This window comes from Macaca nemestrina, chromosome 5, assembly GCF_043159975.1.
Source record: "Macaca nemestrina isolate mMacNem1 chromosome 5, mMacNem.hap1, whole genome shotgun sequence".
Classification (NCBI taxonomy): Eukaryota; Metazoa; Chordata; class Mammalia; order Primates; family Cercopithecidae; genus Macaca; species Macaca nemestrina.
The window spans coordinates 169,606,812-169,667,352 of record NC_092129.1 but is presented as its reverse complement, the minus strand read 5'-3'; the positions used below and the strand labels follow the sequence as shown (position 1 = coordinate 169,667,352).

The 60,541-nt window shown below is 43.3% G+C and overlaps 1 long non-coding RNA gene across 1 annotated transcript; it reads left to right on the top strand.

Moving 5' to 3' along the window:
- The first annotated feature begins 7,862 nt into the window (after positions 1-7,862).
- LOC105482466 (uncharacterized) lies at positions 7,863-35,675 on the top strand. The gene is made up of 3 exons (XR_987628.3): positions 7,863-8,287; positions 24,225-24,335; positions 35,097-35,675. It is a non-coding gene; the product is annotated as an uncharacterized lncRNA (long non-coding RNA).
- Positions 35,676-60,541: the final 24,866 nt, after the last annotated feature.

Below are 60,541 nucleotides of genomic sequence, written 5' to 3'. Positions count from 1 at the left end.
TTTAGGACTGTCCAAAAGGATTTAATGCAAACACCAAGGAGGCACTGAGACAAAACAAAGGAGCATTGTCAAGGGGATGGAGTGGGACTGGGGAGAGATTTGCCCTTCTGGAAGACTCTATAAGTTGCTATCCGGTAATGAGAGATTGAATATACAAATGGACAATGACCAGACCATACTTAAAAATAGAACTCTGGCCGGGTGCAGTGGCTCACACCTGTAATCCCAACACTTTGGGAGGCCAAGGCGGGCGGATCACCTGAGATTGGGAGTTTGAGACCAGCCTGACCAGCATGGAGAAACCCTGTTTCTACTAAAAATACAAAATTAGCTGGGCATGGTAGTGCATGCCTGTAATTCCAGCTACTCGGGAGGCTGAGGCAGAAGAATTGCTTGAACCTGGGAAGCAGAAGTTGCAGGGAGCCGAGGTGGTGCCATTGTACCCCAGCCTGAGCAACAAGAGTAAAACTCTGTCTGAAAAAAAAAAAGGAACTCTGACCCACAATCTGCAGGAATCTGCCTACCTTATCTATATAACACCCCCTTAATCTACAATAACCAGCCTAGGAAGCCAGTCTGCCTGAAGTCAGACTTTCAGGAAGCCAGATTGCTGTCTCTAGTAACAATCAATGAAGCTGAATAGTAACTTCTGTAATAATCTGCAAAAAATGACCAGAACTTTATGAATAATGGACGGCTTCCCTAATTTTTATCCATGCTTCCAATGTAGGGCCAACCAGAGAAAGGCAAATATTCACCCCTAAGCAATCACATAGGATGCCCTGCCTCCTAGTGAGCCAGCCGCCTCCAGCTTCCCACGCCAGCCATCTCCAATCAGCATACACCTGAAGCCTTCCCTTCATTCCACCCTAAGGCTCCTCCACTCCTCTGCCCGCCTTTGCATTGCTGCCAAAAGTGACAGTGGCAGACTCCCTTGCTATAGAAAGCTCTGAATAAATAGCCTTTGCTTTTCTCATTTGGTTGGTCTTCGTCTATTTCTACAGTAGAGAAGCTTAGAATAGAGTCAGTTGGTCTAACGTGAGGGCCTCTATGGCAGGAAATAGATTGTCTAGGCTGGAGAATTGAATGAGGAATCAGAGTGTGTTACAAATGGCTATAGCTGAGGGAAGACAAAGTCACCCAGAGAGAGCTGTCAGCCCGGACCAAGTGAGAGGAACCAGAACAAGTATTATCCTGGCTGTGAACTTGAGCTATGAACTCCAGTGGGGTAAGTGGCTAGCAAGAGACTCCAGGAATGAGGCCCTGGACCTTGACCTGTTTATTCTTCCTTCTATAAGAAGACACGTAAGTCACATCCCTTCCCCTATATACCAAGAAACTATCTGGGAGAGGAGCTGCAGAGAAAAGTAGAAGTGTGAAAAATTGGAATGATTGTGCATTTTTACTTAAAGAGGCTGGGTATCCATTAAAGGGGCTATTTAAATGACTGCATCATCAGCTTTGCTGTTATTTCCCCACTAACCAGCTCACCCATAAAAGCATATCAGTTATAGGAAAAATATTAAAACCATATTTTCTCTGCATGTTTAAGTTGTAGTTAAGCAAATTTTATAATTCCATAAGAACCGAAACTAATGTATTTTCTTGTTCCTGTGCTAAACAATTCTGGGATAAAGAATAGGTTTTTAGTTGAACAATGCTGAGATCAGGCAAAAACAACCCAGCTACTTGCTCCAGTGAATACCCACTCCTGGAAAATAAGACTGTGGAGCTACTGAAACTGCTGACTTATCAGGACTAACGGGTCACTCATCAAAGCTCGCTTTTATATTCTTACCTTGTGGTGCCTACCAATCCAAAGCTATTGTGCCATAAGTTCTGCCCAATCCCAACCAGTTCCCTGCCTTTCAATACCCACCTAAGAATCACCCAGACTAGGCCCTAAAACCCTAAATAATCCTCCCCTGACTTCTCTCTTCTGAGATGCTACTGGATTCTGTATCGAGATCAAGCTGATGTTCTCTCTTATTGCAGTAAGTCTATAAAAACCTAGCTTTGCTTAACCAACATTTTTTTTTCTGGTGGTATTTTTGGACACTCCACAGCCAGTGCCATTATGCTTTAAATTGCGTGGTCTGGCTATGGAATGCTACGGGAAAACAGCCACAGGTAACAAGTTAAGCTCATAGCTACAGGAAACAAATGAATTATGTCTGAGCAAAAGTGACTACAACCCAGAAGACCAAAGGTTAGAAGTATACATCCAGGAGAAGCTATAAACACCTATCCTAGTAACAAAGACATAAGACATGTAGTTTCTGTACATGGAATAGACCAATCACACCACTTTTATTTTCAGTGATTTTCTGTACACACAAAGAACAACAATTAAATTGAAGAAGAAAACAGTATACAAAAGAACATATAAAATACCTACGTAAATGTATGCACAGATATTATGCATAGTTGAGACCATGCAAGTTCAGGGGTTCTTTTTCCATAACTTGTATTAAATTCACCCAGTATTTAGGGAATATGACATGGTTTGGTTGTGTCCCCACCCAAATCTCATCTTGAATTATAGCTCCCATAACCCCCACGTGTCATGGGGGTACTTGGCGGGATGTAATTGAATAATGGGAGTGGATTTTCCCATGCTGGTCTCATGACAGTGAATAAGTCTCATGAAATCTGATGGTTTTATAAAGGGCCATTCCCCTGCACACACTCTCTTGCCTGCCACCATGTAAGATGTGCCTTTGCTCCTCCTTCACCTTCCACTGTGATTGTGAGGCTTTCCCAACTGTGTAGAACTGTGAGTCCATTAAACCTCATTTTCTTTATAATTTATAATTGTAAATAATTTCTTTATAAATTACCCAGTCTTGGGTATTTCTTCATAGCAGGATGAAAATGGACTAATACAGAAGAAAAGGAAGGAGGAAGAGAAGGAGAAGAAGGCCCTGATTTTCCTAAGGCATGTCCAACGATTCCTGTTTAATATGTTCACTTTGCACACTCACTTAGCCCACTCCCTTCCCATGGCCCCAGGCTCATGCTTCATGTTGTCCACATAAGCATTTCTATTGTATCTTGACACCAAGCATCAATTCCTCAGTTATCTCAATCTGCAATTCTCATCCATGTCATCCTCAACATCTAATGCTTTATTCCCTCTCCTTGGCTGTCAGTGAGAACTTGGAGGGCACTTGCTTCTATAGTTAACTCTCAGATGAGGGTTGGCTGAATCTTGGAAGCATCTAGGACATTTGCTCAGTACCACCTCAGATAAGCTGTCATCTCCCTGCTGTCAGTTCTGATTGTACTGCCCTGGTTTCTTGGGCTGCCACTGCCTCGTGTCAGGCCCTCTGAAAGACCTCTTTCTGCAGCTGCTATCTCTTGCTTTCTCTGAACACAGTGTCTGCCCACCTGGGAGGCTCAGAGAAACCAAACCCTCCAGTGTGACTCAGCAGAAAAGAACTGGGTTGCTGTTGCTGGCCAACACCATCCTGTTTCTATTTTTCTCCTCATACAGCTGTTACTATCCCAGAAAGTCACTTTCTGTCCCTAAACATCTGTTCTCCAAACATCTTTTTGCCTGTCAGTCCTCCCACCCGGTAGATTTTCATATTTCATCATTGTAGTACCATCTTGTTACAACAAAACTGGTTGAAAGAAGTAAGATTATATAAGTTGGGGGACAAAAAGATTTCTCACAGGGAAACAAATATGTAACTTTAAGTGCTTAAAAGTAAAAAAACAAACAAACAAACAAAAAACAAAGAAAACTTTTCTTTAGAGATGGGGTCTTGCTCTGTTGCCCAGGCTGGTTTTGAACTCCTGGGCTCAAAAGATTCTCCTGAGTAGCTGGGACTACAGGAATGAGCCACCACATCTGGCTCTAAGAAAGTTTTTTTGTTTGTTTGTTTGTTTTTTAAAGAAAACATTGCACTTATTTTGTGTAACTTCATAGCACTGAAACACTGAAACAGTTGGTGGAAATTATAGAAATGGAACTCTTTGCTATAACAAGGACGCTCTTGTGATAGCTCTTGGTTACAGCAGCTAGACATATTAAATGAACAAGCCTACCTGTAAAGTTCCTAGATTTCAGTGCAGAATATTTCTGTGTGTTCTCTTTGTGAAAGTCTGTCAAGCTTATGACCTATGTACTTTTTTGTATGTATGTTATTTTTCAGTAAAAAGTGCAAAAAATGAGCAGACCCATCCCTTCATGCATGTGTGTTCTATTGGTGGGGCTTTTGAAGCAGAGACCAAAGGACATCTTTTATTTACGTATTTACTTTTTTTGAGACGGAGTCTCGCTCTGTCACCCAGGCTGGAGTGCAGTGGTGCGATCTTGGCTCACTGCAACCTCTGCCTCCTGGGTTCAAGCGATTCTCCTGCCTCAGCCTCCTGAGTAGCTGGGATTACAGGCACCCACCACCATGCCTAGCTAATTTTTGTATTTTTAGTAGAGATGGGGCTTCACCATGTTTGCCAGGCTGGTCTCGAACTCCTGACCTTGTGATCTACCAACCTTGGCCTCCCAAAGTGCTGGGACTACAGGTGTGAGCCACGGTGCCCGGCCCAAATGACATCTTATTTGGACAATCATAGGAGAGTGATACCTAGGACAGAAAGCTGAATAGTACCTCAGTTTCTTTAGACTTCATGATTCTGTTTCTTCCTGAGATGGAGAATTAGCACAGTGTACAGGCTCCTGCTGCCAAAATCAATCCTTGAGAAGCCATAGAAGCAAGAGGGAAAGATGAATTCCAGGAACTGACAACACTTGCAACAACCGAAAACCTTGAGAAATCTCTGGAGTGATAGCAGCTTGTCTTGTCTGGCGTGGGGCGGGGGACATAGTGGCTACAGCTGGGGGCTGAGGGCAGAGGCCCAAAGCCATCTTAGGAGAAGAGGCTGGAAGTCAGCTTTACAAATTCTGCTCTGGTGTCCCCACATCTGCTCCACCCGGGAGTTGCCTGAGGACAAGCCTTGACTGCCCCAGCACAGAAATGGCTACAGTGGCTTGGTGCCGGTGCTCTGTTGTCTGAGGGTGTGGGGGTGAGGCAGCACTCATATCTGGCAGAAGAAACCCTTATGGAAGGGGGAGTTGATGAAAATAGAGGGCGTCTGAGCAGCTGCACTCAGGATCCCGCTAACCTTCACTCTTAGCCCCCAGGCTGGTGGGTGGCCACCTTGGAGACAGCCACCTACACGTGCTGAATCACTCTAAGGGTTTCAAGTTAAACCTCCCCACAGACGTTTCTGGTGAGTGACGGACAGTGTCTTGGGTGGCTGGGCTCCCACCCTGCCCTGGCGCTTATGCCCTGCCACTCCCGTGGCCCTCTGGGATGCGCAGCACTGGAACCCCTCAGTGGTATTCTGGGGGACTGCAAGTTCACCTGGGCACGACCCTGCTCCTGCTGAGTACTCCTGCTGAAAAGGGCCACAAACTGTGAAGAAGTGTTGCAAGAGTTGGGATTCAAATGGATTCTGATTAATATGAGTGAAGAAATAAGGGAAGGTAATATCAATATAAAATACTGGGAAGAAATTGTAGGAATAAAGAACTGGAAGCACTAGGTCTGAAAATTATGTGGATTCAACTATGCTGCTCTCCCCAGTGCTCTGTGAACATTGCTCATTTATATACTCACTAGAATAAGACAGGCGCTATTATAAAGCCCATTTTGCAGATGAGGGAAGTAAGGCACAGAAAGGTTAAGTAACTTGTCTGCAATTATAGGCAGAGCTGGGATTTGAACACAAGTAATCTATCTCTGTGTCCAGCCCTTAACCATTCCACCGGGTCTCACACTTGATTAAAGATCTCAATGGCAGGCATGGTGGTACACACCTGTAATCCCAGCTACCTGGGAGTCTGAGACAGAATGATCCCTTGAACCCAAGAGTTTGAGTCTAGCCTGGGCAGCACAGCAAGACCCTGACTCAAAACAAAACAACAAAACAAAACCAATCAAAACATAGCAATGAATGGGGAAAATGGTAGAGGGAGTATAGCTGAAGGAACTTATGGGTTGCAATATTAGACTAAGGAGCTTTTCTAGAAAGCATGAGGAACGTACGAAGTAATAGAAAACAAAAAAGAAAAGGTAAGAAATATGGGGAACAAAGTAGAAGTGCCAATATTCAGATTATTGGACCTGGAAAAAGAGAAGGATTAGAAAATAGGAGGCTCTATAATTCTTTTTTTTTTTTTTTTTTGAGACGGAGTCTCACGCTGTTGCCCAGGCTGGAGTGCAGTGGCGCGATCTCCGCTCACTGCAAGCTCCGCCTCCCGGGTTCCCGCCATTCTCCTGCCTCAGCCTCCTGAGTAGCTGGGACTACAGGCGCCCGCCTCCGCGCCCGGCTAATTTTTTGTATTTTTAGTAGAGACGGGGTTTCACTGTGGTCTCGATCTCCTGACCTTGTGATCCGCCCGCCTCGGCCTCCCAAAGTGCTGGGATTACAGGCGTGAGCCACCGCGCCCGGCCAGGAGGCTCTATAATTCTAAACCAAATTGCTCAAGGAATGTTTTTACCTCACTCCTGAACTGACAGCGGGGGTGGGTTTCGGCACCTTCAATGTCTTGTCTTTCCCGTTCCTGCCAGTGGTGAGGAATTTGTCAACGAAATCAGGAAATCTGAATTCGCCATCCCTGCTGACTTTCACTGAGGGAGGCCATCCTGTCCAGGTGAATAGCCAGTTCCAGCATTTGGGGGTTTCTGCAGACAGAGTAACAGGGTGTAGAAATCAGAGGCACATAAAGGTTTGGGGAATGGGGCAGCAAACTGGTCTCTCCAGGATGTTGTTAGCTGCATGGAAACATGGACAGAGCCAACGGGAAAGGGTGTTCTTTTAGATCTTTTAGTCAGAAAACGATAGCCAGTGGGCCAGATCCAGCAGCTGCCTGTTTGTAAACCATCTTTTATTGGAACACAGACACGCCCGTTCATTTACTGATTGTGGTGGTTTTTGCCTTACAATGGCAGAGTCGAGTAGACAGAGACTGATGGCCCACAAAGAGTACAAATTATTTACTATCTGGCCCTTTACAGAAAACGTTTGCTGAGCTCAGACCTGGATTCATGCTTCTGGGTTAAAATCTGTCAGGACATCCTGCTTGTCCCCTCGTGCATCCCTCCCTCCCACCCACCGTGTCCACAGGAGACTTCCTCTACCCTAGCCTCTGTCTTGTTCCCCCCACACTGGGCTCAGTCACTGGAATTCATCACTCATGGGTGGGCTCCCAGTGGGATGGTCAGCTCCTCTGCTTGCACCTGGGTAATTAGAAGGGTCATTTCATATTCCTCTGTGTTTTCAGAGGGGCCGCCCATCTGTGCATTCGGGCAGGGAGGGCTCAGCTCCCTTAGTGGTGGTTGGAGTGAAGGAAGGATGAACCATAGACCAGAGGGTAGTTCCTTCAGCCCCAGGCAGCACTCACAGCTCACTTAATTTGCACAAAGCATACAGAGGGAACCTGACCTCTTGCTCAAGAAAGAAAAAAAAAAATACAGCTGGAGGTGGGACTGGGAGGAAGAGAAAGGGCTCTCTTCTGGATGGGCGGCTGTTTGTGTTGCGTTGGAGTCCTCTGCCTGTACCTCCATCTGCCCTGGTGAGATAACATTTCACGATGAGAGCTGAGGAGGTGGCTCCCTCCTGCAGAGGTGCATGACTTGGCTGAAGTGTTTTGCTTCGCTGGCACACGTCTTCTCTTTTCAAGTTAGATGAGCTCACACATCCCCCTTGCCTGTTTGCAAAGTCCATATGGGAGATGAAGGCGAGACGGTTTGACTAAGGGCAGAAGGAGGGAGTGAAGAGGAGGAAATGTGGGAGCGGGGATGCCTGGCCAGACTGAGCCTTCCTCAAATTAGGTCACTGTTTATATAAAAAGTTAAAATTAAACCAAGGACTATTTTCCAAGGTTTCTGACACTGGACATGACTCCATGCAGCATCCCTGGAATGCAGTGCAATAAACATCACAGAGCACATGATGTCACACTGAGGGAGAAGCCAGGGAACGTCACTAGCAATGAATCCCAGGCTCTACACAATTATACCGGAGACAGACAACATCCTTGTTCTCTCTGACGCTTTCCTCTAAGTTTTCCTGCTGGCTTTTTCTGTTCTTCTAATTCTCACATTTTTATCCACGAGGCAACCATGTCCCCTGAGAGCTACCACATGCGGGGCTCTATGTTTCCATTTGGCCAATAGCATAAAGCTCTTCAACAAAGCTTTGACCTTCCTTCTCCTTCTGACAGATTGTTATGACCTTACCTTCCCGCAGTGATTCCTCAACGTGAAACAGCAAGGTAGGTTTCATTATCACCGATCTGCAGATGGAAAAAGCAGGCTCAGAGAGGTTCAAGGACTTCCTTAAAATCACAGAGCAAGAGAGCGGCTGAGAGGCACTCAAAGCAAGGTGGTCTGTGAGCTTCCCACCCTTCTGAGTACCCTGGTCCTGGCACACCTCCATAGGTTTGCCATGTTTAAGGGATTTCCCTGAGGGAAGGGACTCTGGCTTATGTGGTGTCCAGCACAGTGCTTGCTACATCATAGACATTCAAAAGTCCGTGTTCAGTGAAGATCCTTATATGTGCCCATTAGGCACATGTTTGACTTTTTCCCTTGTAGCCTGGAAGGTCTCTGAAGGCCTGGGTTATGATTTTTCCTTAATATGGGGCCAAGTCAGTAACCTCAACCTCTGCTTCCAAGGCATTTAAATGGAAATGAAACACCGAATATAAGATGAACCCACCCGATCCACCAAGCAGTATTCTTTATATGGCTTCCCTAGTGTCAAAATATATCCCTTCATGCCTGGCCATTGTCGACTCCATTGTTGACATCCTATCTCCATCTGGTAGTCAGATCCCTCTTCCCTGTTTGAATTCTGTATCTACGTTTTTAAATAAGCCAGAAAACACTCACCCCGCCAGCTCCAAATTAGTTCTTCTTTTCATGCCTTTTCTGTTTCCTGGCTCCATGCCACAATCTCCCTCCATTAGTATTAAGAAATAGTGCTCAGAAAGTCATATGTCTTCACCTAGTTAGCACCTCTCTTTCGGGACAGCTTCTCTGAGGGTGGCTCCCACACATGCCAGGCTTTTCTCCTAGTGATTGCTAGGTTGTCAGTGTCAGGGGCAGGGAGGAGCATGTGTGAGGATGGGTGTCGGTAGGGGAAGGGAGGGGAAGGTGCAGAACATTGTTACACGAGGCACTCTGTCATGGTGATTGAAGGAAGCAGTTTCTTGGCCATGTGTCCAGGATGTGCGTTAAGGGAGCCAAGACGAATCATTCATATCTTATGAAGAGTTGTATTTGGAATCTTTAAATAAATAAGAAATGCTTCTCTCTCCTTATCTAACTCTCCATTTGTCTTTTTTAAATGCTAAGTTTCATAAAGACACCTGGAATTAAATCATCCCAAGTTAGGGTTCCATAAAAATCATTAGCCACCAAAATCTTTCCCTCTGGGGCCACCTTTTTCTGGGAAGTTCCCTCAGCTCTGCCCTTCCTCCCACTCTCCACTGTATTCCCCCCAGCTGTCCTTCACAACACTTAGCACCCTGTGCTGGGGGGAAATGAACTCCCTCATCTCTCTCCCCTTCCCTGTCTTCTCTATTCACACGGAGCCTGGCTCATAACAGAAGGCCAACAAAAGACTGTTGAGGGAATTAAAAAATGACTAAAATTTTCTTGACATTTAGTTTGAATTTTTATTCTCAGATTTCAGCATAGGACTATCCTACAAGTATCACAAAAGCAGAAATTCCCTGGGGGGAATCTCATATGTAATTATTGAATTATTTTCTAGATTTTAATATATTCTGCTTTTGCATTCTTTCTGTTTCAGTTGTCTATTACTTGATAACAATCTCCTCCCATTATTTAAGAGTTGGTGGTTGGCAGGGCTCAGCTGGCAGTTCTTCAGCACCAAAGTGCAATACCTCAGGTCACTCGTCAGGTGCATTTACCTGGAAGTTCACTGAGACTTATGTATCCTTGACAGCCTCTTATTCTCTTTGTGGTTGCTCATCATTCAGTGATCTAGCTTGAACTTCTTTATAGAATGGCAGATGACTTCCAAGAGGAAGCATTTGGAGAGGACAAGTCCCAATGTGCAAGCGCTTATCCAGCTTCTGTTCGGTCACATTTGCTGCTGTTTCATTGGCCAAAGCAAGTCCCATGGCCAAGTCCTGTATCAGTGTAGAAGGGACCGTGTGACGACATGTAATAGTCTACCACTGTTACACAACCCATCTGGGTCTGTTTGACCATGCATGGCAGAAACCCAATCACTGAAGTGCTGAATTTTTTAGAAAGAAAGGATTATTGCAGGGCAGCCAAACAAGAAGATAGGAGATGGGTTCAAATCTATCTCCTCATCTCAGCTCACAAGTAGTATATTTAAGGTCAGAGGCTTTAGGAGGAGGATTTGGGGGGTGGTTAAGGACTGGTGGAAAGGAAAGGGAAGTTAGGAAAATCTCTTGGGCATACAGTTATCCTTCACAGGTCACATGTGTAAATTCAGGGGTTGGGAACTGGTATAAAACATGTGCTGGAAATTTGGGCTATAATGTCAAAGGTCACCCAGCCAGCAAGCTAATCTCCTTTGCACAAGCTCCAGCCAGCCATATTGGTTCTGGCTGGTTTTAACTGGCCCTATGGTTTAGCAAGTGGACATCTTATAAACAAGCTCATACATTTTGTTAATCACCAAAATCCCTTTTAGCCCTGTCCTTTGGTCCATTTAACCCTGTGATGCACAGTTTTACCATACCTCCTATACCTTCCTAAGTATTTCCTTGTCACATATTTTAATAGTTCAGTGAGCCTTGTAGATGAACTCCCTTATCTTGAGTTGATTAATAACATATATTGAATGCTGACTAGATGCTAAGTGCCCTGAAGTGATAGAAAATAGGCTCCTTGCCTCAAAGACTATATATTTTATTTGGGGACCTATAATATACAGAATTGAAAATATCCTAAGCCATCTACCAGTGCTGTTTTATGCATATCATATAAATATGAGTCACTAAAGCCACCAAAGTAAGCACAGTGAAAATTTCAATCGTCAGAGTTGCTATGTGATCTAGGTTGCCATCTCTATCCCTGTCCAGAGACGCTTGTTGTCAGTTGATACCAATTCAAAGAAAGAGAACTCCAGCAATTCCTTAGGGAAAGAAATATAATCTCATGAATGAAACGTAGTTGTAGCCCTTGTGATGGCAGCGGGCTGTCTGGAGCAGCCACTGAAATCACACCGGCTGCAGCAGGGAGGTACTGCTGGGGCTACATGTTCTGTAGAGCTAGTGGGAGCCTTCCAAGTTGGGGTGGGAGCTCCCGAGGTGCCACTGCAGCCACCCAAGCCACAACTCAGGCATCCCTGTGCTCTCAAGGCCCAGGAGCAGGGGGAAGCCTGCCCTCCTGGGTGCAGCTGCAGCCACTCAAGTTGCAGCTGTAGACCTGGGCCTCGTGCTCCACACAGCAGACAGAAGCCCCACCTTCCTGAGTGTGACCACAGCTGTCCAAGTCAGGGCTGTGGACCCGAGTCTCCCTGTACCCTTGGGGGTCTAAGAAGACCACCCCGCCTGCCCTTGCAGGCTTGGAAGTGCCTGCTTCTGCTGCCTGGATTCTCTGTCAGCACCTGTTCCAATCTCAGAGCAATGTGGAGCCAAGCCTAGGTGTTGTTGCAGTCCGGCCAGGAGTGCACATGCTCAGGGCAGCGCTGATACACCAGACCCCTGCTGCCTTGGCCCCCTCTGGACTTTGGGCACCGGGAAGCACAAGAGAAAGGCCAAGGTGGAGCTGAAGACAGCCTGACACTGGCCTGCAGGTGCCCCTTGGCACGAGCAGCCTGGGCACCATGGAGGGCAGCAGGAGGCAGACAGGATCCTGGGCAGAAGAGAGTGGGTACCCAGTGAGGCCCCACCTTCAGGCCAGGGAGAGCCTAAAGACTGGGGGCTGGGCTGCCAGTCCAGCAGACCAGAGTGGGAACTTGTGGTGCCTTTTCTGGGCCCACCCATGGCCACCTCTGGACCAATTGGCATGTAATTCCTCCCCTCTGAGCCCCATAAAGCCCTGAGCTCAGCCAGAGCCAAGCAGACATCGGGATGCCCAGCTGCAGAAAGGAGCTACCCACTCCAGGGCCTCCTCTCTGCTAGAGCTGCAGATGTCAGGATGACGAGCTACAGAGAGCACAGAGAGACCACATTGTGATGACCTGCCTTCAGGGAGGAGCCACCCACTCTTCTCCTCCACTGAGAGCTGCAGACAAGAGGACCAGGGAGATGCTGCAGACAGGGAGGTGCTACCCTCTCTACTGATAGCTAAACATTTGTCAGGATGACTTGCCCAGCAGAGAGGAGCTATCCTCTCTGCTAGCAGCTGAACGCTCATTGGGACACCTTGGCTGTGGAAAGGAGCTACCCACTGTGGGTTTCCTCTGAGCTGTTCTATCACTCAATAAAGCTCCTCTCCATCTTCCTCACCCTCAAATTGTCTGCATACCTTATTCTTCCTGGTCTCAGGACAAGAACTTGGGACCCACCGAATGGTGAGGCTGAAAGAGCTGCAACACCAACAGGACTGAGACATGCACCTTGCTTGTCACATTGCGGGCAAAGAAGAAAAGAAGAGCTGTGGCCCTTTGGGGACCCAAGACCTAGGAGCTGCCTGAGCCAGGGCTGGGATGTCCTTTTTGGGGCCCCACAGTTCCTGGCATCTCCAAGCTTCTGGGTGCTACTGTGTTCCCAGCTGCCAACCGTGGAAGCTGCTTGTGATGCACCTGGTCCAGCTGCAGCTTCGCAGAGAGCCAGTACCCATGCTGGCACCTGGAGCTGCCTGCCCTGCTGCAGTAGCTGGCATGTCTGACTGCACAGTGGCCAGACCCCACACTTGCTCACACACCCCTCGCCACTCCACGCAGTCTCCATTGGCGGGCATGGGAACCAGGCCAGCATCATGAGCCAAGCGCAGTCTGCAAGGACGAGTGCGCAGAACAAACCCAGTGGGCCCGAGCAAAATTCAGGCACAGGTGTCACCAGCCACAGAGGTTTCCGGCCTCTGTGACACCCCAAATGATCCTGTGACACTAGCATGGTGAACTTTTTATCATGACTATCACAATTTATATAGTTATTTTGTTTCTTTTAGCTTCCTTCCTCTTAATCCCTCACCTAAATAATCATCCAAAGCTATTCGGAGGGAGAAGGGTGCAAGGTGTTCTCAATGATGGCAGTGGTTCTCATAGTGCAGCCTCTTAACCAGCAGCACCTTGGAAGTTGTTAGAAATGCAGGTTCTCAGGCCCTCCCCACTCCTACTGCATCAGAACCTCTCAGGGTGGGGTCCAGCAATCTGTGTTTTAACAGCCCTCGGTGATTCTGATGCACAACTAAGCCTGAGAGGCACTGATTTGGGGGGCACATGATTAGGCCATGGTTGTTACTGAGGTGACTTAGCCAGATCAGGTCATTCTAATTACCTAGGATGGCTGTTCACATACCTGCTGCCAGGTCAGTGCTGCAGCATCTTCCCTAACAAGCAATGAGGGATGAAATAGGATGCTTTTGGTAAAATCACCCAGTTTCTCAGAGAGAAGAAAACTATCTGGAGAATTTCTAATGCAGAGATTTGGCACATCATATGCACTAATTTAGACATACCAATTGAAAACAATTTTTTTTCTATAGACATTGAATACAAATTCTCTAGAATTTCAAGTACAAGTAACTGCTACAGGAACTCTTTGGCAGAGTGTCTGCTATTACTCTATTTTCTTTTCATTTTCCTATCACATCCTGGGCAAGAATGGCAGATGAGATATACAAAAATCAGGTTAGAAAGAAGGTAATCATACTTCTCTGAAAAAAAGTTTTCCCCCAGATCCAAGATGAAAATTAGAAAGAATTTCATCTTTCCAGAATTGTCAAGCCGTCTGGCAAAAGAGCTGACTGATACAACTTTTATGTTATTGACCAAATTCTCATACCAATTTCTCTTTTTCTCGTAAGTGTAAATATGTTCCAGTTAAATCTTTGGGGTTGGCGGTGGCAGTGTGGGTGGTTCTTCACTGAAGGACTCTTGACTTTTTCCATTTCAAACTAAGTGGAGGCAATTTAGAATTATGAATTAAAAGCCTCACACATTCCTATCTGATTCAACAGTAACCTATCTGTAAATTCATACCATTGAAATAACTAAGCATGTGTGCAAAAAATAGCCATAAAGTATTTATTTCATCATCATTTTTAATCGGAAAAAAACTGGAAGCAACCTAAATATTTAACAATAGAGGATTATTTTGGAAAGTATGCATGTTCATACATACAGCTGAATAATACAACTCCTTTAAAATGACAATTCATATGGATTGTAGAAGACTATTACCTGACATGGAAAGATGTTCAGGGTATGTCATTAACCAGGTGAAGCAGGTTCCATATAGTAGGTACAGGCACTTCACATTCAGGAGAATGGCTACTATTAAACAAGGAAAATAACAAGCACTGTTGAGACTGCAGAGAGCTTGGAACCCTTGTGCACTGCTGATGAGAATGTCAAATGAGGCAGCCACGTGGAAAAAGTATGGCACTTCCTCAAAAAGTTAAACATACAATCACCACTGGATCCAGCAATTCCACTTCTAGGTATATACCCAAGAGAATTGAAAGCAGGGTCTCAAAGTGATACTTGTACACCAATATTTATAGCAGCATTATTCGGAACAGCTGAAAGGTGAAAACGACTCAAGTGTCCATCAACAAATGACTTAATAAACAAAATGTGACATATTAGCCTTAAAAAAAGGAATGGAATTCAGCTACATGTTACAACATGGATTAACCTTGAAAACATTATGCCGAGTGAAATAAACTAGACACAAAAAGACACATACTGTATAATTCCACTTATATGAGGAACCATTCAATTCATAGAGACAAAAGTAGAATAGAAGTTACCAAGAGTTGGAGGGAGAGAAGAATGGGAACTTGTTTAATGGGCAGAGAGTTTTGTTTGGGATGATGAAACAGTTCTAGAAATAGACAGTGGTGATGGTTACATGACATTGTGAATGTACTTAATGCCACTGAATTGTACACTTAAAAGTTGTTAAAATGGGCGGGGCATGGTGGCTCATGCCTGTAATCCCAGCACTCTGGGAAGCCAACGCAGGTTGATTGCTTGAGTCCAGGAATTTGAGACCAGCCTGGGCAATGTGGTGAAACCCTCTTTCTGCCAAAAATACAAAAATTAGTCTGGTGTGAGGGCGTATGCCTATAGTCCCAGTTACTCGGAAGGCTGAGGTGGATGAATCGTTTGAGCCCACGAAGTCGCAACTGCAGTGAGCTGAGATCACGCCACAGCTCTCCAACCTGGGTGACAGCAAGATCCTGTCTCCAAAAAAAAAAACAAAAAAACAAAAAAACAAAAACCCAATGGTAAAATTTATGTTTACTATTATGTATATTGCCATTTATGTACACTTTATCACAGTAAAAATGGAAAACATTGTATGTATAATGTAATAATATTTTTACAAATATGCAATACCCACTTATTTCCTTAATTTTAAAATGTCATTATTTGTATGAAACACTATTAGCTTAATAAGTTTTTTCAGATGAAAGGAAATACTATCGTATTATATGTACTCACATATTTAAACTGATTCCCAAAATACCAAACTTTGGAAAATTTACATCTTAGGAATTAAGAAATGTGTACGTAGGCACGGAAAAAGGTCTGGAAAATGCTCACCACTAGTATAACAGTTTCGGTGGCAGAATTACGGGTAGTCTTTATTATTCTATTTTTCCTGTATGTATTTTTACATTTTTCTATATACAGCACTATTTTTGTAACAGTAAGTTTTTATTTAAGGGCATATTAAAAAATATGCCCTTTCTAGAATGGTTTTTCTGAATCTAAGAATTTACAATTTCACCTACAACATACACTCCCACCCAGAAAATAATGCCAGGGGATTAAAATCACCATGAAAAGACCTTTCTGCGTTCAACCAGGATGCGGGAATGAGCCATCACTAAGCTCTGTTTTGCTTCATCCAACTTCCCTGCGCCCAGCGTCCACATCAATATTTACACACTCCATCATTCCTCGGGTTATTTATTTTCCTTGGTCCATTTTGCACAGTGACTAAGTTTTGCAGCATGGAAGTTGACAGAATTTGTCATTGATATCAATCTTTATTAAGTTTACTGCTGAGAGCTCAGAAAATGGTGGTTCTGGAGCAAGGAACAGGGTGAGAGCAGGAAGAGCATCAGGCAGTAAGAAAAGCTCTGTGTGTGTGTGCGTGTGTGTGTGTGTGCGTGTGTGTGTGTGTGTGTGTTTAAAATGTTTGTCATTGTTGCTCCAACCTTAATTTGCTGATGATTGCATTTCTCTGTAATACTTTTATTTTTTACAATCAAACAAAATCTACAATTCTGCTACTCAGCAGCCACCATCAGGAAGAGGCAAGAGAGGAAGAAGAGATGCTCCTCCTGGCTGAGCCTGAGGTTCCGAATCTCATGGGCTTCCCTCTGCTGCACAGCCAGCCTCTCACAAAGAGCTGGGTTCTGTAGAGAAGAATCTTCAGGCAGCGAGTCTTCTGGAGCTTCTGAAACTGAAGAAACTAAGGCCATGTGTAGTATGACATTTATTGCTTGTGTATTATACGGTGTGTTTGAAAAGAGCAAAGTGAAACTGCCTCTATAAACTTTATAAAATTAATTAGAGAAGAAGGGAGGGGGAGAAACAAAAATAAACTAAACTTGCAGCAAGTTCCACATTAATCATTAAGCGAGATTACTCTCTACCTTGCTTCCTCAAAGCTTTTTGGTGCCTATGGTCCTAGAATCATGTAGACCTTAGACTGTAGTTCTCCTGAACAGCTCTTTAGATAACAACTTGAACATTATGAAATGTTACGTTTTCCCTTTGAGATAGTCCTTCAGGTCCTGCAAACTGATGTAACAAGTGACTCAATTGACCTGAAGGGCCCACAAGGAGCTGACTCACCATAGATGCAGCTTCCGCATCCCCGTGATTTCCTCCTTCTTGCCCCAACCAACCAACAACCTCAGTTTTCAAACCCTTCACCTTCCACAGTCCCCTTAAAAGCCCCAGCTCAAAACTCCTCAGGAAGACAGATTTGGGGTTCTCCTCCCATCTCCTCACACAATACCCTGCAATCATTAAACTTTTTCTCTGCTGAAAAGCCTGCTGACTCAGTGTAATGGGTCTGTTACTGGGCAGTGGGCATACAAACCGGTTAGTCCTATAATAAAGAGTTCTAGAAAGAGCCCTACTGCTCAGCTTCACTGCTTCTAGTTGTGTAATCTTTGACGGATTCCTCACCGCTGTATGCCTCTAGTCTCTAACCTGAAACATGGGGCAAATAATACTTCCTACCTCACAGAATTGTTATGTTATTAAATAAGTTAATATATATAAAGTACTTGGAATAATTCCTGGAGCATAGGATGCACACAACAAAGGTTAGTTCTTTTATTATAATATGGAGCCAGTTCCCATTAAAAGCTGTAACCCGGGCTGGGGGGCTACACTTTTACTCTCAACAGAAAGATCTGTGTTGAGAAGGGTAGCTCTTTGCCACTGCAGATTTATATAAGAAGGAAGAGATAATTCTAAGCTGCTCTTCATGCTGTCCTTTATTAGTGTAGGTTGGCAGCCTCAAGCATGAGGCCAGGCTACAAATGCTAGCGATCCAAATTAATGCAAAAACTTGCCTAGTGTGCAACTGAGGGAGATGGAGCAAGTCAGTTTAAACATAGCCACAAACAACAGTAAGCTTTAAATGTCTCAGCTACAGTCTCAGATTCACATCATCTTACAGGCAGAAGAACGTGGAGTAAGTAGTTGGGGGGTCACATCTACCTTTTTAGCCATTCTGCCAAGCATGAAAATTAGTTCTGTAAGCAAAATACCTGAATTAGCTTTTGAACTTTTCTTTATTGAATGAATTTCAACAAAGTGAACACACCCATGGACTTCCTACCCAGATAAAGATATAGAACATTACCAGCATGTCAGAACTTTCTAATAATTGCTGCACTGCAATGTCAGCTTTGTTGTAAATCAGGGGATTTAAATGTGTATGTTCAGATTTTTTAGTCTGTTCTGATGGTCTACTAGCCACCAAGATCACACTGTTTTAAATTAACGTAGCTTTATGATACTTCCTAATATCTGGTATTTTATTTCTTTTCTTTTTTTTTTTTTTTAGAGAGTCTCACTCTGTCGCCCAGGTTGGGTTGCAGTGCTATGATCTCAGCTCACTGCAACCTCAGCTCCTGGGTTCAAGCTATTCTCTTGCCTCAGCTTTCTGAATAGCTGGGATTACAGGTATCTGCCACCTCACCTGGCTAATTTTTGTATTTTTAGTAGAGATGGGGTTTCACCATGATGGCCAGGCTGGTCTCAAACTCCTGGCCTCTGATGATCCACCTGCCTCAGCCTCCCAAAATGCTGAGATTACAGCGTGAGTCACCGTGCCTGGCCAGTACTTTATTTCAACTTTGTTTTTCTTTAAGATTGTCTTGGACACTTTCTGTCCTTAGCATTTCCATATACATTTTGTAATCAGATTGTAAATTTCTACACATTAAAAAAAAACCTGCTGAAATTTTTATTGGGATTACATTGACTACACAGATCAATTTAGGGGAGAAAATGACACCTTTATCCAACACTGAATCTTCCAATCTATGAACATGGTATAACCCTCCATTTATTTAGGTCTTCTTTAATTTCTCTTGATAAAGCTTCATAGAGCGATAGGGGTCTTGAAAAACAATTTCTAGATTAAAGGGCATCATCTTAAAATTTTGTTTTCTAATTATTTGTTCTAATCTAAGAATACAATTGATTTTTTTCTTTTGCATCCTTACCTTGTAGCCAATGGCTTTGGTAAATCCACTTATTAAATATCATAGTTTATCAGTAGATTCTTTTTGAGATTCTACATACATAAGCATATTTTCTGTATATGGTAATAGTTTTTAGGGACTTTTTCCCAATTCTTGTAACTCTAATGTTTTTTCATTCTTTATTGCAGTACACCCTCCAGTAAAATGTCACATAGAAATAATGATAGCTGAAATCCTCATCTGTTCCCAAAATCAAATGAAAATATTTCAGTACACTACTGTTAAGTAGGATGCTTGCCATGGGTGTTTTGTGTATACTCTGTTAGTTTAAAGAAGTTCTTTTAATTCCAAATTTACTGAGAGTTTTCATCATGAATAACTGTTGAATTTTATCAAATAATTTTAATGCATCTGGGAAGATGATGATATGATTTTTTGCCTTCATCTGTTGTTAATGTGGAGAATTTCACTAATTGATTTTGGAATGTTAAGCCAACCTTGCACACTTTGAATAAAGACAATTTGGCCATTATGCACTATCTTCTTATACATTAAAGGTTCAGTTTACTACTATTTTTTTGTTAGAATCTTTGTGCCTATTTATGACAGGTATTATATTGTAATTTTTTTCTTGTAGTATCCTTGTCAAGGTTATGCTAGCCTCATGAAATGAGATAGAAAATGTTTTCTCCATATCTATATTTCAGAAGAATTGGTGTTATTTCTTTCTTAAAAGGATGACTTCATGTTGAAGTTATCTGGACCTGGATTTATCTTTGAAGTGAGGTTTTTCATTTTAAACACAATTTCTTTAGGAGAAATAAGATTGCTTATGTTTTTCTATTTCTCCCTGTGTCCATTTTGTAAGCTGTATTTTTCAAAGAATTTTTCTACTTCTAAATTTCTCTACAACTTATTTTAAATAGCCCTTGTAACTGTAGTGACTTCCCATTTTTCAATCTTCATGTTGAAAATTTGTGTCTTTTATTTTTTTGTTCTTGATCAGGCTTGTTAGAGTTTGTCAACTTTATCAACCTTTTTAAAAAAAATTTATCAATCTTTTAAAAAACAACTTTTTATTTTGTTGATTTTGTCTGTTTTTGTTTTTTATTTCATGGAGTTCTGCTCTTAACTTTATTATTACATTCCTTCAATTTTCTTTAAATTTTTTCTTCTAGTTTCTTGAAATAGATGCTTAATTAATCTCAACTTTTCTTCTTTTTCCATATATGCATTTAAAACAAAAAATTCCCATCTTGGCATTATTTTAGTCACATAACACGAGTTGTTTCGTTTGTTTGTTTGTTTGGTTTTTGAGGCAGAGTCTCGCTCTGTGACCCAGGCTGGAGTACGGTGGCGCGATCTCTTGGCTCACTGCAACCTCCACCTGCTGGGTTCAAGTGATTCTTCTGCCTCAGCCTCCCGAGTAGCTGGGATTACAGGTGCCAGACACCACGCCCCGCTATTTTTTGTATTTTTAGTAGAAACGGGGTTTCACCATGTTGTCCAGGCTGGTCTCAAACTCCTGAGCTCAGGTGATCCACCCACCTTGGCCTTGCAAAGTGCTGGGATTACAGGCGTGAGCCACTGCACCCAGCCTCCAAGTTCTTATATATAGTATTTTCATTTTGCTTTGGCTTGAAATATTTTCTAATTTCCAGTATGATTTCTTTTATCACCCTTCAGTTACATAGAAGTTTACTCTTAAGTTTTCAAACATTTGGTGTTTCTCTAGGTAGGATTTTGTTACTGGTTTCTAGCTTACTTCTATAGTGCTTAGAGAATACACTCTGGTTTCTATCCTTAACAAATCTGTTGGGACTCACTTTATGGCTCGGAATTAATTCAGTTTTAGTAAAATATTCCTTGGGCACTTAAAATGCCTTTATATTCAGCACTTTGGGGGTACAATTTTTAATACATGTCAATTAGATCAAGCTTGTTAAAAGTATTTAAATATTCTGTATATCCAATTGTTTTATTGATTACTGGGAGAAAACTAATAATATCTTCTAGTATATTTGCATATTTGTCTAATTTTCCTTTTGATTCTGTAAACTTTTTATTTATATATCTTAAAGTTATATGTCATATGAAGTTTATTATATATTAATATATTTTATTTGTATATTTTTATTATTTATTTATATGTGTTATATGAAGTTTTATTTTAAAGTTATATGTTATATGTACAACTTCAGCATCATTATATCTTCCTGTTGAATTGACCCTGTTTTATTAACAAAATTTGTCTGCTTCATTAACAAAAATTTCATGTTTATCTCTAGTAGAATTTCTTGCCTTAAAGTCTCCTTTTTCTACTAATAGTGGAGCTTTTTCAGCTTTCATTTGGTAAGTGGTCATATGGTGTAACTCTTACTTTCAATCTTTCGGTTTTCTTACATTTAGATTGTGTCTATGTAAGTAGCATCTAGTTGTGGTATTTTAAAATACAGTCTGACTGCCTTTGTTTTGATTGGAATATATGTTCTATTTACATTTAAAATAATTACTGATAAATGTAGGTTTGTATCTACCATGCAATTATGTTTTGTATTTCACACGTGTCCTTTGTGTCCCTATTCTCTGCTTTCCAACCTTCTTTAGTATTTACTGAGTGTATTTTATTATTCCTTTTCTGTCTATTAGCTTTTATTTATACCTTTTAGTACTGTTATCTTAGTGGTTGCCCTAGAGATTACCATATGTGAACTCAATTTGTTAGAGTCAATGTCAACTTTGTATATTTACCACTTCCTGGATTTAGAATACTCACTTCATTTACCTTCCTCCAGCCTTTTGTGCTATTGCTTTCATGTTATTTACTTCCATGTATATTTTAAACACAAGACATTTTTATTTCTGTTTTCATCAGATAAGGTAGATATAGATTTACCCACACAATTATCCTGCCCAGTGCTCTTCGGTCCTTATCTGCTTTACAGTGTTTTCTTCCAGAATTATTTTCCTTCAATCTGAAGATCTCTTTTCAGTATTTTATTTGCATGGTTCTGCCAACAATGGATTATCTGAGTGTTTGTTTATCTGAATACTTTTTTTATTATGCCTTTACCTTGAAGGATGTTGTCTTGGGGTATACAGTTCTAGGTGGGCAGTCATTTACTTACTTTATTTATCTATGTGTAACACTTTAATAATGATATATTTTTCTGGCTTCTATTTCTTTCTTTCTTTTTTTTTTTTTTGAGACAGGGTCTCACTCTGTCACCCAGGTTGGAGTACAGTGGTGCAATTTTGGTGACTCACTGCAACCTCCACCTCCCAGGCTCAAGTGATTCTCCTGTCTCAGCCTCCTGAGTAGCTGGGACTACAGGGGCCCACCACCACACCCAGCTAATTTTTGTATTTTTAGTAGAGATGGAGTTTTGCCATGTTGGCCGTGCTGGTCTCCAATTCCTGGCCTCAAGTGATCCACCCACCTCAGCCACCTAAAGTGCTGAGATTACAGGTGTGTCTGGCTTCTATTTCTATTATCTATGTTATTTTTGTTCTCATAAATGTAATGTGTCTTTCTCTGGCTGCTTTTAAGATTTTCTCTTTGTCTTTGATTTCTGCAGTTTTACCGTGCTATTCTAGTATTTTTGTTTGTTTGGTATTTATCCTGTTTTGAAAAACCATTTTGAAAAATTCTCAATCAGAATGCCTTTGATCATTTTTCTGATTATGCACATATTAAGCTACATGAAGTTTTTTCACAGCTCACTGATACTTTTATCATTTGTTTGAGTCTACTTTTTCTGTGCTTCATTTAGGATATTTTCTCTTACTATACATCTTCAAGTTCACTAATTTTTTCTTCTACTATGTCTAATCTGCCATCAATCCCATTTATTATTTAATCTCAGACAGTAAAGTTTTTCTCCAGAAGTTTCATTTGGGTCTTTTAAAATATTTTCCATATCTCTACTTCACTATCTGAACATATAGAATAAAGTTCTGACAACTAGTTTGTTCTTGTCTGCTAGTTCTAACTAACGTCTGTGCTGGTTCTGGATTGCCTTCAATTCACTGATTATTGAATGCTTGATATCTTTATTTGGATGCCAGACATTGTGGATTTTTACCTTGTTGAGCTCTAAATATTTTTGTTTAAATATTCTTGTATAACTATTCTTGAGCTTTGTTCTGGGATGAATTGGAAATGATTTGATTCTTTCAGATATAGCTTTTATGATTTGTTAGGCAGGTCCATAACCGCTTTATCTGAGGCTAATTATTCTCCGCTACTAAGGCACAACGTTGCTAAGTATTCTACCCAAATGCCTCACGAATTGAGTTTTCCAGTCTGGTTGTTGGGAATAGTCACTATTCTCAGCTTTGTGTATGTGTCAGGCACTATTCTCTCATTCTTTCAGGTTTTTTTTCTTGCCCCATTCTTGGGTAGCTTCCTCACATGCATGTGTTGGTCTGTACTCTGTTGTGCACTCATGCGGGACCTTTGCAGATGTCCAGGGTTTTCTCTCTGAATGCCATCCCATGACCTCCAGCCATGGTGATCTCCTACATCCTCAGCCCCATCTCCTCTGCTCTACCTGGGTTTCCCCTCCCTGCACTGCAGTCTGGAAGTTTTCTCAGGGCAGTAAGCTGGAGTACTCCTAGGACTCCCCTTCATGCTCTGTCTGAATTATTGCCTTTTGTTCCCTGCTGAGAAGTCTTGAAAATCATTATTTCATATATTTTGTATGTTTTTCTATTGTTGTTTCAGAAAGGAGGATAAATTCAGGCCCTTTTATCTCATCTTGGGCAGAAGTAGAAGTTGATGCATTGCATTTTAAAAATTTAGTTGACCGGGGAACTCTTTTTCATGGTGCATGTTTTGGGAAATTTTAGGTTAAAGTTAATCTGACAGGCACTAGACACTCAATATGTTTTGAACTAAGAAATGGAATTTACCTATTAAAATGCAAATCCCTTTGAGAGGGTAAACCCCTTAAATCATTAACATCCATTAGCACTGATTAGTTTATCTGAAGATTGGCTTTCCGTTTATTTCTTGTCTAGCAGAGAAGAAAAAAATGGAAAAAATAAAATTACAGAGTCAGAAAATTAGGTTGTTAGGAGCGGATAAAGATAAGGGCCAAAGCTTAATAGTACCAAAGAATCTTTTATTTTAATTGATTTTTTTTTTTTTTTTTTTTTTTTTTAGCATCTTCTTTTTACAGGTGAGGTAAGGTGAATCTTGCAGAGGGTAAGTGTCTCACCTGAGGTCATGCACCTTGGAATGGAAGAGCTGGGATTATAGCCTGATTCTAAACTAGGCAACACATTTAAATGTGTTATATAGGAAATGATCAATAAATACTAATTTTTCTTTCCTTCTCAATCTAGTGCTGGAGCAGAGGTACTGAATGAGGAAATGGAGTCTTGGGATACCTTTGGAGGGATCCACAGTTAATGGACTGGCTGCCATAATTGGTCTGAGACACTGGTGCAAGCATGGTAGGTATGAGGGACTAAAAGGAAGGAAACAGCCCACTAGAGGACAATAATCCGAGTATAGAGATCGTATGGGAGCAAGTGACACATATGGTAAACTTAAAAGTCACTGCGCCTGTAATCCCAGTACTTTGGGAGGCCAAGGTGGGTGGATCACGAGGTCAGGAGATCAAGACCATCCTGGCTAGCACAGTGAAACCTGGTCTCTACTAAAAATGCAAAAAATTACCCGGGCATGGTGGCATGCACTTGTAGTCCCAGCTACTCAGGAGGCTGAGGCAGGAGAATTGCTTGAACCTGGGAGGTGGAAGGTGCGGTGAGCTGAGATCATGCCACTGCACTCCAGCCTGGGTGACAGAGTGAGACTCTGTCTCAAAAACAAACAAAAAAAAGTCACTGCCAACAACTGAAAATACCTCCAGGTATCTCCTTCCTTCCTTCCTTCCTTCCTTCCTTCCTTCCTTCCTTCCTTCCTTCCTTCCTTCCTCCCTCCTTCCTTCTTTCCTCCTTCCTTCCTTCCTTCCTTTTCCTTCCTCCCTCCCTCCCTCCCTCCCTCCCTCCCTCCTTCCCTCCCTCCCTTCTTTCCCACTTCCATAGTGGGAGCTCAGAGCCACATGTAATTTCCTCTTTTTTTTTTTTTTTTTTTTAAATAATGAACTGCCATGTTTCCTACTTCCAAATTCTAGAGTGCAATTTGTACCTGCTACACTCTGATGAGAAGGACGTAAGCTTTATTTGTAGAACTGGAGTTAGTTTGGGCATTGCTATGATGACGATAGGCATTTTTAAGAGGCAGAGAATCAGGCAGGAAAATAGCACAAAGTAAATGCAGGAAGCAGTTACGAAATAAATAGAAAGCTTGGGCTCTTAACTTCAAGAAGCTTAATCTAAGCAGAGACATCAGGAAAACACACATCAAAGGACTTAGTAAAATGCCCCAAGTCAAATCACTGCTGTGTACAATATGTACACCTATAGGAATGATAGCTATTACTATCATCATTTGTTGAGTATCTACTTTGTGCAGGCATGTAGGCACTTTATATATATATATTTTTTATTTTTTTATTATTTTTATTTTTTAGAGACAGGATCTTGCTCTGCTGCACAGGCTAGAGTGCAGAGGTATGATCATAGCTCACTGCAGCCTTGACCCAGCAGACTCAAGTGATCCTCCTGCCTCGGCCTCCTGAAGAGCTAGGACTATAGGCACACACCACCATGCCTCACTAATTTATTTGTATTTTTTGTAGAGATGAGGTCTCCTTATGTTGCCCAGGCTGGTCTCAAACTCCCGGGCTCATGTGATCCTCCCACCTTGGCCTCCCAAAGCGCTGGAATTACAGGTGTAAGCCACCGCACCTGGCCCACTTAGGAACTTTCTATATGCTGTAGCATTTAATCTTCACTTTTAATGAGGAAATTAGGACCAGAGAGGTGAAGCAACTTGCCCACAATCACACAGCTAGCAAATGACAGAACTAGGTCTCAAGGTCAGGTCTGTCTGTTTCCATTACCTTTGCTCACATCACCACCCTTCTAAAGACAAGGAGAGTAGTGGATTCTTAGATTCCAAGAGATAAACTTAGCACAGCTGGGAGGACCCACCAAGAATTGGCAAAGTAAAAGGGCGTATTTTATAATTTAAGAAGCAAAATGCTGTCACGTGTCAGCAGAGTCAAGGGGGAAAAAAGTGCATAAAACTAAAACAATTCAATTAAGAATGATAAAGAAAAACCGAGTAAGTAGGTAAGGATGAGGGTGTGTTGACCCCTGTTTCAACTTCCCTGGTTTCTTCCCCACAAAATCATTTAGGGAATAGAGAGACAATAACAGGAGGGCAGAGGCACTTAATCAGAGATTTTACAAACCACTAAATCAAAAGAGACTGTGAAATTCCCGCCCGGGGAAGCTAACAGTGAGATTAAGTGGATTAGTCTACTGTACAGGAATCTGGGGAATGCAGGCAGCATGTGCTTTTGTTGTGGATTGCTCAGCAGCAACACGATGGTTTTACATCTCCCAGAAACATATGGGCATGTGCCCTTCTACAAACCAACAAGCAAGAGCAGCGCCTGGCGAGCTGCTTTCCCTGCACCGCACGTCTCGTTTCAGGAAGTGGCAGATACTGACATTTTATGGAGAGTTTGCGCAGGGAAAGTGTGGGAAATGAAAAGGCAACCAGCTAATCGCACCCATAATTTCTAAGCTCAGAGCTGGGTTCACCACAGTTGTGGGGAATAAAAAAGGACTGGAATTAGTTCTGGTATTAATCCTTGCAAAGAAAGGGAGAAGAGACCGGATGTGGTGGCTCACGCCCCGTAATTCCAGCACTTTGGGAGGCCTAGGCAGGCAGATCGCTTGAGGCCAGGAGTTCGAGACCAGCCTGGTCAACATGGTGAAACCCCTTCTCTACCAAAAAAAAAAAAAAAAAAAAAAAAATTACAAAAATTCACCGGGCATGGTGACTCACGCCTGTAGTCCCAGCTACTCAGGAGGGTGAGGCAGGAGAATCACTTGAGCCCAGGAGGCGGAAGTTACAGTGAGCCAAGATCACGCCTCTGCACTCTGCTTGGGTGACAAAGCAAGACTTATGTCAAAAGCAAAAAAAAAGTTGGCAAGGACGGGGAGGCCGTGGGGGGAGAAGAAGGAGGCCTCTGACAGTGTGTCTCCCAAACTTTGGAGGCAACCGCTACCTGAAGATGGCCGAGAAGACTCCTTAGCTCCTTTCCTTTTGTGTTAACAGCGGCAGTGGCAGCACATGGAATTAAACTCACAAAACACACAGATTGCTAGTTTCCAGAAATCCACATCCAAACTCCCAAAAGCCAGACATTGGTTAGATATATGTACAAACTCTGACCTGCCTGAGTTAGCGGTTGACATCAGCAGTCTATAATAAATAATTAATATAGCCCTAGGAGACATAAAGCCAGCGACATGGTATCTCTCCCTCAGCTCTAAATGGAATGCCAGATAACCTACTTTGAACAGTAATGTGTTCACAGTATGTGGGAATTAACTGCTCAATATAATAAGTACTATTGAATTTCCCATCTCCATGCACATGGAGGGCAACTGCCACCAAAAACACAGTAATAACGGTAACTGAGTGATGAAAAAAAAAGAACCCCATTTTTTATCACAACCTTAAAATGTTATAGGTTCAAATAATCTTAAAGGGTTTAAAAAACAGCAATTAAATCTTTCCATTTCTGTTTTCCAAGACTGCAGCTGAGAAAACGAGGGCCTAAGAGCCATACGGTGCTAGCCTTGCTAATAACGCTCTGTGAAAAATCTCATTAATTCAGTCTGGCTCTTCAGATCAGCCGCTAAATCCTTGTATTGTCACTCATCCTCTGGCCTTTTCAGGATTTCCATAGCCTAACTAGAAGTATCTCCATGGAAACCAAGCAGTCCTGCTTTGCACATCCCGGAACTTTTTGTTCCTGACAAAGCTTGACAAATCACATGCAGCATGGAGAGTTTAACATAGCGAACTAAATCCTGACCCGCACTTAGAAATGATAAACCCAAGCATACCAGCTTTATTATAAATGATTTCCTTACAAGATACTTAACCAAGCCAGTGAAATGCTGAACCAGACAAGTTTCAAGAACAAGATGCTGGGGGGAGAAGGGGGGAAAAAAAAAAGACAAATAAATAATAAATAGGTAAATAGGAACCCCAGGTGTGTTCAGCTGTAGGTTCTATGAGCTCGTTTTCTGTCTAATTGACTTAAATTGAAAGCAACTGAAGGCGAAAAAGAGCGAGAAGGATGCTATTTCTGAGAAGACCTTCCTTTTTCCCTCTGGAGAAAGTGAAATCCTAAATCCATTCCCTCATTTTTCCTAACTCCTGAAGAGAATGGGAATCTACAGGTCTCTATCCCTGGTGAGCCTGGAGGCTGAGTTTTCACAAGGGCAACAAGAAGCATCTCTTCTCCTCTTCCTGTCCACCTTCTGAAGAGGAGGAGATGGAGCCAGGTTGCAGGTCCTCACCACAGCGAATGCTGTTCCCAGAGGAAGGAAGGCCCCACCTGGGGCAAGGCTGCCAGGGCCAACATGACCCCACAGAGACCAGGAACAAACGTTCTTGCCTTTGGACTTCACTTCTTCACAGAGTCGGAGTTACAGGCCAACCTGAAGACGCTATCATGACTCTCACACACTTATTCCTCAGCCTCAGCCAGGCTCAAGAGCAAGGCAACTGAAGGAGGAAGGGCCCTTCATGGCCTCCTGTGTCTCATGGCTGCTTTACCTGCCACTGATGAGGCTTCCCCAGGGTGAGATGGAGACGAGGACACTGAACGACTTTGAGTTAGGGGGACTCAAGAGGGTGAGGGCACCATCATTACCCCTTCAGTCTCCTGTCTCCCTCTTGGCATCTCTGCAACACAGAAGGCTGGCAATGGTGAGAAATTATATTGTCAATTGTTCAAACATTATATTGTTCAAACTTTAGAATTTCCTGATGCCTCAACATTCTTGCAAACGGGCTGTGAGCACATTGCCCAGGTGACCAGGTGCACCAGTGTGCTAAGGCTGGTCCAGGCCACAGATTCCCCACTTTGTGCTCCCCTGACTGGGACCTAGTGACATCAACACCATCAGTCCAATCCCCTCACACCTTTTGCTTGTGGACTCCCTTCTGACGTCCAATAAAGGCACTAGTCCATGAGTCCTCTCTCTCTCCTCATCTCTCTCTCTCTCTCTCTCTCTCTCTCCCTGTCTCAACTCTGCACTACCTTGGTTGAGTCAGCTCCCTTAGCACTCCGATATGGCCCCACGTGGCAGGGTGCTCTTCATGACCTTTGCCAGCCTCTATCCTTCAACTTCATATGCTCTCCAACTATAATTCCCATGGCCGTGTGGGGTCATCTTTAAAGACCCCACACGGGGGATTGCTCCCCCATTTATAAGAAGCCAAGTGACAAGAGAAGGCCCAGAGCAGTATAGAGAGGCCTGAGAAATGCCACGAGTCCTCCTTATATTCTGCCTCCTTAGTCTGAGCCTTGACTCCAGTGGGAATCGCACTAGGGGTATCTTCAAAGGTCTGAGACAGAAGTCTTCCTTCTTGGCTTCTTGGTGTGGAGGCTGGTGATGTTTTGGAGACGCCATAATATTTGTAGCATTGGCGATGCCTTGCCTAGACAAACCGCAGAGGACTAGACTCACCTCTGCATGAGCAGCAATGTCTGAACTTTCATCACCCAAGAACTTGCCGACACAATGCTACTGGGTATTCGCAACAGCAGCCAGTTCTGGACACGTTGTACACAGTCTACAAATACTTGCTGATTAACTAAATTGGGGCCTGTAAGATCCCGCAGCTCCCTCAGATTCTTCAAAGCAAGAGTAAATGAAGCTTAGTCTCATTTCAACCTTCAGTGAACACTACTGTGCTCTTTGAAAGTTGAAAATCCATATAATAATAATGATAATAATAATAATAATGACAGTTAGCTGTTATCAAGTTCTTACCCTGTAATACCAGGCATTCTTCTGAGTGTTTATTATATACATATATTAGCTCCTTTAATCCTCCTAATGATCATCTGGAGAAGATACTATTATTATGCCTATATTATTACCTTCATTTTATCAATGAAAATACCGAGACACAAAGAGCTTAACTAACTTGCTTAAATTCACAGAGCTGGGCTTTGAACCAAGGCAAACTCTAGCATTTATGCATTTAACCACTACCTTTTGCTGTCTTTGCTGTGATACTATCAGTGCTAAGTGCCTCAAACCAGAATATTCAGTAAATAATAATAGTTACTGTTGGGGCTCAGAAAACAATACCCCGAAATGAAGACCTCAGAAGTGGCTTCAGAAGCATCCTCAGGACCAGGTACAGTGGCTCATGCCTATATCCCAGCACTTTGGGAGGCCAAGGCAGGAGGATCACCTGAGCTCAGGAATTCGAGACTAGACTGGCCAACATGCAGAAATCCCATCTCTACTAAAAATACAAAAATTAGCCGAGCATAGTGGCACATGCCTATAATCCCAGCTACTTGGGAGGCTGAGGCAGGAGAATTGCTTGAGCCTGGGAGACAGAGGTTGCAGTGAGCTGAGACTGCCCCACTGCACCCCAGCCTGGCCGACAGAGTGAGACTCAAGAAAACAAAAAAGAAGCATCCTCAGAAGCAAACGTTTTTTATTTGACCTTCTCCTGTCCTCCTGTCTCTCAGTCCTATTCTCCCCCAAGACTAGTCGTAGAAATTGGAATTCCCTCTTTCCCAAGTGGACTCATACAAACCAGAACCCCTTTTCCCCAAAGCTAGGCATGAAACCTAAAAGTATTACTCTAATTTCCCCTCCACCTTTCTGTGTAAAAACTGGACATTCAGAAATGATCTGATCTACCTTGTTTGACTGTCAGTCATAAGACCTCCACTCCCATTCCAGAGACAGTCCTGTCCCATTCCTAGAAGGAGGGAATGATGCACAGAGAAGCCAAGAAGAATCTAGAAAGGCAGGTCTTGCTGGGTGTCACCACTCAGTCTATTAGCATTAGATCATACCCTCTTTGTCCAGTTGCATTTCTACAGGGTTGTCCATCCTTTGTGAAACCTAAACATAAAAATGGGACAACTGGCCGGGCATGTGGCTCACGCCTGTAATCCCAGCACTTTGGGAGGCCAAGGTGGGCAGATCACAAGGTCAGGAGATCGAGACCATCCTGGCTAACACAAGGAAACACTGTCTCTACTAAAAATACAAAACATTAGCTGGGCGTGGTGGCACGTGCCTGTAGTCCCAGCTACTCGGGAGGCTGAGGCAGGAGAATCGCTTGAACCTGGGAGGCAGAGGTTGCAGTGAGCCGAGATCACGCCCCTGCACTCCAGACTGAGTGACAGAGCGAGACTCCGTCTCACAAAAACATGAAGGACAATTTTCCCCTTTATCTTTGAGTCTTCGTTTTGAAAGCTCCTGTGTTTACCTGTTAAATATGTTAGTATGCCTTTTCTCCAGTTAATCTTTTGCAAGTTGATTTTTCAGTGAAACTTTGGAGGGCCCCTTGGCTCCACCTTAGCAACTGTGAAATGCTTGCTCTGTGTGAGGTACTTCTCTGGCTTTATACACATCACCTCATTCACTGTTATTAGCACCACTTTTCAGATGAGGAAACTGAGGCACAGAGAAGTTAAGTAACTCACCCAAAGTCATATAACCAATAAATGACAGAACCAGATTCTAACCCAAGCATCATGGCTCCAGAAGCTCCCATCAGCCAGTTCCCTGGTTTCCTTGATCATTTGAGGAAAGATGTGGAGTAATATTCCATGGAACACCTGTTCTAGGCGGGGACATTCTCTTTCTGAACGACCCCATCCAGCCCATCAAAAGAGCTGGGTATTATTATCTTTTTTCTTATAAGACTTCCTTTCAAACTGCTTTTTTAGAGGTGCTCAAAACGACTTGAGGCCCAGAGCGAGCCGGTGGGAAGGGCTGCCCTTTCCCCTGGTCCTGGGAGGTCACACCTGAGTGGGCATAGCCTTTTGACCCCTCTCAGGGAGCCGAGAATAAAGTGCCTGTCACGCTCACATACAGGACTGTCAGTGAGTTCAGCTGAGTCCCGCTCTGCGTGCAGGCTCTGGAAGATCAGACAGTGCTTATTGGGTAGAGGGACAGTGCCAATGCTCGGAAACCTAAAATTAGACCTACCAGCTGTGTTTTGGGTTTGCAGGCACGTGCACATCTGATCCATTCTTGAGCACACTGGGTATTGAAATATATATGAAACCTGCTTTCTGAAGTACAGAGAAAGCATAAAATTCTTGCGCCTTTTATTTTATTTATTGTTTCTCTTCTGAGGCCCTAACTACTTCTTTACGGCCCAGGGAATGACATTTCTCCCCTGTCCGATTTCCCCTCTGGGCTGTTTCCTCTGAAGAAAACATCAACCCTCACCCTTAAGAAACCCGGGAGGTCACACTCTGGGGCCCGAACACTGGCATGTCATTTCTCCTGTCAGCCTGGGTCGCAGGCTCTTCTGGAATCTTCAGCCTGCTAGACTTAGCAAATGGGGCCCAAGGCTGAGCCCAAGGTAGTCCAAGAGCTGGTTCGTGGCTTAGGAGTGGATAGGCTGGTGCATGGCACGGAGCCTTGGAGGAGAGGACCTGGATTTACAACCCAGGGGAGGACAAGCTGGGCACCAAAGAGAGGGTAGGACAGGTGGCCTAAGACAGGAGGCAGAGAGCAAGCATAGAGCCCCGGACAAAAGGGTTAGCCGCAGAGAGCCGGCAAGGTGGAGCTAAGATTAGCAGGCAGTGCTCAGAAATATTCCTGGAGGTGTTTGCTCCAAGGGAGTGAGAACTTTCTATAGCAGCCCTGCCCGACAGGATTTTCTGTGACAGGGGAAGTGTGCTGCAGCTGCACTAACGGATGAGGTAGCCACCAGCCACATGGGACAATTAAGCATTTGAAATGTGACTTATGTAACTGAGGTACTGAATTTTTAATTTAATGTAATACTTTAGAGTTTAAATTTAAATGGCCACATATGGCTAGTGGCTACCATATTGGATGACGCAGTAGGAAGAGGAAGCAGCTCTGCCAGTGGGCACAACAAAATGCCACAGATTGGAATCAATGCCTGGGACAATGTCAGCTCTTCCACTCTAGCCACCTGCCTTTATGCAGAAGCACACCTCAGCCATTCAACCTATGGCTGGCTCTCCAGTCCCTTTCCTGCCGCCCTCCTGGAAGATGCACCCACTTCTCTTCTGTAGCCCTTTTCAGAATGAAGTAGCCCTTGCTGTCAGGAGTGCCTTCTTGGCCCAAATTTAGTTTTACCTGTTAGGTACGCCCATTTCCTTAGTGCAGTCTTTTACGTTCTGAGCAATTCTTCTTGTCCCCGTGTTGATGGCATACACATTCTTCTCTGTCTATGTCACTTCTCAGACTCCCAATTCCAACTCTGTTTCTGGACTATTTTTCCACTTATCTGGGCCACTGCAGTCTCCAAGTTCACTTCTCTGTGCCTACAATTATTGTTCGCCCAACAGCCTGAGTGATCTTTCAAACACATGAATGGGAACCTCTCTCTCCTAGGCATGAAATCATTCAGGAGCTTCCTTCCTCAGGCATTAGCCAGTCTCTGCCTACCTCTTCGTTGCATCCCACACTGCCCTTCCTGAGGCCTCCATCAGTCCATTCCTACTTTGTCACCCCAGCTCTTCACATTCTATCAACTCCCTGCGGGCAGGGTCCTTGTCTGTTGTATTCGTGGCTGGGGGCGTACTGCCTAGTGTATAGAAGGTGCTCAGGAATTATTTGTTGAGTGAATGAGTGAATAATGGATTAGTACTCCAAGGCCATAATAGGTGTATACCATTACTAATGTATTTTTAATAGCCAACTGTAGTATATCCCTTAAAGTACTCAATATGTTTGAAAGATGTTTTTACATTGATCCTGAAATAAAAATGAAGAATGTGTTTCTTAAGTGCTGAGCCATACACCAGAATAAAGACTATCTACTTCAAGCATGCGACTCCTCCCAGCCCCCACAGTATCTTGGGCTTGTCTCAAAATGTACCGTATTGGGCCAAGTGTGCTGGCTCATTCCTGTAATTTCAGCACTTTGGGAGGCCAAGGTGGGAGGATTGCTTCAGGCCAGGAGTTCAAGACCAGCCTGAACAACCTAGCAAGACTCCATCTCTACCAAAAAACAAAATAATAGTAACCCAGCAGGGTAGTGTGCACTGGCCAGGATGGAGATGGGGTCTGAAGTGAGATGACAGCTTGAGCCCAGGAGTAGCTACAGTGAGCTATGATTGCACCACTGCACTCCAGCCTGGACCACAGAGCAAGACTCTGTGTCTAAATAAATAAAAATAAAATGAAAAAATGTAAAAAGTGTACCATATATCCCTTCCCAGCAACTACACATTATCATGTACCATTTTGGAACTAAAGTCTTAGCAGAGAAAACAGAGTTTAGAGTTTGAACAGCAAGATCTCAAGTGAACTTATAAAAACTTTTATAATTTTTGCCCTTATATGATTTTTTTTCCCAAAACTAAAAACAATAAAGATGGCATAATAAATCAATGGGCTATCACTGGTGCTTATCAGTTCTTAAATGAGAATACACTACAGGCACAAGTTGCATTTACCATTCCTCACTCACTCCAAACCCTTTCAAATTTTTATGTCCCACAGTTTCAATGATACGAAGACTATGAGGTGGTTTCCTTGTTCTGGGTCTTTCTGAACACCTTGTGCCTTTCTGACCTTGTGTCTTGAGGTTGCAGTTGTCCACCAGCTGGTTCCCATCCCTCAGGGTTCACTGTGGTTGCAAAGATAAAATCATCTGTTTAATCAAGGTGGATAAACCTTTGAGAAGCCTTTAATTAATAAAAGTGCATGACAGCACAGGGGATTTTCCGAAGCCACTCACCTTCAGTTCTGCTCGCAACGGCCCTGTGCTTGATCACAGTGGAGGATGATGGAACATTCCACCAAGCTCTGCCAGCCCCTGGACCCACTGGGGATCCCTTTACCCAGTGGCCCTCAGGGTCTCACATAAGGCCCTGCCTCACTGCCCTCACCTTCTTTTGACTCCCCCAGAGCCAACATTATGGCTGAGTGTGTGCTCCTCAATTCACACTTGGAAATCCTAACCCCTCAGAATTTAACTCAGAATGTAACTTTGAAGATAGTTTCTTTAAAGGCATAATTACAGTAGAGTGAGGCGCTATGGGTGAGCCCTAATCCAATTGAACAGTATCCTTATTTTTTTTTAAGGAGATGACGACACAAATACTATCCAGAGGGATGACCAGGTGAAGAATGACCAGGTGAAGACACAAAAAGAAGACTCCCATCTACAAGCCAAGGAGAGAGGCCTCAGAAGAAACCAACCCTCACAACTCCTTGATCTCACATGTTCAGCCTCCAGACAGCGTGGAAATAAGTTTCTGTTGTTTAAGCCCCCCAGCCTGGGATACTTCGTTACGACAACCTGAGCAGATGGACACAATTTTTTTTATCAGGGACAAACAGACATTTGTGAATATTCAAATTAGAATTCTCAGACATGAGCAAAATATACTGGAAAAAAATATATCTATTAGGATTTCCCACAAGGCAGATCTGCGGCAGAGGCAGGGGGTGTGGCCAACTTTAAAGACCCTGTAGGCATCTCCAAACTGCGTTATGCATTGAGCAGCTCTTCAGGGTAAGCCTAGAATGAGATCAAAATAATCCTGCCAGATGACCTGATGGGCCAGTGGAATGTGGGAATCTTTTTGAGTGTTAGATTTGCTTGAGGAAAGGACGCCCGTGAGGAAGACAGCTGGTACAGGGGTATCTACAGATACAGGAAGAGAGAGAAAACACAAGAGGATCAGATGGGGTCTGCCACCCTCCTCATCTGAGCCCTTGAAGAGAGAGAAGCTGAGGGGGTGGTTTCCCTGTGGGGCTCTGCTTCCAAGCCAGGTGACAAAGTGGCAGGCCGAGTGAGGGAAGGGCATTTCTCTGTCTCTGCCGTGGTGGGACTGAAAAGAACACTATGTCACATTGTCAGCACATGGGTTTTAGGGCTGTGAGGATGCCAGAAAACATGACTGTGGGCAAGGGATCTAGAAGTGTTCATAGATCCATACAGTAGGCTCCTGGGGCTGCCCAGGTTTGGCTGGGGAGGCTGGAGGTCTTATGGTCCGTGCTGTTGGTGAGGTGGCCTCATCTGCTCACACGTGTGGGTGAACCTGAGGAACTTGGGACCATAAAGCTCAGCTCAAGTTGAACATCCAGATGAATATTACCTTTTATGGATTCGAATGTTCTTTCCTTCTCCTGATGAAATATCAAGCATCTTTCAAAGAAGGCTTACAATAACAGAAATATAAACTTATTCAAGACTTGGGTGAAGAAGACTGTGTTTTAATGACTCAAAAAAGTAGAGAAAAACTCAGGGAACTACATTTCACTTGGGGAGTGGATTGTTTCTTCTGTTTTGCTCAAATCAGTTCTAATGCACCCTAGTGGGCATGAATGAGCTGGAAGCGTTCTCCAAATTTGATTTAGGTGCATCGAGCAATTAACAGGCTTCAACATACAGACCTCAAAATATACACTGTAAGATGCTGTCAGGGAGACCTCTTGTCAACCTTCCCATCACGACTTTGCTTCCTTTCCTGTCTGAACCTGGGATCTAAGGTCCATGGCTCCAACCACTCTCTGCCTTCAGTGTTCTCCATGTCCTTCATGCTTTGCCTTTCCACAAATCCTGCTCAGCAAACCCCACTCTTAGAACAACTGGATGGTCCATCACTTCTGTGCTGGTATCTGCACTGATGAGTGCTGCCTGGGCCCATACCCCTCTTCCCCCGGAAAGATGTTCTAGGCATTTATTTTGTATGTTCAACACTGCCCTCTCCACTGGCTCCTTCTCCAAAGCCTACAAACATGCTCAACACTCTCCATTTTTGAGAAGACAGTCAACTTTCCCTTAGCTATAGTCTATATAGCTCCCTCCTTTAATACTTAAGCCCAGGGGAAAATCAGTCTATATTTCATCTCCCTGTCTTCAACCAGAGCAATCCACTGTCCTGACCCATCTCCCTGGAACCTGCCGTGCACTCCACAGAACCCAGCACTCCACGGAGCCCACCCTGCTGAAACAAAGGTTATTCATTCATATTATAAATTCAACTGAATTTTTCTTTGGGACACATTTTACTTTCTCTTTCTGAGGTATCTGACTCTGCTGACTACCCCTTCTATACCCATTTTTTAAAAATTTGAAATTTCCCCTTGCTTTATACACATATTTTAGTCTGACTTCCACGACACTGCCTTCTCCTAAAATGTCTTCTGTCTCTTGATTCTGGGCAAAGCTTGCCTCATCTTTTCTAATTCAAGTATCATTTCCCAGTGAATCCTTTCTTGGTCCTCCCAGATAAAAATAGCCACTCCCTCCTTCCTATTATTTAGCAGAGACTTTCTTACAGTCCCCATAGCACATCATTGACTGTGTCCACAAGCCTCTCAAAGGAGGCAACTGGAGATTGCTTGTGTTATGTAAATATTCTCAAGTGCACAAAAGCCAAAATGTGTCCAAGTGAAACAAAGTGCATCTCAAGGCTGGCTTCATCCTAGAGGTGGCTCATTTGCAAGCCTGATTTAGAAGAACATCCAAGCAACAGTTGGGAATAGACCCAGTGCCCTTTCAAGAGTGGAGCCTAGGAATCCCAAAGATTGCTTCAGAGTTGCTAACTATTTTTCTGGCTGGTTCTGTGAGCAGAAGACTTAAAGGGTAGCAGTTCCTGAAGTATGCCATGAGAAAAAGAGAGTACCAAGTATATAAACAAATGTAACTTTTTAAAAAGGTGATTGTAATCAAATATTTTAGAAGACACTGGGCGAAACAAATCAGCTAGGTCCATATACGGAGAAGGTAGCTGTATGCGTCTTAACTCCACCTGCTTCCTGCACCAGTCTGACTTCAGACAAAAGGTTTGGAACTGAATGAATTACAGTAAGGCTCAGGTACAGTTTGCAGGTGATTTTGATGCTCTAGATCTAGTTCTTTTGGAAAAACCTGTTAAAAAACATGTATTTGTGTCGCTCCAGTTCGAACTGGTTTGGTGTGTGTGTAGTTTGTTTACTAAGGGGGGAAATGAGTTTTACTTTATAGTTCAGTCAAAATTAATGGATAATGAGGATAATAATTTGAGCATATTAAATCCATTTATTTTCATCTGCAGTAGCCTCAATCCTCACTGCACTGCAGCTCCCAAACCAAGAACACAGTCTGGAAAACCTGCACAGGGTTCCTTCCACCATATAGAGAAGCCACTGCTGCCTGTGACTGCCAGGTTGGGAGGTTAACTGCCCTGGGGAAGAAGGCAGTCATGGCAGAAAAAGAGTTTCCAACAGAAGAAGTAGAAATCCTGGTCAATCTTCCTATGGAGTGTAGAAAGAAGAGAGGCAGAAGAATTGCAGCAAATGATCAGGGACGTGTGTCTTGACCCTCCAGCAGCCCAGAGCAGACAGGAAAGTCCCCAGCAGAGGGGTCTAGTTCCCGCTCCCTCTCTGGAACTCCACAAGGGCGCTTTCTCATGGAATTAGCCTGAGGCTGCAGTCAAAAGAAAAAAATGATGGTATGGTACTATTCATGTGAGTGTCTGAGGTGGCAATCCTGACATTCCCTTGGCATTCATGCATCATGGGAGAATCCAGAAATTTCCTGTACCCCATGGGAACAAGAAAGGTGGCCAAAGAAGTGAACTGGAACACTGCCAGGAAGGTTGCAGAAGCCTTGGCAAAGTGATCAGTAGCCCTTAAAGGCTGCAGGGTAGAACTTCCAGACCAGGTATTGACCACGAATGACAACTTGAACCCAGGGGTGGCTCTGCAGTGCCGGCAGGAGCTGAAGGGGAGGTCTATCGAGGAGAGCTGCCAACCCTACCTGAGCTAAGAGAACAAACCACAAAACTAACTGATAGGGATCTCATCAGCAGAAAGCAGCCCAGAGACCAGATCCAAGCAGTACACAACACTACCCAGATATCCAAAGAGAGCAGAATATTCCAGGGACACTACACAAACCCAAGATCCCTGTCCTTCACCACTGAGGTCACACAGGCTCCTGGTCCTGCACACCAGACATCATGGAAAGAAGAGGGAGCGAGGTAGAAACAACTCCGATATTGTATAAATTAGCCCAGCATTTATTGGCTTAAAACAACTCTAAATATATGTTATCTCCTACAGAAATGTGAGAGTGGTTTAGCCAATGCTTCTGGCTTGAGGGTCTCTCATGTGGCTGTAGTCAAGGTTTGGACCAGGGTGACAGTTATCTGGAGCTTTGACTGGCATTGGAGGATCCACTTTGAAGGTGGCTCACTCACTTGTCTTCCAAGTTGGTGCTGGTTGTTGACAGGGAATTGCAGTTTTTTGGGCCGCTTAAGTGTCTTCATGACATGACGACTGGCTTCCTCCAGAGAAGGTGATCCAAAAGACCAAAGTGGAAGCAGCACTGTCCCCAGAGGTCTGACAGCATGACTTCGGCCATATTCTAATGGTCACAAAGAACAGCCCTGGTGTCACAATGAAGGGGATCCCGCAAGGGTACGAATCCCAGGAAATGAGGCTCACTGGGGGCCATCTTGAAACATGGTTACCACAGTGAGGAATTCATTTTTGACCGACTGAAAAATCACCAGAAAAGCAATTGATTTAACCAGAAGATATTGGAAAGTTCCTGGCTATGAAAATTCTGTCATATGAAGAGACACTTATACTTTTAACTTGACATTTTTCATTTTCCCTGATCTACCCAGGCTTGAGAAGCAGAATCGATCATGGTTAGTTGGAAAAATGTAAAAACAACAACAAAAATTAAAATGTGATGTTTGCCCAGTGCTGAGTTGTGGCTGTTCAAGCAAACCTATTGCAGATGTTAATTTGGGTGAAGTTCCATTTTTGACAAATGAATACAGTTTTTTTGTAGTTCAGGGTTTGTGGTTTCTTTCAGTTCATATCTGGTAGTCTTAGTTATTGATTACTTTTCTTAAAAAATGGATAAAGTATCTGATCGTTCCCTAAAGGAATTTAGAGTATGGCTCAGAAGAGAAAAAAAGAAAAAGGAATGGTGTACGTTCACAAAGACGCATCCTCAGAGCAGCACGCTCTTTGGTCAGAGGTGAAGGGTGTCAGGTGGTGGTCAGACGAAGCAGGCTCTCTGATGTTGCCAGCTTCAAGTACCGAGAAGGAAATCTCAAATTCCTCTCACTTCCTAACCACCAGGCAACCGAGGCCCCATCACATCAGGATCCCACTCCTCACTAGAAAGAGCCTTCCATGAAAGGGGAAAAGAACAAACCACCTCCTGAGAAGGATCTCAGATAACAGTCCTACCCCGTGACTTCTGGAGAAAGAAAACTCTCCATAGGACTTGGGGGCTTGGGAATGTGTTTTCCTGAAACAGGATTCTAATAACATACCAGAGCTCAGATTTCCAGGATAATTGAAACCTTTGGTATTAATTGGAGAAGGGGAGGGAACGGGGGAGCTGGGGAATGCAGAAACTTTTCCTGCCGTTGCTGGAAAACTTCACTCTGTGGTTTTGGGGAACAAATAGCCCAGTGTTTCACTGCTTTGGGTCTCAAGGGTAGAGGGAGGTGGGCACTGAGTGGGGAGGGAAATAAACTCTGTTCAGTCCACCTTTCAGGTTGGCAAGGGACGGATGGCTCAGCTTGGTGCACTGGAGAAGGAATTCCTAAATCCTTATTATTTTGAAACTTGTGGCTTTGCACCAGAGGCACAAGTTTTGGTCACATGCCATGTTATAAATTTGTCCATCAGCAGATATCATGATTTTCAGGGGCAACTGGCACATCAAGTAGAAATCAATAAACAGTGTTCAGTGACAATGAAAGGAAATTATGCAGCTTTTTAAAGAGAAGTGTTATCGTTGCTACACCATAAGGAGAGAAGAGCAGTCCAATGGGCAGAAGTGAGAACTACAAATAGAATTTTTCATTTAGAATTCATTGGCCTTCTACTTGTATCTACTTAATAAACACCATGTCTCTGGCCAGGCTGGTCTCGAACCCCTGACCTCGTGATCCACCCACCTTGGCCTGCCAAAGTGCTGGGATTACAGGTGTGAGCCACCGTGCCCGGCCCTTCCTTCCTTTTAAATAACCTCCATAGGCCTGAGGGTTCTCATTGGAGGACACCGGGATCATTGATTCAGAAAAGCTTGCAGAGAAACACTCAGGGGGAGGCTGTAGGATCCAGGGTATCTTAGCCTAGAGCTGACTTCCCAGAGGAACTGTGGTGTGGCGTGGATCTTTAAAATCTTGCTCCCATTCTCTTGTTTTTAGCATCAGTCCTGCCTGCCTATTCAACCTAAAAATGAATTTCCTTAGCTGAGTCTTGACTTGCCAAGCAAACATCTGAGTATCCGTTATTTAAATGCAGCCCCTGAAACAAATGAAAAGCTTCTCATATTCCTGTGGGGCAAGGAAGTGCAGAAGCCTTCAAACTGATGTTCATCAAGTTGATAACTATAAGCTTTTTGCATTATTACTGAACAGGACAGCTGCCTCAGTTTCCTTGTCTGTAAAGTGGATACAATCTGACATCTTATAGGGCTGTAAAAATTTAATGAAAAGATACCTAAAGTTGCCAGCACAGTGCACTTTATGAAAATGTAACTTCCATCCTTAGCCCAATCTTTAATATGAGGGAAATGCTATTTGCCTCATCAAGTTATGAGGATTCAATGAAAAACCTATAAAAGTATCAAATATTGTATCTGGAATATGGAAGATTTAGCAGTGTTAGCTCAGAAATTATTATTTCTATTATTAGTAGTACTAGTTGCCTGTCCTGTAATTTCAGAGGGGAATAAATTTCTCCCTGCTCTTACTTCTACACTCCACCCGCCTCAACGCCCTCACTTGCACATCTCAGTGAATCTTTGGGCAACTTTGGGATCTAGACTTCTGCACTTCCTTGCCCCACAGGAATATGAGAAGCTTTTCATTTGTTTCAGGGGCTGCATTTAAATAACAGATACTCAGACGTTTGCTTGGCAAGTCAAGACTCAGTTAAGGAAATTCATTTTTGGGTTGAATAGGCAGACAGGACTGATGCTAAAAACAAGAGAACAGGAGCAAAAGGGGGTTCAAGTCACTATAAGGCTGGCAGAGACCAGGGTTTTTCTCCAAGGCAACCCCTGGGAGGTGGCGAGACTCCATAGGGCTCCAGCTGGGTGGCTATGCAGGAGAACCAGCTCCATGATGCACGGCCCAGGGTACCTCCATGAAGGTCCCTGTGGCCTCATGGCACTACCCAACTGATGTGAAGCACAACATTTTGTAATAGATGGCCAACAACAAACCTGGTGATCCTCACAGACAAAGAACCCAGCCTGTCTGTTGCCTGCCTTCCCTTTCAGTCCATTTCTACCCCACCTGGACCCTGAGACCGTAAGAACAAATCATCCAGCAGTCTGAAAACTTCTGTAATAAAACGAGTCTTCCATGTTAGAAGAGCCTTGCTGCTTCTGGTGGGCGTAAGGGTGTGGGAGTGGGTGGCATGATCTCTTGCTCTGCTCAGACTTCATCAGGTAAAACACCATCTCCCCAATTTACCCTCTTCTTAGTTCTCTTCCCAAGCTATCTCAGGGATAAATAAGAGACAGAACATGTCTCCTAGGGTCAAATTTCACATCAACCTCCTTCCCATCCACCTGAAGTCCAGCTCCCCCTTGGTTGAAGCTTCCGCTTCCATGGGGACTGTGCATGTTTCAGCAAGACAATGCTGGGAGACCCTTCAGAGTGTATCCCGAACTGTAGATCAACTGTTTCAGATTATAACTCCAGTTCTAGGCCGGTGTTTTTTTGTGTCAAATCCTAAGAAAGAGATAAATGAAGTAAGAGGAGGAAGAAAATGGCATGTGAGGTCTTGACTGATGTTGAACATCTGAGGGGGCTCCTGCGAGGGCTGTGCTTTTGTCCAGAATACTTGGGGTCCTTGTTTGTTTTTGCACTTATAGAATGCTTCTATTTATGTCTGTTATGTTTTCAAAAAATCAAAGGGGAGATCCATTGTTAAGAGCACAAAGATTGCCACAGAGCTGGACAGTCTATAAGGGAGCAAAATGAACTTTCTATCAATACACACAAAACAAAACAACACTTCAAGCAGAAATGGGTGCTGGTGGCCACAGGAAGGTGCATTAGTCTTTGAGCTCTCGGGGCTGGGGAGGTGTTTAGGGTTTCTTTGAAGCCTACATGGCTGTTATTAGATTTGTCTGGAGCTCGTTGAATAGTATTTATTAGAGGCCTTCTTGATGCTTCTTCTGTCTGATAGGTCATAACTTTTATGACACAGAAATAACCAAAATGAAGAAGCAGAGACAGCTCAGAGATTATTTGCCAGTTCTCCGAAGACTGCCAGCCATTTCCACGAGGAGCATGCTGGGTAATTTATGAAAACAGAAATCGTCTGTGGGAGTGAAATACAGCCCTGTGCGCTGCAGCAGTCATAATGAACAAAATAAATTCCATCGTTATGCAGATGTTGCACGAGGGCTGTCAGCGTGTCGAGGAAAATTTACTCCCTGTCTCCGATGCAGGAGACAAACAATTCCACGAAATGAAAAACAATGCGAAAGGAGAACGCAGAACCAGCTTTCTATCTTCTCAAAGAAGTTTTGCTCTACGTGTGGAGCAGGGAACTTGGACAACAAGAGAGTCCAACGAACCATTTCTTTCCTGCAGCATCAGACAGGGAAACTTAAAACATAAATTCTGGTATTTTGACCCGGAGACATTAATTGAACACCAGGAAAATAAGGAAAAGACGATCCATTTGAGGTGTTTTGAGTGACAGGTCTATGTGTCTGCAAGTGAAACTAAAATAAAACGTTGGTTGTTTTGAAGAAACCAAATTATTCCCTTCCCCTTGGCACATATGACTTTAAAGAAATTCAGAAATCATTCTCTCCAATGTCTACAGTTATATGTGGCCCAAACACCGCCAAAAGTCTCTGATTTCTGGCATGGCCTGGAAGAGTAATCTCCCCTCACCTCTGTGTCTGGTTTTGCTAAAATTTAGAAACTGCTGTGGTTCCTTAGCTGGTGCCAAGGAGTTATATATTCTGGTCTCCAAGCTACATGCAATTATTTGTCTTGGCTATAATCTGTCTGGTACTCAGCCTCCTCGGTAACTTTGCCATAAACCATATCTCTCTCTCTCTTTTATTTTATTTGTCGGAGGAGGGTATTTCCTCACCAGGAATTACGTTCCCATTAGATGGCTTCGTTATTCGTTATGACTGCCAACTTGCCTTGCTCCAGAAACCTTTTATGGATCAGGAGTGGTTGTGCCCTGGCCATCTAGCCCTGTGGATTCCCTCTTGAATTCCATTAACAAGGCCTCCCCCACCATCTGGAATGCACCTGACTTGTCACCCGAATAGTATGTGTTGGCTCTTTTTCTTGGCCTCTTGTTTTCTTTCCTCTTAATCATCTCCACTGAAAAGCAGAGGTAAATAGTAATTTCACTATGGAATATTCTGAAGGAGAAGGTGGCTTGCTTTTCCTTTTCTGAGTTTTCAGGAAATCATAAAGATCAGTAGGTAGATAGAGCTAGTCTATCATTCTACGATACTTACAGAAGTATGTAATTTACACTGCAGCTATCACTAACAAATTATCCAACTCAAATTGGTTGGAGGGTAGGTAGAATGTCTTTCCACATTTCCTAAAACAAAGAGAATCGTGCTAGGCAATGAATCTGCAGCGGGCCTAGACTGGTGACCATTTATTTAGAAGCCAAATAACTTCAGTCCTGCAGCTTTCCTTAGCTCGGGGTTCTCTCACAGTTTCTGCATAAATTTACCATAAAATCATAAAGCAAAACATAAAAAGAGAATGGTAACAGTAAAGTAGCTATGCCACAAACTCAACAACGATTATATATTCTATCTAGGGCACACTTAACTCTCTAATTGCTAATTGTAATTTAAATGAAAACATGTGTTTCTTGTTAAATTCATCAACTACATTTTTAAGTGCTGCCGAAGAGAACTGTGATTAAGGCTGAATATTCACCTCCCGGTTTGGACAACCACAGGGCTCAGGCGTTATCAGGATATCCTCTGAAGTTAGAGGCCCTTGATGGCCACGTGGCTTTCCAAAACCAACAGCTCTGCAGGACAGAGAGGAGAGCATCTGGGAGAAATTACTCAGCTGGGATTCTTTGCACACCGTGTGCTGCTGTCTCCCGTGTGTCCAATTGTGACGACCCTGAGAAGTTCATCTGGATCCAGCTCTATTTGGAATCCAGCCCTTTGCTTGCTAAAGATACTCTGTGGATTTATAAAATCCTGACAAACTGGAGCAGCCTCCCAGCAAAGGAGCTGATTCCCTTCTGGTCTCACGGAAGCTGTCCATCCCCCATGGGGCCAAGCAAGGCATTAAATAAGGTGATGACTGTAAAGAACGCCTGTGACGAGTAAGGATTTCATGCCACTGTCTGGCACAGAGTGATCGCTCGTAAACACCAGTCTCATCCTTTTACCTGATAAGCATGATTTGATATTAAGAATGGAAAGAACAATGTCTTTTCTCTTCCTATGCCCAATAATTAATTTTTAGATAAATAAATAATTCTATATATTATAATGCAAAAAATTTGAAAGAAACACTTAAAAGCTCCTTCATTCAGCTTTTTAAGGGAAAAGCCAATCTATTTTTTTTTTTTTTGAGACGGAGTCTTGCTCTGTCGCCCAGGCTGGAGTGCAGTGGCACGATCTCGGCTCATGCAAGCTCCGCCTCCCGGGTTCACGCCATTCTCCTGCCTCAGCCTCCTGAGTAGCTGGGACTACAGGCGCCCGCCGCCAAGCCCGGCTAATTTTTTGTTCTTTTAGTAGAGATGGGGTTTCACCGTGTTTGCCAGGATGGTCTCGATCTCCTGACCTCGTGATCCGCCTGCCTCGGCCTCCCAAAGTGTTGGGATTACAGGCGTGAGCCACTGCACCCTGCCAGAAAAAGCCAATCTTAAGTCATAAAAATCTAGGATAGAGGATATTTTTTTAAGAGTGGTACAGTAATTCCCCTTTATCTGCAGGAGATACGTGCCAAGACCCCCAAAGAATGCCTGAAACATCAGGTAGTACTGAACCCTATGTATACTATGTTTTTTTCTAAACTTACACATCTATTCATTTCAATATTAGTTTCACTTATTAAGCACAGTATGACGTTAACGATAATAACTAATAATAAAACAATTATAACAATATGCCAGCATCACTACTCTTGCACTTTGGGGCCATATTTTTAAAATTGTTTTGAAATGGGGGGATCTCATTCTGTCACCCAGGCTAGAGTGTAGTGGCACGATCTTGGCTCACTGCAACCTCCACCTCCTGAGTTAAAGCGATTCTTGGGCTTCAGCCTCCCAAGTAGCTGGGACTACAGGTGTGCACCACCACACCTAGCTAGTTTTTGTATTTTTTATAGAGATGGAGTCTCGTCACGTTGCCCAGGCTGGTTTCGAACTCCTGAGCTCAAAGCAATCCACCCACCTGGACCTCCCAAAGTGCTGGGATTACAAGCGTCAGCCACCTAGCCTAGGCTGGGGCCTTTTTAAAGTTAAAATAAAGGTGACTGATACACGCTGTGCAGTGCTGTGACAGTAGACCCGAGAACCAAGATCACAACTGACTCATGGACAGGTGGTGTCTACAGTGTGGAGACACTGGACAAAGGGGTAACTCACATCCCGAGCAGGATGGAGTGGGACAGCCCAAGATTTCACGACCCTACCCAGAACAGGCACTCAATTTAAAACTTATGAATTGTTTGTTTTTGGACTTTTCCATTTAATGTTTTCAGACCGTGGTTGACCACAGGTAACCGAAACCGTGGAAAGTAAAACTACAGGGGAAAAAAAAAAAGACCGCAGATAAGCAGGAAATATAGTACTGCTATTTTCAATTAGACATAGGAATTAGAATGAGTTAATCAAATTGCTTCTCCTTTTTTAAAATTGAGCTAACAAGAATGATTTGTGAATAGCTTATTAATCCATGTGAAAGAATATTAGCAAAGTGTTTGGGAGTCTGTAATAGTCTGGGCTCTGGAGAGGAATAGGAGGTATATCTGTCAATCAATCAAGAGATTTATTATGAGGAATTGACTCACTCAGTTATGAAGGTGGAGTAATAAAGCAAGAGAAGACCAGTGCCCCAACTTGAAGACAGGTGGAGAGGGCGAATGGTCCCTTACTGAGTCATTTGTTCTATTCAACAATTTGATGGATTGAATGAGGCCCACCTCCATTAGGAAGGGCAATCTGCTTTACTCAGTTTACCAATGCAAATATTAATCTCACCCAGAAACACTCTTACTGACATACCCAGAATAACGTTTAACCAAATATCTGGGCAGCCAATAACCCAGGCAACTTGACTTACAAAATTGACCATCATTGAGACTAAGGTGATTTCACGAGATATTTAAAGTGCTGTCTCTACAGCATGCCATGGAAAATGCATGACTGTGGAGCTGGGCAGATTTACACTGAGTTCCGTCTCCTCCACTTACTAGGTCTGGGTCTCTGGAAAGCTATGTGACCCTGCTGAGACTCAGTTACCTCAATGGTCCAATGTGGACGATAATAACTATCTGCTCAGTTCATTGGGTGTGTCACTCGAGTGGTTCAAAGTGCAACCAACATGCTCCAGTCCATCACTTCACTCAGGAGCATAGCCCCAGCTGTGATTCACGTGGGGCCTGGGGAATTAGGGTCTGTTTTTTCCACTGTGACAATGATGAGAGAGCATTGGTGGCTAAAGAGGAGTGACTGAGAGGGTTGGTCCCGTTGACCAGTCTCCATTCCAGCCACTTCTTGTTCACATATTCACGTGTTCTTGTTCACTTGGTGGGTTGCACCCTGATCCTAGAGTACTGGATCAGAACGGCCCAGGCATGTGCTAACTCACAGACCAGGGCAACCCTAACCTTCTTTCCCCTCAGTCCCCTCTTGAGGTCTGGAAGCTTCTCCTTTGGATCTGTTATGGGCTGAATTGTGTTCCCCCTCCTCAAGTTTATTGTTTGAAGTCCTAGTCCTAAGTACCTGATAATGTGACTGTATTTGGAAATAGATCATTTAAAGAGGTAATTAAGTTCAAACAAAGCCATTAGGATGGACCCTAATCCCATTGGACACACAGAGAGACACCAGGGGTGCATGCACAGAGGAAAGGCCATCTGAGGACATGGGGCTTCCATCTGCAAGTCCAGGAGGGAAGTCTCAGGAGAAACCAACCTGCTATAGGATCTTTAAAACATCATGCCTGTAGTCCCAGCACTTGGGAGGCCGAGGCAAGAAGATCACAAGGTCAGGAGATCGAGGCCATCTTGGCCAACATGGTGAAACCCCGTCTCTACTAAAATACAAAAAATTAGCTGGGCGTGGTGGTGGGTGCCTATAGTCCCAGCTACTCAGGAAGCTGAGGCAGAGGAATCGCTTGAACCCGGGAGGTGGAGGTTGCAGTGAGCTGAGATTGTGCCACTGCACTCCAGCCTGGCGACAGAGCAAGACTGTGTCTCAAACAAAAAAAAAAAAAAGAAAAAAAAGAAAAAAACAAAAAAAACCAAAACAAAAACAGAGGTCAGTTTATGTCCCCTTTCTCTGGTAGTAGTGGGCTGCCTGTAGGCAGCAACATTCACGTTTCAGTGATAACTTTCCTTCTGAACACTTGAGATGGTGACTTTCTAATACCTCACTAACCTGAGCAGAGGAAGAAAGTACAAGTTCACTCTAGCTCAGCAACCTGCTATACTGCAAAACACCTGCCACGCTGCGTGCCACAGAGTCGTCAATTGACACATGATTCCTTCTCTGGGTTTAACCTGTACTTTATTTTTTCTCCCCCCTGCAGCTAGGCAACCCCTTACTACTCCCCTGAAACCTGATGGAAATGATCTATTTTTTTTTTAATTTGTTTTGGGGGCCTCAAAAACAGAGAATTGAATTCATCATAATTCTTGGTTTTTGAAACACTCTGGTTATTGGCTCAGGTCCTCCTTTTAAGGAAGTAAATAATTACAGTATAAATAAATTCCCTTGAACTTCTCATCCAACATGAGAACCAAAACCCTGACAGTCGTTTATAGTTCTTTATATCCATCCTGCCTCCCCACTTCCTCACCTGGTAATGGCAGTAGTGAAGCTTGTGCTTATCATTGTTTACTGCATTAGTTAGGGTTCTCCAGAAAAACAGAACCAATAGGATATCTATCATCTCTCTCTCTCTCTCTCTCTCTCTATCTATCATCTATCTATCTATAAAGAAATTTATTATAAGATATCTTGTCATGCAAGCGCAGAGGCTGAAAAGACCCACCATCTGCCATCTGCAAGCTGGAGACCCAGGAAAACCAGTAATGTTTTCTGAAGACCTGAGAACCAGAGAGCCGAAGGTGGATATTCCAGTCCGAATCTGAAGGCCTGGCTGAGGGGCAGGAGAAGATCAATGTCTCAGTTCATACGCTCAGGCAGAGAGCGAATCCAACCTTCCTTCAGCTTCTTGTTCTGGTCAGGCCCTCAGTGGGCTGGACGCTGCCGACTCACGATGCAGAGGGCCACCTGCTTCACTCAGGCCCCTGATTCAAATGCAGGTCTTTCCCCGAAGCACCTTCACAGACACACCCAGAAAGAATCTTGAATCAGATATCCGGGCATTCTATGGTCCTGTAAAACTGACACATGAAATCAAACATCACATTTACTTTTTAAGAAGATAGTTTTTATCCCGTATTCCTGAAAAGCATATTGTTCAGTCCACTTTGTCTACATTTTCAATTTGTTGGCATAAATGTGTTGATAGTTTTCCCCACTTTCTTTTTAGACCTTACTTAATCTGTCACTGTGTCCGTTTTCATTCATGGTATTAGTACTTCTGTCTTCTCTTTTTGTCTTGATCAGCCTTGCCAGAGTCATCTAGTTTGCTGGTTTTTCTGAAGAAGTTTAGGTTTTACTCAATTAAGACTTTTCTTTAGGTTCTTCTCTATTGAATTATGTCTTCTATTTCATTGGTTTCTCTGATCATTTTTGAGATCTTATTCTATTTTATGTGTGTGGCGGGTTCTATTCTTTGGTTCTTTATCTTCTAACTCTTAAAGTTGGACACAGGATGCTCACTTTCAGCCTTTCTTCTTTTCTGGTAGGAGCATTCAGTGCTTTGGCTTCACTCCTCACTTATTCTCACGAATTTTTTTTTTTTTTTTGAGACAGAGTCTGGCTCTGTTGCCCAGGCTGCAGTACAGTGGTACGATCTTGGCTGACTGCACGCTCCACCTCCCAGGTTCACACCATTCTCCTGCCTCAGCCTCCCGAGAAGCTGGGACTACAGGTGCCCGCCACCACACCTGGGTAATGTTCTGTATTTTTAGTAGAGATTGGGTTTCATCATGTTAGCCAGGATGGTCTTTATCTCCTGACCTCGTGATCTGCCCGCCTCAGTCACCCAACGCACAAGTTTTAATATTGAGCATTTTCATTATCACATAGACCTATTTAACAAATTTTCATTAGAATTTCTTCTTTGACCCATAAGTTGTTTGCAACTTTTCTTTAGAATCTCATTTGATTTTGTAAAAAGTGTCTTTTCACGAATGTTATTTTATTTCCCCGTTTCCCTCTGTCTCCCTCCTTGTTTCTCCAAGACCCATCCTGAGGAGGGAGCCGGCAGTCTGTGTGAATTCACAGTAATAGAAGGAACTGGAACTCCCCCTGACCTTCCTTCCTCCTTCTCTAACAGTAGAGCCCAGAGTGCTATCAGCTTCCTGCCCCGCCTTCCCCTGCAGTTCCTACAAATAACTCTGGAGTTCTGGGTGTTTTCCTGCCTATCAAAAGCTGAACTATTTTCCTTGTGGTTGATTGCATGCCTCTGCCTCTCCTGATGGACTTTCCCTTCCAGTTACTCCTTCTGTCTTTCTGCTTCAGCCTCTCTCTCTGCGTCATTGCCTTACTTCAGGACACAAATATATTTAATTATTTCCCAACCTTAAAACTAAACTAATAATACATGAGAACAATCCCTGCCCCCACCCCAGATAATCCTGCCTCCTGTTCAAACTACTATCTCATCTCTCTTGTTCTTTGTACCATTAGATATCTTTAAAATAGGAAAAATGGAGGTATGATGAATCCACATGTGTCTCTCCCCTTTGCCACTTCTGGGTCATGTTTCATTCTATGGTAGCCCAGCTTCCATGGAACAGAAATTGCCTGTAGAAAGGCCAGTGGCTTCCAATTCACAAATTCAATGACTGGTCTCAGTCTTCATCCTGTAATCCCTCTGGAGCACATGACCCTCTTGACACCCTGCACATTGAGCTCCCTTCTCCCATGGCTTCCGAGTATTACTTTTCCTAATTTTCCCACCACTTTTCTACCTGCCACTTTTCACCTCCTTTGCTGACCTGTCCTCTTCTGCCCATTCTCCCAGGTGTGTGCTACTGAGGAATCTTACTGTGACCTCCTCACACTGGACACCTCCCTCTGTCTGACAGTCCTACCATGTTGTAGGGAATCAGAATATGCCACCCCTGACTATGCCACCCCAAATATGCCACTTTGACTTAAGTCTCAACTGCCTTCAGCTCCAAAGGACATTTTGAGCTGAAAGCAGTTGAGAAGAAGCAAACACAGGAAAAATCTCTCACCCTCCTCCTCTCTACTAGGAGGAGCAGGATGGTTCTCAGCCACTGGAGACAACTCTAGACTTTTACAGCCCAGATATGGCATCAGAAGCATCTATGTAACCAACCTTACTGAACAACCCTTATCCTTCATTAGTTTCTCCCCATATATTAATCTTCCCACAGTTTGCCACCCCTGAATGCCTAAAGCCCTTTTCTTTAGTCTTATCACCTCTCTATAAATGTACTGTTCTTTGTTAAATACTATATAAAACAAGTTCTGACCACCCTTTGAGTTTCTCATCCTTGAACTTCTTGCACATGTATGCACACTGCATGAGTTAATAAACTGTTTGCTTTTCTCTTGTTAACCTGTCTTTTGTCAGTCTGATTTGCAGGGCCCCAGCTGGAGAACCTAGGAGTGTAGAAGAATAAGATTTTGTTCCTCCCCTGCAATGTCCAGATGTGCTCATGTCCATTGTAAGAAGCCCCACAGCTTAACCGTCTGTGCTTCCTCACCGGTCCCCTGGGGTCCCCCATTGCAAGGCCCTGGGTTCAGTGAATGGCAGATTCCATAGCTGTTTCCCTGATGCCAGGTTGTGGGAACATGGATCGCTCAAAGGTCCCTCCTTCATAGAAACTGGACAGGGTAGGAAAGCAATATCTTTTCTTTCAATGAGGCAAGATTAATGCACTGGGTGTGGTAACCAAAGATGTGCTAACAGACAGCCCAAATTTCTGCCCAGGAACACTCACTCACTGGCATGCCCTGGTCAAAGGCACAGACGCTCCTTCTACAGGCATGGGCACAGTTCTCCTGAGGTTAGCCCCAGCCCCTGCCCTCCACAGGGCTGCCCTTCCACTCAGACGTGGGCTCAGGTGCCCAGCGGCCCCTCCTCCCTCTCCATGGCCAGCTTCTCTCCAGTATGGAAGGAGGCTCCTGCATCTACCCATTGCCATCACACTTCCTACCCTCAGTTCAAGCTTCTTTACGCTATATAAAATGTCCCTCAAAATTAGAAATCAAAAAGTTTCCAGATACTTGATCTGTTATTCCTTCTTTCTTCTATTCAATTGAACACATACTTATTGCAGATTCATATCTGTTCTGGGCACTGTGCAAAACACTAGGATATGGCAAATGACAATAATGTCCTCCAGAAAATTACAGACTGCTGGGGCGAAACAGGTAGGTGAACTGGTGATTTCAATGCAATGCGAAATGCTCTCAAACAGCTAGACTTGGTCCTGTGCTTCTGAAAAAGGCACTATTCCCTAAATGCGTCGAACCTTGGCAGACGTATCTCCATCTCCCTGGAATGCTCTCTCCTCCGCAACTCAGCCTTGTGGGTTACACATTCTTGAAGACGTAGCCTGGAAGTCCCCTGTCACGGCAGCTTGCTCAGTCTTCCCAAACAGAATCTGTCACTGCCTTTGCATAATCCTGTAGCACCCTGGACACGCTGCTTTTGGCCCACTGACTGCACTAGACTGATTGTTTATGCATGTTCCCCATGAGACTGTGAGTTCTGGAGAGACGGAAGAAGTCTTGATCAGCAGTATATGGACAGTGCTGAGTTCATTTCAAGGGATAGTCATTGAGATAAATACATGTAGAAATCAAAAAATAATTGAATAAAGCTGTATCGAGTGAGCGATAAGTTTTGTCCCCAGCCTCTTCCAAATATTATGTAACTGAGGAAGTTTGAGGAAGATGATTTTGCTTGAAGGTAAAAATCAAATAACTGCCTTTGGAAATTAAGGAAGGAAAATATACCCCTTAACATTCTAATGTCTTCTCTAAATAAAGTCAGAATTTGGCAACATGAGTTTTTGGCAGCAAGTACATAGTAGAACAAATAGAGAATTTCAACTTGATTATTTAAATCAATGGTTAATTTAAAAAAAAAAACAGAATTTGGGCAAACATTATGAACACAGACATATTTCTCTTGGAGTAGGTGGAATTTCAGATGGTGGATTTGTTGCTCAGGGCTGCTGTAAAACAAACTACCATGAATCGGGTGGCTTCAACAACAGCAATTTATTTATTGCCTCACAGTTCTGGAGGCTAGAAGTCCAAAATCAGAGTGTGTGCGGCATTGGTTCTCCTGAGGGCCATAAAGGGACTCATCTGCTCCAAGCCTCTCTCTTTGGCTTGTAGATGGTCATCTTCTCCCTGTGCTTCTTCCTTCCGTTAGTTGTGTCACGTCTCTGCTCAAATTTCTCCTTTTCATAATGACACCAGTTACATTGAACTAGGGTCTACCCTAATGACCTCATTTTTTCTTTATTACATCTGTAAAGACTATCTCTGAATAAGGTCATATTTTGAGCTACTAAGGGTTAGGACTGTAATATATGGGTTTTTTTTTTTTTTGAGTCAGGGTCTTGCTGTGTTGCCCAGGCTAGAGTGCAGTGGCACCATCATAGCTCACTGCAGCCTCGAACTCCTGGGCTCAAGTGATCCTCCACCTCAGCCTCCTGAATCACTGGGATTACAGGTATGAGTCGCTACACCCAGCTAGGACTCTAATAGATCTGTTTTGGATCCAAGGACTATGGTCTTTAGAAGAAAAGAAATGTATTTAGGAATCCCTGAGCAGGACCAAGGAAGGTTAAAGTGTACAAGAACAGGCAGCACCAAATTAATAAACCAAACCAATGGAAAATTTACCCAATTAAATTGGATTGAGCAAAGTAGGCTAATTGAGGTTGGTTAGCTTTTGGCAGAAAAAGCAACTCAGAAGCTCAGTCTTATCAGTCAACATATAATTTCAGGTGAGAGTTTTATAAATATATTTCTGTGGTTGAACATAGTGATTTGAACACAGGCTTATATTTCTTGCTTTTCCTGAAGCCTGCTACAATGATGGTAGAAGGACAAAAAATAAAAGGTATTAACACATAGTAACCTAAAGAATGCCAGGTGATGCAAGAATAGACAAGAGATGTGAAAAATATTTGGAAAATGGAAAACAGGCGGATGAATGATGAACTCTGAGGGGCAGGGGGATGTGAAACCCAAGTATGCTCCCCAATGAAGCTCACTGATTCACACGGTAAAACCCCGGGGAGACTCAGGAATTAGAATGTTTGTTCTCTTGGAAGTTCAATCTTTAAATACCAATTTACAACCCTCAATTTAAATTCAGTTCATAACTTGGCCCTAATTTCCAGACTAATTTATTTGACATCTCCAATTGGATGTCTTTAATGACACCTCAAAACTTCACAATTCCAAACAAAAATCTGGTTCTGTCCTTCTTAAAACCTGCAATCTTCCCACCTCACTCTTCCACAACTCCTTTTTCCCCACGGTTTAGGTCAAAACCTTAGAATCAGAAATATCTGTGTCATTCCTACTTTTCCTGCAAAGTACAACTAAAAACCCTAAAAATTGTATATGAAACAAATATAAGAAGACTTTGAAAGGTAGGGAGAAGAAAGCAGACTGTCTAGGGACCTCGAGACTCAAGGAACAATGTGATAGTGAGTTTCCTGGGTTTTTATTTTTGCCCTCTGTATTCTAGAGTTGCTGCTGAAGAAGCCCCTACCAAGAAACACCAAAGATGCAGACATAAAAAATATCTTGAGTCAAAGAATGAGGAAATGGGCAGCCTACCAAGACAGAAAATATTTAGACAGGAATTGTTCTGCTCCAGGCAAACATCGCAGGAAAAACTGTGACCCACCTCCACCCACACAAGAAAAGACCTCGTAGACAGCCTGGAATTTCACCCTCACAAAGCTGCGAGGTGCCCCTCTGTCTGCCTGCAGGGTAGTATCAGAAGAAGCCCAATAGAAAGTGAGCCCTTTTACCATCACCCACTGATGCCACCCCCAATACAATATCAGTAGAGACCACATGTGAAACTGGGGCTCCCACCCTTGCCTAGTAATAATGAAAATGGTTTATTACATTTTAATAAAGGTGAAGATTGGCAGAGTGGATTAAAAAACACAATCTAACTATATACCAACTACAGAAACTTGCCGCCCATATAATACGAATAGGTTGACAGTAAGTGGATGGAAAAAGATTAATGATGCAAATATTAATGAAAGAAAGTAGGAATGGCTATACTAATACAGATGTAGACTTAGAACAAATAAAATTGCTAGAAATAGAGACATTTTATAATGACAAAAGGCGCAACCTATAAGAAGACAGAGCAATTCTAAATGTGTATGCCAAATAAAAGAGTTGTAAAATATGTGAACACAAACTGATAGAACTGAAAAGAGAAATAGACAAATCTACAATTATAGTTGGAGACTTTGACACACCTCTATCAAAAATTGATATAAGACACAGAAGAACACACCACCACCATCAACCAATAGGATCTAATTGGCATTTATAGATGCTCCACCCAATAAGAACAGATACAAATTCAAGTAGTCGTGCAATATATAGCAAGATAGACCGCATCCTGGGCCATAAAACAAACCTCAACATATTTAAATAACTGAAATTATACAGAGTGTTTTTCAACTACAGTGGAATCAAAGTAGAAATCAGTATCAGAAAGAAGACAAAAATATCTCCAAATACTTAGAAACTAAAGTACACACTAAAGAATCCATGAGTCAAAGAGTAAATCTCAGGGAAAATTTAAAAAATAACTACATTGAACTGAATGATAAATACAATGTGTCAAAATTTCTAAGATACAACTAAAGCAGTGCTAAGAGGCAAATTTATAGTACTAAACACATGCGTTAGACAAGAGGAAAAATCTCAGATTGATAGTCTAAGCTCCAAACTCAAGAAACAAGAAAAGGAAGAACAAAATAAATCCAAAGTAAGCAGATAGAAGGCACTAGTACAGAGCAGAAATCAATTAAATGAAAAACAGAAAAAAACAGTAGAGAAAACCAATGTAACCAGGATCAAGTTCTTTGAAAAGCTCAATAAAATCAATATACCTCTAAGAAAACTGATAAAGAAAAAATAGAGAAGATACAAATTACCAGCATCAGAAATTAAACATGGGAGGCCAGGTGCGGTGGCTCACGCCTGTAATCCCAACACTTTGGGAGGCCCAGGCTGTTGGATCACTTGAGGTCAGGAGTTCGAGACCAGTCTGGCCAACATGGCAAAATCCCATCTCTGCTAAAAATACAAAAATTATCCAGGTGTGGTGATGCACACCTGTAATCCCAGCTACTCAGGTGGCTGAGGCAGGAGGATTACTTGAACCCAGGAGGTGGAAGTTGCAGTGAACCAAGATCGTACCACTGCACTCCAGCCTGGGTGACAGAGTGAGACTCTCTCTCAGAAAAAAAGGAAGGAAGGAAGGAAGGAAGGAAGGAAGGAAGGAAGGAAGGGAAATTAAACATGGAACATTACTAGGAACCCTGCAGATACTAAAAGGATCATAAGGGAATACTAAGAACAATTCTACACACATAAATTTAACAACTTAGATGAAATAGACCAATTCCTCAAAAAATACAAACTACCAGCTGGGCGCGGTGGCTCACGCCTGTAATCCCAGCACTTTGGGAGGCTGAGGCAGGCGGATCACGAGGCCAGGAGTTTGAGACCAACCTGGCCAACAGTGGTGGCCCTGTCTCTACTAAAAAATATAAAAATTAGCCGGGCATGGTGGTGTGCACCTGCAGTTCCAGCTACTTGGGAGGCTGAGGCAGGAGAATTGCTGGAACCTGGGAGGTGGAGGTTGGACTGAGCTGAGATTGCACCACTGCACTCCAGCCTGGGTGACAGAGCGAGACTCCATCTCAAAAAAATAAAATAAAATAAAATACAAACTACGGCAACTTACCCAGTATGAAAGAGATAGCTTGTACAGCCCAGCAACTGTTTAGAAAACACAGTTTGTAATTTTAAATCCTCCCCCAGCCCCCAAAAATCTCCAGGCCCAGAAGTTCTCTCTGGAGTTACTTATAAAGGATCAGGAATCAAGATCACGTGTGGACTTCTGAACAGCAATGCTGGAAGCTGTAAGACCGTGCAGCAATGCCTTTGAAAACCGAGAGGAAATTTTTCTTACTGAAAATTCTGTTCCAGCTAAATGATCAATGAAGTATGAGGATTAAGTAAAGGCATTTTCATATATGCAAGGCCTGAAACTTTATCTCCAATGCCTTGATGAATATGCTCCCCCAAAACAAGAGAATAAATTAAGAAAAGAAGACCTGGGGTCCAGGAACAGGGGATCTTTCAAAAGAGAGGGACATTTACAGTCTCCTAGGAAATGATGAGACAGACACCAGGATGACAGCTATGCAGCAAATCTAGAGAACGAGAGAGAAGAGGCCCCAGGGAACGTATTTCCAAGAAAATCAGTGAATCTCTTTGGTTGGGAAATCTGGTAAAAGTATTAGTTATAGGAACATAGAAAACAAGTCAAATAAAAAGACAAACAAACAACGACTAACTCCAGTAAAAACAAAGAGTTGTACTATCAGAAAGAAAATATAATCATAATATGTTAGGCATCCTCACTGTGAACAAAATTTCCATAGTTATAATAACATGATCACCGAATTATAATTTAGCTATATATTTTCATGTAACTATATTGGGAGGATGTGGAATGCAAACACAAACAGGTGTGTATGGCTAAAGGTATCTGTGAGATTTTCCATATAAAATTTCCCATATATCTTTTATACAAGTTAATAAAGAATATTCAAATTGGAAAAATTAACAAATAGTAAGTGTGTCACTTAGACAAGTGGAGGTAAATACAAGAAATCGCACTGAAAGAATTAAAATGGGTTGTCTCAGGGGTATGGTACTCAGGGGTGTGGATGACAGGTAGATTTTTTTTTTTTCCTTCTATGCCTTGTAGTACTATTTGACATTGTAAACTGTGTATATGTATTACTTTGACAAAAATTAAAATTATGATAAATATATTTAGATACTGGTTTTTTTTGAGATGGAGTTTCACTCGTTACCCAGGTTGGGGTGCAATGGCACAATCTCGGCTCACTGCAACCCCTGCCTCCTGTGTTCAAGCTATTCTCCTGCCTCAGCCTCCTGAGTAGCTGGGATTACAGGTACCTGCCACCATGCCCAGCTAATTTTTTGTATTTTAAGTAGAGACAGGGTTTTACCATTTTGGCCAGGCTGGTCTTGAACTCCTGACCTTAGGTGATCTGTCCATCTCGGCCTCTGAAGTGCTGGGATTACAGGTGTGAGCCCCCTTTAGATAAGTTTTGAATATTCCTTTATTTTCATTATGAACTTTCACAGCTCTGCCCACCAGCTAGCTCTGCTACCTATACCACGAGGTGTGGAGAGCTACAAAGGCAGAGGGGATTGACATTTCTTCACCTGGTGAAATGGGTAAAAGGTTTCAATTAAGCTTCCGTGAAACAGTGAAGCAGTGAGCACCGTGAAACAGTGAATGGGAACAACTCACAGCCCTCTCAACATCCTGTTTCTCATTTGCCTGACTGAGTAGCAGGAAGTTTATAGTTCAGGATATTTTTGTTGACCGGAAGGTGAGAGATTTGGAGTTTTTTTTAAATCTCAGCATATAAACTCAGAAGCTTTTCAAGCAAATCCCATTATTGACCTTGGAAATAAAATGTCTAGGAAGCTCAGAGGTGATGATGTGTTCTCAAGCACAAAGGGCAAAGCTTTCCTCCATCTGGGGTTTTGACAGTGTCCACCTGAAGAAGGCCAAGGTCCATCACTCGGACAAGCCCTCCCCTCACGCTTGTGTGGGCCTCCAATTCTGCAGTCTGGAGCTCTTGTTAAATATTGTTATGGGCAGAAGCAATGCAAAAGGCCTGCTTGGAGAATGCTCTCTTGACATGAAGATGAGCTGCAGTGGGAGAACTAGGGCCTTTTTCTTTTCCATTGATGCTCTGAGCAAACTCTGATAAAATATTCCAAAAAACAAACAAACAAAAAAACTGTCTAGGCTGAGTACAGTGGCTCACGCCTCTAATCCCAGTGATTTGGGAGGCCAAGATGGGAGGATCACTTGAGCCCAGGAATTTGAGACCAGCCTGGGCAACCTGGGGAGACCTCATCTCTACAAAAAATAAAAATAAATTGGCCAGGCATGGTGGTGTGTGCCTGTAGTCCTAGCGCCTCAGAGGCTGAGGCAGGAGGATTGCTTAAGCCCAGGAGGTCAAGGCTGCAGTGAGCCATGATCAGGCCACTGCACTCCAGCCTGGGTAACAGAGCAAGACCTTATCTAAACAAACAAACAAACAACAACACAACAGCAACAATAACAACAAACTCTCCAAACATACACCTTTCCCTACCAGGGTGAAGAATCCGAGGCTGCAGGCAGGACTGGCTGCATAACATGCAGAACCCGGTTCCCACACAATGATAATACAGGGCCTTTTCTAAAACAATTAGTAAGGACTTCAAGATGGTGAGAGCAGAGTGTGAAACCAAGCACAGGACCCTGTGAGACTGCACAAGTCACAGCCCAGGGAGCAGCCCTGGGTGCGTGATCTGATGAAAATGTTGTCTGGATTGAAGTAAAGTCCCACGTTTCTATTTGTTCATTAGAAGTTCATATCATGGTTAGCTCCTCAGAGATAAAAGTTCCACTTTGGGAGGCCTAGGAGGGTGGATCACTTGAGGTCAGGAGTTTGTGACCAGCCTGGCCAACATGGTGAAGCCGTGTCTCTACTAAAAATACAAACATTAGCCGGATACGGTGGCAGGCGCCTATAATCCCAGCTACTCAGGAGACTGAGGCAGGAGAATCACTTGAACCCGGGAGGTGGAGTTTGTAGTGAGCCGAGATCACGCCACTGCACTCCAGCCTGGGCAACAGAGCAAGACTCCATCTCAAAAAAAAAAAAAAAAAAAAAAAAAAGCTCCAGGTGTCTGAAACCTAGGCATTCTTTTTCTACCAGAATGACCACAGTGAAAGGCTGTGACCAGGGAGGAGGTGAAATCAGAGCAGACACCATGTGTCTGTCCAGCAGCCATCTTTATTCCTATAGACTGGGAGGTTTAGGCTGATGCCATCAGCACTGCTCTACATGCCCTCCCCTCCT